Here is a 66,068-nt window from a genome sequence, read left to right on the forward strand (position 1 = left end):
AAGACACATGTCCTAGGATCAATTTAGTCAATCCTGTGAGTTACCAAAACATAGAATTTGGAAGACTAGCGATTGTTTGTCTGAAATTACAGGTAAACAACATGTGAATGTGAACAGGAATCACAAATAATGCTAACATGTCACTCTAGTCAAACATGCGCAAGTATCAAGCAAACAAGTAATGCTAACATGTTATTCAGGTCAAACATGCGATACTAAAGATAAGCAAACATACATGTTATTCAGGTCAAACATGTGAATGTGAACAGGTGATCAGTGCATTTTTATGCACGTCCTTTCATGTTTGTACTCGAGCATTTCCTTGGTTTGTTTTGATTATTTTTATGTTTTAATGTGTTTTTATATTTTATTTTATTTTTAGCTTTATTTAATTTTCGCACTTTATTTTTCAGCTTTAGCAGTCTGCACGGAAACGATCATAACTGGAGTTCTGAGAATCCGATTGAGGCGTTCTAATAATCACCGGAAAGCTAAGAGAAAGAGCTACAACTTTTGTGTTGGAGTCAAAGTCAGATTCGGAGCGCATATTTTCCAGATTTTCGTTTTAAGTTGCAGCCTTAGTTTATTTTAATTATGGGTCATTAGTTTTGGGTCTGGGTTATGTTTGTTTGACCCAGTTGGGTTATGACCCGAATTCTTGTTTCTCTCTAGTACCTAGGTTTGGCCGTACAATTGAGAATCACGACATACACTATTCACGAAAAAATACTCTGAGTTTTGTACGATTTCATGGAGAACTAATTCGTCTGAGTCGATCTACCGTGTTCAGGTTCTAATACTATGAGATTACTATAACTTTACAATTTAATTTCTATTCCTTTCAATGATATTTTGTATTCTTGTATGCTTAATTCAATTGTATGAAATATATTGATTCAATTTGGTTGATTGTATGATTCTAACATAGACGCGTTATGTTTGCTTAATTCGTACCGTGTCTGATTGATCGTGTTTGCTTAATTCATGATAATTTATCCCTTTTGCTTAATTCGGACATTAGGATCGCACATCTCGCAAACCTCACCGCGCTTGTCATTGAGTTTGCATCCAAATAGGATTAGAATCCGCTTAGGATAGTGAAGTTATAATAATCGATGATTGGTAGGAACTGAATCGGTAGATTGACTTATTTTATAATCACTTTTCAAAACAGCTTATTTCAATAATTGCTTTTGATAATCACTTTTTCGACCACCAAACAACCCCCCCAATTTCGATTTTGGTTAGTAAATTCAAGAATCCTTGTGAGACGATATTCGAGTTATCGTTACCGTCGTTACTACAGTTTTGCAAATTAACTCGTTTTTGACCCGCGTGCGACAGCGGATCAACAGGAATCACAAATAGTGCTAACATGTCATTCAGGTCAAACATAGGCAAGTATCAAGCAAACAAGTAATGCTAACACGTTATTCAGGTCAAACATGTGATATCAGAGATAAGAAGACATACATGTTATTCATGTCAAACATGCATAAGGTATTAAGCAAACATGTAATGCTAACATGTTATTCAGGTCAAACATGTGATACCAAAGATAAGAAACATACATGTTATTCAGGTCAAACATACATTAGGTAACGTGCAACAAGCGGGTACATCACAATAGCACGTAATAGCATACAATCGAGCGCCGCTCGTAAAACAAACAACTACCGAAGTAGTAACCTGAGGACCGGGGGTTGCTTTAGCTAACGGGGAAGGTCCTCCGAGGAAAACAAGCAAAAGGCAGTAAAAGAGGAGATTTAGACAACGGGGAAAGTCCTCCGGGGCAAACAAGCTATCAAAGGGAAGAAATAGAGGATAGTAACGTGTGCGTTCGTTCGCAAAGCATCGGCGTTTTTGGTTGAAGCGAGCTAGACAAAGCATGGGGATCCGATTGCAAGATCCTTGTCCACTTGACATACTCGATAACAAGATCGGGGAATGGTTAAAAAGCAACGGTGTGAAACGCGCGCTAACTGAACATACTTGATGAAACATGGAAGGGGTCGATTATGAACCCTCTCCGCTTGCCTACCATGAGGACTTAACGATGTTGCCTTTGATGAGGTCTTATTACACCATGACACCCTGACACAAAGCACAAATATAAACACGCAAAGACATGGCCTCCTGTGAGGACTTCTTGCTAAAAGATGCATGTTTACCCTACTTCTCATGGCAATAGATGATGTGGTAAAAGAATAAAAGGCAAGGAGAGTGTTACCAAACAGATAGCAAATTCGTAATGAGCTAGCAATCAAAAGAGAGAACCCCGGAAAACTTCACGTAAGTTGTGACCAATTACAAGACGAGTCAAAAAGTCTAATCAACCAACATAAGCATCAAGCATCGGGTGAAAATAAATCACAAGTCGGAATGTGCATTCGTACACATTCGATACACCTGCGAGAAAATCGCAGTTCAAATAAAGCAATAGATAAAATATAATCACAAGCGGAAACAATGTCGTGCCCCGCAAATAAAGTGGAACACAAAGCGAACATGTCCGTCAAAAAGTCGCCTCCAAAACCTTTCACAAGCTAGCAAAATCATTAGAAATAACAAGGAGGTATGCCTAACATAATAATTAGCAACCAGAATGCGAGAATATTAACATTCGACCCAAGTCGACTCGTGGGCCCACTTGTTCGCTTTAAGTAAGCAAACTAATTCTCAAGTTTAATCACTAGCACTTGCGATCAATTGTTAGCACAAACAAAATCACTTAATGTACATCAATAGATGAGCTAAAGGCAATTGAAAAGGATTAGGAAGCATAGAACACATGTACAAGATTTAAGCAAAATGCTGAAAATACTACAGTGGTAACCAGTTACTCCTTCCTCTGCACTACTGTTTTAGGGAAAAATATTCAGTGGTAACCAGTTACATCAGGTGTGGTAACAGGTTACTATTGCATGTACAACACAAATATTTGGAAAAAGAGGCCTGTAACCGATTACATCCTATCAAGTAACCAATTACCATTGTGTTGCTGCTCAAAAATTATGAAGGAAAAGGGTTGGTAACTGGTTACACCACACATGGTAACTGGTTATCACTGAACCAAAAGCAAAAATGACAGCAAAAATAAAGTGGTAACCGGTTACGCCAAATGTGGTAACCGGTTACACCTGCACTAAAGGAAAAAATAATAGTAAAAATAACGTGGTAATCGGTTACGCCCTATGTGGTAACCGGTTACACCTGCATCAGAGGCAAAAATAACGTGGTAACCGGTTACTCCATATGTGGTAACCGGTTACACCTGCACCAGAGGCAAAAATAACAGCAACAACATCATCCATCAGCCATCATACTCATGCATCAACCAAGGACTTTGACAACTACGAATTAGCACTAATTTGCCAAGAATTATGAGCAATAAGTACCCACAAGCATGCAACGATTTCAAACAAATATCATATCATCAATAAATCTCATGCAATAACATCTATACAAACATTAACACAAACACTTATAGCATACAAATTTTAATGACAATTAGATCTAACAATTTGAGCAATCAACAACATTAATCATCATTAATTATCAATCAACAAAAATTAGATCTAGCAATTTCCTTCATGTTATCATTAATACTTAAGCAATTAATCAAGATTCGAGCACTAACCGAAATCGAAGATCAAATCAAAGTGAGAAGATGAAGAGATGAAGGAGATTGAAATTGCAAATCAAAAGGAGAAGAGGGGGAGAGCGGCGCGCAACAAGGAGGAAGGAGAGAGGGAGAAGCTTCAAAGAAAATCCAGAAAATTTCTCTTCGCGTTCTTGATGAAGTTGTTGAAGAATTTGAGAGGAGAATGGTGTTTGATCTTAGAGAGAAAGAGAAGGAAAATTTTTAAGTGTTTTTGGTGGAATTCGAAGTTATCATAGAAAATGAGGGGGAAAAGAATCTATAGTGGGTCTAAAATTCAAATTTACAAATTTGCCCTTCTAAATACATTTTGAGCTCAATTTTCAAGGAAACATGTTTCGGCGTGAAAGTCGGAGTCGGGACCAACGTCAAATTGAAGATGACGAAATTTTTGAACCGTGGCCACTAGAATCGGCTCAATTGGATAAACGTTGAAGTTATACGCGTCTGAACGGCGAGAAACTTATCGGGTCATGTGAGGCGGAAAACTCAACTGTGTAGAATTTTCATGCGCACCTATCAAAAAATGCGATGAAACTCGGTCTTTTGATCAAAATCTGAACTCGAGGCCTGAAAATAAATCAAAGCCAACAGAATCTATAAAAGAATGCCGCCAGAATGGGCTCAATCGGATAAAAATTGAGGAAGTTATATCATTCTGAATTTTGTCGTGCCGTGTCCGAAAACGCATTTCGGCAAATAAATCCCGGCGCTTTTTTATTTTTTTGGAATTTCTGGTGCAGAATTAGCCTTCAGTCCCAACATACGAAATGTCGAGGGCATTGAGACGGAAATCCTGTCAAAATTTCATCCAAATCCGATAAATGGTGCAAGAGTTATGAATTTTTAAGCGTCCAAAGGACATCAGTTCAGCACAATCTCTCACCGTATCTCTTCATGTAAATTGCAAATTCGGAAACCTTCCTAAAAAAATTAATTATCAACTCGAACACATGAAATATAGAAGACCTCAAGATGGAACTTTTGGCATATGGCTTGCTTCAAGATGATGTTCCGGTCAGAAGTTATGAATTTTCAAATATCTGAAAGATAGTGGAACGGTAAAATCGAAATATCACAAATAATTAATTCCCGCCATTTTCCTTGATGAATTGACTTCCGAGCCGAACACAAAAGATGTAGGGAATCCCAAAACAGTCTCGGCCTCGCAAAACCGAGACAATACGATCCTCCAGTCAGAAGTTACGAATTTTGCACTTGCACTGTGAAAACTGACTTTTGCACCGAATGGTCTTGAAACAACAGAAACTTTTGATACGAAGCACACCGGAGTGCGAGAATACTTGATATAACAAGGATTTGATTGGTCCCTCATGAGAGAACTTGAGAAAATCTGCAGAGCATACCGCACTTCAAGAAATGTGAATTCTTGATTCACTGCATCGACTAACAGAACAGTCATTTCTACTGTATCATTTGAAAGAATGGAACCTTGATCATGTGATCAGGGAGTCGGTGACATGTATGTATGGAATGACATGATGGAAATCCTAAGCCAGTTAAGAAAAGATAGGGGGCAAATTTTAGGGTGCAACACTAGTAGAGCACGTCCCCCTCCACAAGAGATCAAAGATCCATTCTTGGTAACCTCTCCCTCCATTTCAACATTACGAGATTTAGCTCCTTTAGGAATCAACGAAGGAGGATTTTGTGATTTTTACACGTCTCAACCTTTTCCTTTACCTTATCAAAAAGAGACTTCAAACTGACCTTTTTTAGAACCTCTGATACATGGACAAGAGATGTTTCTAAATCTCCCATTGCTACAAGTTAATCTAGGCATTCAGGGAGCCAATGACCTTCACTAATATAAAATATACATTTTGTAACATCTTATTACCTCGCCCATATAATCCACTAAAGTAATAACTCTTATTTATCACCTTCATTTATTAAAACACTTTTCACCATGGTCAAGACTACCAACCGTGGTGATAGATAGATGGTTACATGTTTCGAATCCCAATACCAGCATTTTTATATATTTTTTCTTACAAAAAAGAGTGTATGCCATTAACTTTTATTTTTAAATAAAAATTAAACATTTTTCACCATGATCCAGATTCAGAACCGTAGTGAAATAGCATAATGATTCACCATAGTTGGTTTTATCAACCACGAAGAAATACATTATTTATAAAAGCTAACTTATATCACTTCAGAGCAGACTGCGGTCAAAGGAAACTCTAACTTCTCTCGTCCTAACCCAATCTCTCAAAACTCAAACATAATTTCTCCAACTAGTATGAATCAAGGGAATGTGTCACGAATCGTTGCAAGAGGAAACAAGTACCTCATTACTTTGTCTTCATTTTTCACGAATCTTTTTAATGAAAGGTACTTTCGTGAAATATTTTATGAGTTGTTGTTGTTCAAAGTATTTTGATATTTTTGTTTGAGGTATGTTGTTCTTTTGTTAATGTAAGTTATTGTTTTTGTTAAAGTAAATTGTCATTTTTTGTTGAAAAATGTTGTTGTTTGTGTTGAAGTATGTTGATAAATGTTGAAGTATGTTGTGAATGTTAAAGTATGTTGATGAATGATAAAATATGTTGATATTTTTGTTGATACATGTTGTTGTTTTTGTTGATACACGTTGTTTTGTGTGTTATTCTTAAGGATATTCTTTTATAATGCATCTTTCATTTCGTTCCTCCAACATATCCTATAAGATGAGTTAATTATTGTCATACCTCATTTTTGAGCTGAGTTCATTTCATTCATCTGATGCATATTTTTTGTTTTTTTTTCCTAAAAAGCCAATGCAAAGTCAACTCAATTCCATTTTCCTTTGGCAAATTTGATTTTTAATTTTGAACTTAGCATTCTCTTGATTTAATTCAAAGAAGAATCTAAAGGTTAAAAGTCAAGTTTAAAAGTCAAAGTCAATGCAAGGTTAAAGACAATTTTTTTTAATTTTTTGCAGTTGCATTTATTTAATTTTATTTGATTTTCTATTCAATTCAATTTCCATTTCATCTCATTTAAATTAGGATTTTCTTTTCACACAATTTTAATTCAAAATGTTGAAGCCAAATTATTACGCTTTTAAGCCATTCTAAGTTGATGTTTGTCATTTCTATAGCCATACTCTTAATCCTTTTTTCAAGCAATCCATGAGTCATATTTGGAGCCGTTTGAAGCCAAGCATCTTTGGGGGACCACCACACATACACAATACACGTTTTTTCAACTTACAGTAACAATATTTCATCCAAATTCTAGCCAAATGCAATTCAAATACTCATACACCAAATTCACTTACAAAGAAAAAAAAACATAAATTCAATAGCATTCCATCTCAACCTCTCATTTCACCTTCATCAAAGGCCAATATTCTTCCACAAACAAATCACACGAATCATACAAAGCCCCTCCCAAAACTCATAAAATCTGTAATTGAATTTCCCCCATTGCACTCATATTTCCCTGTCTAATTTCCTCCAAATACTGCCAAAAGTTTCATCTATCTCCACCTATAAATAGAAAACCGAAATAGTGCACAAGAAGAGGAAGAAAATGGGGGAAAACTCTTCAAATTTCAATGAATCTTCCTCCATAAGATTAGCTCCAAGCCTTTATCAATCTAAAATACCTACATCACTTAACCTGCTATCGATTCATATCAACTCTCAGAAACTCGTCAACAGAACCGCACCTGCAAATTGAGCTCAAAGCAAAGACCATTAACCTGTAAGCCGAACAACCACCACCACAAACGCAGAGGATCGAGAAGGAGTAGAAGGCGTGGAAACAAAGAAGAATCAGGAAAAGAGGAAGGAGGTCGTACCTGATCGATTCCCGGAGAAATTCTCCTCTCCGTCGGTAACTTTGTTTTTTTTTGTTTTGCTGTTAAATGTTGTGTTTGTCGTAAAGTTTTTTCCCTATCAATTGATGTTGATCCTTGATTATTTGTTACCAAATAAATTTTTTTAAACTTAGGGATCATTTTGTTCTATTGGTGGAAGAATGATCATTGTTATTGTGACCTTGTCGTTTCTCTTTTCATTTTGTCTGTTTGTTATTCGTGTAAAAGAGGGACAGAGGCAACCGAAGTGAAACATGGGAATGATAGAATTAACAGAGATATGTGAGCAGAGAGAGATTTATTTTGATTCTCTTTATGGAAAAAGAGAACGAGAGAAGAGGATAAATTTGTTGATCTTTTTTTACAATTTTTCTATTTTTTCGCGCATATGAAAGAATAGAAGTTTGAGCAGCGTGAGAGATAGTGAGAGTGTTTAGGATTGGGGCGGACCTTTAACAATTATGGTTTTTGTCTTTTTGAGAATTTCACCCCATCCTTCTTAGAAATCCGAGGCGAATTTAAAAAATATCCTTATATTTCTGAAGTACATCTCCGAAGTCATTTTTTATGAAAAAAAATGTGATTTTGGAGATGCACTTCAGAAAACACCTTATTTTTTTGAAAAAGTGATTTCGGAGATTCACTTCCGGAAACACCATTTTTTTAAAAAATGAGGTGTTTTCGGAGTTGCATATCCGAAATATTCCAATTTTTTATCTTGGAATTTTTCGGATATGTATATCCTAAAAAACTCAATAATAATGAAAAAAAACTAAAATCAAGGTGTATCAATACATTTAATAGTATAATTAATTGTATTAATCAAAATATATTATTAAATATATATCATTATAATCAAGATATAATAATAATATTAGTCTAATAAATATTTAAATAAACACCTTATTTTTATACATAAAATTAATAATTATAATAATAACAAAGATATTTATTTACTATTCATTTTATTTTTTATGATACATAAAAAATTATTTCATAAACTAATTTTCAAAAAAAATTTATAGTTAAAAAAATTTAATTTATAAACAAAATTTTCAAAACAATTTTAGAGTTAAAAATTATTTTACTAACTTATATAAATGAAATTTTTTTTTATTATATTTCATAAATAAATTATGATTTATATAAAATTAAATATATAATTTATTCACTAAATAAAATTAAGATAAAATCTTCTTGTAATTTTTTTAAACTAAATGAAAAATGATTTTTTTATCATAATTAATTATTAAAATAATTTTTATATTTGTGAATTTTATTTATTATTTTGAAAAACTATGTAATTCTAAATTTATATTAAAACATGAATAAAATAGTAAATCATTATTAATGTAATTTTAAGACTATTTTTGAATTTTTAGAAATATTTTTTTAATGTATAGAAATTTACTAAGAGATACCAAAAAATCATATTAGTGATTGTGTTCACAAATGATATATGATGGGTAATGTCATGAAAATAACTATTAACATTCAATAAGTAATTAAATTCAACAAAATAATATAATTTTATATAGTTGAATACGAGTAAAAGTCAATATAACTGTAGTTTATTTTATCAACGTCAATTTACAAATATTTATAAATGTATGTTATGTTTATTTTTATATGTTTATGGGATATATTTATTTTGTATTTTTTATTCATATATACAAATAAAAGATAATTTTTATTGCATTTTTTTTATTAATTTGAGTTAAATATATTTTAATTTTTTTATGTATGAAGGACAAATATATATCTTATATATTTATGTATCAATATGAAGATTTTTAATCTCATATTTTTTATATTTATGAGTGATATTTTTTATATTAATTTTTTAATTTATAATTAGAATTAGAATAGAAATATCCACCGTATAACTATCATTATTATTATTTATAAATTATAAATTATATCAATTTTAAGATATCTGAATTAATCAATATTCCAAAAAATTTAATTTTTTGAGATTTTGATTAATTCGGATATGCATATCCGAAAAAACCTCTGAACTTTTTTTGGGGGTTTCGGATATGCATATCCGAATTAATCAAAATTCCAATTTTTTTTAGTGTTTTTGGAGATGCATCTCCGAATTAACTAAAATCTCAATTTTTTCGGAGATACATCTCCGAAGGATATTTTCGAATTTCCAGCAGGAGTTTTCACTGTTGGGGGTCCGTAAAGAAATTTCCCAGTTTTTTTGGGTGGTTTGGGGTCTGGGCATATATGGCCCAACCAGTTTTAGGCTTTATCCCTCCATTTTCCATTCAAACCCCTCTTTTTTCTTCGATCTAATCCTTGTTAGGCTTCTTTACTTGGGTCCTTTCTATTTCTGATCCACACTACCCATATTCTATCTCATACCTCCTTTCTATTTTCAATTTTTTTATTTTTTATTCAAGTAAATTCTTAAAATTATTTTCTTTCTAGTTAATAGTAATTTTAATTGGTTAATATTTGATTTAATTAGTTAATTTTTGTTAATCACAATTAATTAACTTGATGGTGGTATCATATTTATCTTTCATCAATTAGTCTTGATAATTATTTGTAATTAGCCTAATCCATTAATTTAATCAATTTTAATTAATTAACTGAAATAATTGTCATTTCTCCAATAAGTAGTGTGACCATTCAAATCAAACTTCCTTCAATAATTCAAAATCATTCCAATGCGTACACCATTTTCATGTTATACCTTGTTGTTTGTTTTGATTGCTTTATTTGCACTTATACTATCTTGTTCGCTTTACTTCATCTTATCCCTATTTAATAAAGTGTACCATCATTCCTATGACATTGTAATAATTTTACCGTATTTCATTTATTTGTATTTAGTATGCTTGTTAATCAAGATAGAGTAAAATTTAAATCAACCACTTTCATAAAAATATCAAAAACAAACTTGATCCAAGGTCGAGTCTTTTTTCAAAATCAAACTCAAATTTGAATGCAACGTGATTGTTCGATCCAACGTCAAGTATCTCTCCCATTTACCACAAATGCTTTAATAATCAACTTCAAATGCTTGATCCAACGTCATGTCGTTTTTCTATGTGAAAATATTTTTCTTAAGCAAATAAGATTGAATGGACGAGTGGGAAGTAGTTCATACCTATTCCTAAATTAATCGGATACAAGTCTCTTGACTTGGTCATTCGAATAATTACGATCCAACTAAAAAACTTTTGAATAAGTGAGTTTTGTTCGACTCAACAAACGGCAAACTAGCGACCTCCCCATCTTTGAGCATTTATTCCAAACAAACCTGCTCCCTTGAAACACAAAAGGGATAGTGAAAATGCTCCATTTGCTGCAAGGCATTTTCAAAAGACTACAAAACTGCCTTATGGTTGAAGATCGTACAGTCGGTCAAACGTTGAGTCAAAAAAGCATTCTCAAGGCGTAGAGGATGATATCCTTCGTGAGCTGTTGAAAGAGATGATTAAGCTGATGATAAATTGTCCCAGAAGAAACTAAATCATAGTTATTCCTCGTCACAGTCCTTACTAGATGGGTCACCTGGCCGGTAATAGAACCAATTAGATTAAGGGGAAGCAAAGCATCCCTTATCATATTGGTAGAGGTGGATGTTGTTTGTATTCTTACATGTATGTTTCCCACTAGATCGCTAGATTGCAAATAATTTTTTCCAACTGATGCTTTTCCACACGTTGCTAGTCAGACCAAAGAACGTCTCAGCGACCAGCTCCAGCGAAGCCTATAGCACTAGAACGCACTGAATATACCGAGCCAAAATCGCTAATTCTCTTTAGGGTACACCCAGAGAAAATGGCCAGATACGAACAATCCTCCTCCGCATGAGGAGTTTGTCGTTCTCTAGAATAGAGGGGGTCCAACCTCGAAGTCCTATGTGGCCTATGGAGAGCATTTAAAGCAACGACACTCGGAGAAGGCTCCAAAGTGGCAGAAGGGCCTGCTTCAGTTTCGACCGACCATATTTCTCGTCTCAAAAGATTGAGCTTACTTCATCCTTCATCAAGTATGCACATATTTGTTGTTAAAGCTAACACCTCCTGAGTAAGCAAATTGAAAGAGGCTGTGAACTTACCGAAAGTAATCTTCCTCTCTTCTTGGGTACGAGCCTCCATCAATATTTGTATATCAATAAGGCGCTTCAATTGTTTCTGATCGGCCTCCTCCGAGGGAACGCCGCCCTCGAAATAGTCCAAGTCATTAATGAAGCATATTAGTTACTTTTTTTGATACATATCTTCTGAAGAAATGTCATCCTCTTTTTACACATACACCTTGTTTCCCATGAGGAAATGAATCTCAGTCTAGTACTTGGGGAACAACTCGGCATATCTGCCATCCATTCGGTTTGTAACAGTGCACATGGTAATGTGAGCCTTGAGGTGGATAAGGGTAAGTAGAAATAACCTATCTTCGAAAGGTTGCTACTCAGAGAAATCCCCGAAGCTCTAGACGATCGGCACACGAGAAATGAATCCTCTACTCCGCGTCTGAGTCGTAGGGCCATGGTGATATTAGAAGAGATGAAAGAAAAGGGTCAGAGAAGGCTTCTCTTTCAAGTATTCACACATGTATTAGAAGACTTTCACATACGCCTAACTTGTTGTATGAAGTTGTGAAGGAACCACACCTTATGCTTAAGAACTTCTACCTCGAAAGTAGTGAAGGGAAGGCAAAGTCCAATAACTGAACAAACACATTTGGAAAAAGGAATGATGCAATCACTATACTCACTGCATAGTTTTTCATTCTTGATAGTCAAAATGCCCTAACAAAAAGATGGAACAAAATCGAGAAAGGCTCCATCAAGATTATCCTCTTTAGCAAAGACATAAATGGTTGAAGAGTAGACATAGTCCGCACACAAAAATTCAGCATTCTTCTTAGATTTTTTAGCACTCTTCTAGCATTTTTTTTACCAGTGGTGTACTAACCTATTCAGATGCATGAAAGAAAAATATCAAAAGGGAGGATAACTGCTACCTGGGAAAATGACTCAAAGAAAGGCGGCGCGTACTCTTCAAGAATCATACGCTAGCATGCAAAAAAAGTAGATTTTATCAAATGTAATAGATCACTTGTGCACCATACTTGAATGTTTCAGTTCCCAAGGGTCATAAAGATGGTACTGCTGGAACAAAATCTATTCATACTCCTTGGATTTTAATGATAACAAAGTACTTAAAAATAATAGACTTTACTAACATTTTCTTAAGTGTGCATGACCATTAAGCTGATATTTAACTAGGTTCTGAACAAGTTAAATTGATTATAAAGAAGAAGAAATTCATATTCTGCTGAAGCAAAATTTGATTTTTCATACAGAACCCCAGAGCCAAAATTATCTCAGCCTCTAATGTTCTAATAAGAATTCAATGCAATGTTGACTAAGCCTCTGATATTCAAAATGGAGCTTCAAACGCCTTATTTGAAACACAGTACAAACGTTCACTTGCACGTACTTTGTGCAAAAGCAGCTTCATCTTATCAAACTGCTAGAATTATGGAGAAAGTCAACTAGTGATTTTAGCACAAGGCTCAAGGAAGCTTGGCATGATTTCTTCAATCTACTCCAGCATGTCTATGAACGCCATACTTGAGTAAGACACAATGGATAAAGTAATTATTCAGAAGATGAAGATCCTCTCATACCAACTGCAACGTCTCTCTTGGAAACTGCTTCTTCAGCAAAGACACTTGTGCAAGTAAGCTTCCAACGTCTCGTTTGTTCCCTCTATAAAAGGAGAAAAATATTCAAAAGAAGTAACAAGTTAATACAACAAGAAGACATAACAAGCTTCTGTACATAGTTGTTGTGGCTGAACATAGTCTTGAGATTTTCTTACACTTGTATATCTTAGAAATCTCAAGAACCAAGGTCTTTGTGTGTGTTGTATTATTTGTACCCCTGATTGTATATCACGTACATCTTATTGTAATCCTAAACATTTTGTTTACAATTGTAAAAGCCTCAGACTTAGTGTTTGAGCAAGGAAATCTTAAATAATTGGTTTAGGCAAGGAAGTCTCTTTCTAGTGTGATTGAACAAGGAAGTCATGAACATTTGGTTTCTGAAAGGAATTATCTTTCTAGTGTGGTTGGGCATGGAAGTATTGAATAATTGGTTTAGGCAAAGAATTCTCTTTCTAGTGTGATTGAGCAAGAAAGTCTTGAACAATTGGTTTAGGCAAGGAAGTCTCTTTTTAGGGTGATTGAGTAGGAAGTCGTGAACAGTTGGTTTAGGCAAGAAGTCTCTTTCTGGTGAGATTGGGTAGGAAGTGTTGGACTAGTGTTTCTAAGCAAATTGTAATCAGGTTTTGGTTATAGTGAAAAGTTATTGCGTGACAATGGGACTGGACTACTCTCGTTATAGAGGAACCATTTAATTGTTGTGTTTGATTTACTTATTGCTTATAGACTTTAAATTATTTCGATGTTGCATATTCTATCTTAGAATCTGAACTTGGTCAGATTTAGAAACTGTTATTTAAAAAGGCAATAATGATCAAATACACAATTCAGCCCCCCTCTTGTGTATTTTTCTACCTTCAGGTACCCCCAAAATGATGTTTTAAGTAAGGAGCAATAAAGACGCAAATCACCAAGAAATTGAAACATTCATTTTTCTCTCTGCAAAGATAAATGAGAGAGAGGTCGGCATGTGAGACCAATACAATAAACCTTTGTCTTACTATGCATAGACAACAACTTGGGATGAATTGTTTTGGGCCAACCATAGTAACCCCAACAAACAACTTTGAAGAAATTAAATCCTTTTAGAATCTTCTCAATGCATGAGGTTTGTCCTACCGATGATACAAAGGATTTAAAGTTCAAGGGAATCCAATAACTCTTTGAGATTCACGCCTCACAAATAACAAGTTTGTTATTCCCTCTTTATTATATATATAGAAGGCGCCAATTCAGATACTAAGTTTCAAATTCAACTTCAATTCTCTCTTCTCCCTCACATACTGACTTGAGCGTTGAAGTGTCAATCGTGTAGGTCATCCCTTCTAGGTCACAGCGGAAGCTCTGGTATGCCATTACAACTGATCCTTACTCCATTTCTGATTCTAGTAATGAACAATATTCAATAAAAAAAACTATAAATTTTAAGAAATATTACACTTTGTACTTTTTAGAGTATTTTTCTCCTTGGTTCCAAATTAGACCTTTATTTTATCTTATCAAAAACCACTTTTCTTATGGCGAGCATACACTAGGTTGATCTCCTTAGATTGGGAACTTGGATTTCCAATTATTTTTATTCTTCTACTTCTGTTTTAAATTAATATTTATATCCATTTCATCTCCTTCATAAAATTCATCCATTTACCATAAAATCATCAGTCAAAACAACAAATCCATAAAAATAATTTAAACAACCATGAATTTGTCGAAAAAAGAAATGACCATGTACCCAAATTGTTTGGTCCTCTCATGACCACTTGACCATTTTCTTCCACCAGTCCACCTTGGGTACTTGGTCATAGTGTGAGGAGGAGTTTTTTTCACTAGGGGGCATTGATACATAGTGTAGGACTAGACATCTTTGTGAGAGACACGCCACTTGTCCACCCAAAACCTTAAGGTGATAGGTGAGTGGGTTCTCCCACTTATAAATGTTCAAGTCACCATATTCCTATCTAATATGGGATTATTTCTCCACTTACTCACACTTGTATTATTATTCTAACAATCTGTAGCGGGGAAAATTTGAGATCAAAGCCATTGGATTGACTTGACTAATTATTTCAGTGAAAGTCGCCACCACACTTTATTGTTTCCAAAGGAAATGGGAAAAGAGCGAAATATACCCAAAGAAGTTTTTAAAACAAAAACAAAAAAAAGAGAGATTTTAGGTACGGGTGTTGATTATACAAGGGGAAGGTGTTAGCACCCCTCATATTTGTGGTACTCCATAGGAATCTTTTTGAAAATATGTGTTTATTAAAAAGATATTGTGTGCAAATGAAAGGGTTTGTTTAATTTTAAAATATGCTTGACAGGACATTACATCTTGTGCCTACATACCTCCTCAGCTCAATGGAGAAGTCAGAGCAAATGTAGTTCAACTTTAGGGGAAAAAATATTTTTAAAACTAGATAGACACTTTATCGTCATAGAAGAGAATATTCAGCCAATTATCTTGAACATGAGATCAAATGGACCCTTTGCATCACAAATGAAGGAAGGGCTCCAACTAGGATAAAATTAACAAGTATGCCACTAACTCCTTCAAGTGGAAAAGGTTCCATCATATCAATCAATATCAAGACTTTTGAGAATTTACATCTCACCACAACAATTATTCGTGTCTAAACTTTGAACGAAAAACCAACAATGGCGAAAAGATATTTTTAAAGAAAGATTTTGAAAAGAGTTTGCAAACATAAGAAGGTTTTGGAAAAAGGGAGAAGATTTTGAAAATCTAAGAAGGGGAAGGAGATGAGGGGACTATCCAAAAGCATAAAGTAAAATCTAAGGAAAAGAACAGTCTAACCAAACAAGAAGCCAACACTTGACATTAAAGAGTCAATATAGATTTCCCATCCTTTGGACTACCATAACCAAGCAAACATAATACCAACGGGGGATCCAGATGAACTTGATATCTTCAAGCATAACTTGCACAAAGACTTTGGAAATTACACCATGAAAACTTGAGAAAAAATTGGGCAGAGTAACAACTGTGTTCAGATGAATTCCTTATCTCAATGCCTTGGAATTAACCATCAAGGAGTTTCAAAGAATCACCTGCATACACAAAGAAAAATAACCCAATGCCTTGGAGTAAACTCCAAGGACTTCCAGATAAACAAACACAATACAGTCAAAGTATCAAGAACTCGGACAAAACTCCAAAGTGCTAGGGTCAAGATCCTAATTCTAAGTCCATAGATCCATCCTCCAAGCTCAGGGTATGGTAACCAAAGTCCAAGTCCACATCAAGTCTTTTAAGGTTTAAGTTGATTATTAGTATTTTAAGCATAAAAGTAAAGTATGGCCCAAGTGGACAAAAAAAAATTATAAACATAAACATATGTCCAAGTGGACAAACGAAAAAATGCATAAACATAAACATATGTCCAAGTAGACAAAAGAAAAATTGCATAAACATAAACATGATGATGAATGATAAATGGTAAAATAAAAGCATAAAGCATAAAAATAAAGGCGGTATAATAAATAGCATACAATAAAGTTAATTGTTAATTGTCAATTGTTAGTAATTGGTGATCAATGGTAAGTGAATGATGAGCTTGGGTTCTAAGTTAATGAAAGCGCATCAGAAGATTGATAGAATCAAAGAAACTACACGATAAGTTTTCAAAAGTCTTGAACTAATTGCCATACAATCTCTGCCATTTTAATCTTTTCCTTTTAAGGGACGAAATGTAGCGCTATTGTAAGCAATCGCCAAGTAACTTATATAGAAGTCACCCTACAACGAGGCCAGTCAATAATAATTTTAGTGCTAATGCATGTGAGAGAAACGATATATAGATCGTTTTCCGAAAGCGATGTCGCACGAAAAGAAAAGAGGTAACGCTCTAATCTTCATCAAGAACTTAAAATAATTCCAATGATATCGAAGATTTTCATCGACCAAAATATAAGAGATGAAGGCAAAGATAGAATCACATTCAAGGTTCCTTCCATCTTCGAGTTCAATCACTTAATATTGTGGATTAAAGCTCTAAACATATCATTAACTCAAAGCACCAAAAATGAATTGAATAATTCACTTTATGATAGATTTGAATTAAAGAATGTTTATCCAACTTCATCAACACCCTAAGTCCATTGAATTTGAAGAGGAATTAGACCTCTAATTTTGCAATTCAAAGCAAATAGCAAAAGAAAAAAGTAGAAGAAGAGGAATTACCAAAAACAAGTTAAAAAAGCAAAAAACAACATTCTGTCAGCGTGAAATTGATTTACCCATGAGGGAAATCGATTTCACCTGAAGCATTTTCAAAATCTGCGTAAAAAACAACAGGGAAATCGATTTACTCCAGAGGGAAATCGATTTCCCCTGTGCATTTTTCAGAAAAAACAGCATCTAAAGGGAGAAATCCTTGCTCAAACATATTATCAAACATTTTATGATCTTGCTTGCAATTGTGCACGAAAATACTATCAAACCATGAGCAAATACCACCATAGGAACCATACAAATGTAACAATCAAGATCCACAAAGTATCACATCTTGAAGGATGAAAGTGGATCAAGAAATTACCAATTACAATCAACTTCTTCAAGAACAATCTCCAACATGCTTTGATCTACCAAGAATGGATGAAGAAAAAGTGTTAGGATGTAGGTTTAGCTCAAAGATTAGTAAGATTCAATGTGAATCTCACTAACTTTATGAAAATGAGCTTTGAGTGACATGGGTTTTGGAGAGGATTAAGAGAGTATTTTGCAAGAGTGATTTTGGCTATCAAGAACTTCAAGAGTTTTTCTTGCAAGGTGAGTTTGGCTATCAAAAGCTTGTGAAATGAATGAGAGGAGACCTCTATTTATAGAATTGGGAGTGAGGGTAGTGGCAAATTGGTAATTGTCTTTTGGAGATTAATTTGAATTTAATTGGTAAAAATGGAATTAAATGGGGTTTATGAAGGAAATTAATTATGATAATGATGTGGAATATTGGTGATAATAAAAAAATGATCAAGTGGTGCACATGTCATCAAATGAGGGTATATTATAGAATTTAATCATGATAAGATATGGAATTATGAGATCAAGAATATTCTCCCAATAAATGAAAAATGGTGCCAAATATCACTAAACTTGAGAATTGCTCTTTTTTGGCCAAATTTGCTGCATGAAATCAATTTACCATTAAGGGAAAACTATTTCCCACTGCTCACAGTGAAATCCTAGTGCAAAATGCAGTATGGAAAACGATTTACTCTAGAGGTAAATCGATTTACACAATGAAAAATGGCCAAAAAGCCCTGTTGGTTGGATGCTTTGGCTTGGTACCTACAAAACACAAACATACAAAAGGAACAAAGCAATATTTTTGGTATTTTGGTTAGTATAACATATACAAGCTAAACAAATATAGGTGCTTGATGGTGCCCCTCAGAGATGAAGTGAGTACAACACCAAAAATCAAAGCTTCAAGATGGAGCTCTTGATTAATGATTGAGATGTAAATGATTGAGATGTAAATGATGTATGATCTTAGGGAAAAAATTGGGGTATGACACAATCCCCCACAAACGTGAGTCCACAATGCTCCCCCTCATACTTGTACCCCCGTTGACACTTTGCAACGGGACACCACTTCCTGGGCTTTTCGATACAAGTGAGTCTGTCCCTTTCTCGAACCAAAGGCTCATTATACCATTTGTTATGGGAGTTTTTCACTAGGGAGCATTGATATATAATGTATGACTAAACCCTTTGTGAGAGACACACCACTTGTCCACCTAAAACCTTAAGGTGATAGGTGAGTGGATTCTCCCACTTATAAATGTTCAAGTCACCACATTCCTATCTAATGTGGGACTATTTCCCACTTACTCACACTTGCAATATTATTCTAACAATGACCACTTGATCATTTTCTTCCACCAGCCCACCTTGGACGAGGTTCTTGCCTCTCTCCTGCTTCCAAGAGTCATCAACAGCCGCCTTCGACCAATCTGCAACATTATTGATCATCATATTATAAGACTTCTTACTCAAAGTTTCTGGAGAGTATTGATCTTGGGGCATCACCCATTCTTTAGTAGGCCCTCGAGTTCATTTTCTACTTGATCAAGAGTTGGTTTGATATTTTCCCCACAACCACTTATTTGACCAGTCCCGTCACATCTGCATTTTGTTATTGTAGAAGGGTAGTCTTCCCAAGTGGTTTTTTTTATCTTGATTGTATAACGAATGACACCCATGATATACATGAAATAGAAGGGAAACAAAAACTATAATAAGCTATAGGAAAATAGTAAAAATGTATATGAGATTGGTTCTCTCTCCTCACCAAATATCTTTTTCATTTCTTATTTGTAAGTCGCCTCCACCAGGGGGCAAGATGAAAAAACTCTAGAAGAACACACAAAATTTGATGAGCCTCACGACTCTGAATAAAATTGTGAATTACCGATCCTTGATGTTTTTGAAGCAATCTATGAAAACATCAAACATTTTCTTTACTTGACGTAGTGAAAGCAACCTCGCTACTGTTACAGCATAGCATAAGTACGTTGCACATTGAATAGATGAAATAACAAATTTAGATTGGCGCGATGTTCCCGTGCTCGCACCTATACTGAAATACCCACTTATTCATAATTTAATGGATACAATTGTGAATGAGCAATTCTTAGATGATTCAAGACCCACACATAGAAATCATTGAAAAGGAGTCTAAACTGCATCATAGAGAACAAGAAATTATTAAAGGGCAACGAGCATTAATAGAAGCGACTGCATAAGGATATTCCCATGACATCCTTTTCCACGTAAGGATGTATATGAGTCTCTAAGATGCTCGAGATTGTGTTGTTGTCCCCTCTAAACCATCTCCTCTTCCCTATCAACATAAAAAAAATATAATGGTTGTGAGTTATGAAGATGCACAAGATTCAAGGTACCGCCTAACCTTATCATTACTAAGTTCTCGAACGCTCAGGATCCTAAAGTGTTTAATACACATATGAGCCCTCAAGCTGCACTAGTACTCTCCAATAGTGTCCAGGTTCACAGGGTGTGCAAAAAAACAGGTTTTTCATAACCAAATTGGTATCCAAATTGTTCCACTTTTTAAAACTCAATCAAAATGTTAAAATATAAAAACGGGTATCCATTTTATTATCCAAATATAAACCGATACCCACAATAATAATGTGGTTTAGTTATTGAATCTCCAAATTTTGTTGTGTCAAATTTATATGTATGTCTCTTTTTATGGTTTACCATATACATATGATTCTCTAATAACATATTAATAATTTAAATTTAAATTTTAAATAATTAATTATTAAAATAGAATGAAATTATTTAGAATACTATGTTCATTTTTAAATAAACTAGTGAATAATAACAGTTTTGCAAACTTTGAAAAAAAGTACAGTTTTGCAAACTGATTGTTTTAAATTAATACTAAATATTTAATTGTTAAATAAAAGTTGTAATTGTTTTATAATAATAACAGTTTTAACATATTGTCTTAAGTATACGATGGATCACCTTTATCTCTCTTTCTTTTCCTATACACATACTTTAGAAATAACATAAGATAAGTGATAACTACTGCCACACAAAAACACACAAAAAAAAAAATCCAAATAATTTATATTCTCCCCTACCACTTATATTAACGTTAAGTTAGTTTACTTAAGTTGCATGTAATTATGTTAATTAAAATAAAATTGATTTTAAATATTAAATTGATTTTACAAAGTTTGTATTAATTCAAAATGAATAAAATAATTTATTTAAAATAATTTATGTGAGAAACTGGTTTAAAAAGTTGGTATTAATTCAAAGTGAATAAAATTGATTTTAAATATTGAATTGGTTTTGAGAGAAACCGGTTTAAAATTAGTTTTTTTTAAAATTGGTTTTTAAATAAAAAAACAGTTTAAAACCAAACTGATCCACATGTAAACCGATTTTTAAAAAATAAACCGGTTTTATGAAAATGGTTTTAAAATCCAAACCAAACCATATATATGGTTCAATTTGGTTTGGTTTTTGATCCATGCACACCCCTAACCATGCATACTTCAGGAAATGCAAGGAAACGACCAACATCCCTGATATCAAGTCTAAGGGTTAGCTCCCTCATCTTCCTCTACGAGCCCCTCAAGGTCTTCATCACCTTGGGGACCCCTATATTCATCACTGTCATAGTCAGAACTCCTAGAATCGGAGCTATAACTAATTTTTATGAAATTTACAGGAGTAGGTATCACTGACAAGGGGACCACAATAAAACATGCCCAATTAGAAAGGTCTAATCCATAACATCACCGCATAACAATGAGCAAACATGTGGAACCTTGCTAGAGATCCAAACACCTGATCGAGGCTACCAAGGATCATCCATCGTCAGATCCGATAATAAAACTCCCCACGACGCACATCGGATCAAGCGAAGACAATTTTAAACGCCTGTCATATATAAGCTCTACCACGCGTCATAAGATGTATTATCTCATCCTCACTCTTGTAAATTACTTTACTATTATCGTACTAACTTGGACGTTGGAGTATTAATCTTATAAGTCCACTCTGCTCCACAATACCAAAGATTCTTGCCACCGTACCGAAAGGACTTTTTCCCTTCATCGGACCAATCTCTCGTTTCGTGACCAGAACAATTATATATTACAAACAAATAATAATATGGTCCAACACCAATACGCTTCTCTAACAACATGGTATTCAATGTTTATATATGAACAAATCATTGCTTGATGTACCTACCTTAGATACTTTTTCTGATATCCTAGTGAAAGCACAGGCAATCAAATACAAGGCAGATATCACTTTTCATTTGACATTATCTAGGATGAAAGTGATAAGTGCCAAAATGTACTTATTTTGTGTATGTAAATAGTGGCACTTATCGATACTTTTGTTAACACCGCTTGAATAATTTCCCGTTTTGTGTATAAATACGTATACTTTGTGAATAATTGTATTTTCATGTACTTTTATACCATTTGATAGTTTTTCCTTTGTTTTTATAGGTATTCATGCTTATTGGAGCCTTGAGGAATAAAGTGTCAAAGGCACGGCTTCGATTTTGCAATTTTGGTGAAAGCCCGCTTAGCCACCGTCAAGCGGACTTCCAAAGACTCAAAATAAGGATGACCAAAATCATCATTTTGGTTTCCATTCATTAATTATTGGATAGAGCATTGAATAAGCTTTCCAACGCTTCGAACCGGGCGCAATTCGGAGTTACGGTTCTCGAGTTATGGCGAAAACAAAATCTGATTTTTAGCAGACTCCGCTAAGCGGAGGGGGTCCGCTGAGCGGAGCTCCAGCGGAGCAAATCAGCGTCTGGAAGCAATTTTGAGTCCGCTGAGCGGAGGGGGTCCGCTAAGCGGACCTGCTAAGACAGCAGCTCGTTAAAAGGGGCCAAAATCACATTTTTAGGTTATGGGTTGGGTATTTTTGAGTCCCAACACCATCAACTTCATTCTTAGATCAAAATTAGCTTAGAAAACAACTTCGGAGGTTGCATAAGGATGATCGGGGGTGGATTGAGCGTCCAACGGAGCTGACAAACCGGGAGATTTTCGGTTCATTTCTCTTCTTCTTTGTGTATTTCTCTTTGGTTGGGTTTTGTTTGTATATTTACTTGAATCTTATGTATATTTACCGATTATAATGTTATATTTAACTTGCTTTACAAATCTGTGTTGATGTTATCCTGGATTTTTGCTCTATGCTGGGGATTTGGGGTGCTTTAGAGATAAACTTCTTGAATCCTTATCTAGGATGATTATCTGTTGGTTCTGAACTCTAGAGATAGATTTAGAGCTAGCATTCACTGTGTGTATCTGTTCTTAATGCTTTCGTGTTTGAGCGGCGCGCGAGAGATCGCCGACGCGAGAATACGGATGTTCTCGCGACTTCGCGTTAGAGATAACCTTAGTTGTGAGATGATCTCGTTTGTGCTCCAGAGATGGACGCTTATGTGAGAGATACGTGATGACATAGATGAATATCGTAGGTTGAGTATAATGGGTTGGTAAGTGTATGTTTGTGAAGAGTGAATATATTTACATTCCTGATAAGTTATTTCTCTTCTAAGAATGTGTTTATTCTTACCTGTCTATATCTTTGTTTACTTTTTACTCATTCAATCCCGAGCTCGAAACCGTAGAAACTGTTGAATGGCATCTCTCCATCTCTGAGGACGATAATTCCTGGATCAATATTTCCAAATCTTTCTTTTGTTGCTTGCCCTATACTGCATTCAACAAAATGGCGCCGTTGCCGGGGATGGTTGTGAATTGCATCGCAATAGTTTTCGTGGTTTTGAGCTTTATATATAGCGTATATATTGTATATGTTTACAATTGTATGTTTTCACATGTACATGTTTACCTGTCTATGTTCACCATATAGTTTACTTGTCTATAATTACATATAATTATACTTTTGTTTGATGAATGTTTGTGAAACAAGTTGAACTCGAATTAGCTGTTTAACTACAAATCTTCACTTTTCAACTTATGAATCCAACATTCACCAATTTTCTCTTTTTGTATGATAATAGTGTATTTGTTCCATACTTGTATATATGTGTTTGTTTGTGTACATATTTGTATACTTGTGTTTTCTTTTATGTTCATATAATTGTTGTATATATTTGTACCCGTAACGTTTGTTGAGTGGTTGGTTAGGACACTTTCTTTAGGCTTGTGCGGTGAGACGTTACCATGGCATGATTGGAGGAAGCTACTTTCCAAACACCTAAACAATAAAGGCGTCGAGCTAACGACGTAAAACAAGCGCTTGTTGGGAGGCACCCCAACGGTTGTTAAGTTTTTGTTATTTTTATGTTTATGAGGTATTTAGGTGAAGTGGAAGCAAGCTGAACACATGTTACTGATCTGATTTTTCTGGTTTTCTGTCATCCGCTAAGCGATGACAGTAAAATTCTGATTTCTTGCTTTGTACCAGTGGGGTTCCTATTCCACCTGGTTCACTCATTTTTCCCACTTTCACCAAGGCTAATTAGTAGTATATATTGGTTTTGTTTTTCTAATTCTTTTATTGGTTGTTTGTACTCGAATTTTGTTCGGTGATTCGAAGATTTTTGAGGTGATTTTCCAAAGCTTGAGTGTTTCAACTTGCGGATGTATGGTAGGATATTGTTTTTGAAGTTGTATCATTCAAGGTACTCATTTATCGCTTTCTATAGCATAACATGTTTAAGAAACTTTTCATTTGTACAATTACCATGCCATTCATTCTTTTGCATTACTTGCTTATTGATTGAATCACTTTAGTTCCCAAACCATAAATGTGAGGAAGCTTTCCATTATTTACATATGCTGGAGGCCACAATCTTTGTTTTAACTGGATTTTATTATGCTTAATCTTTTGTTTATGTTGATTTTATGAAAGCATGAAAAGGATCAAGGCATTTTGTTTCATTTTGAGCACAACCACCATAACCAAATAGTCAATTCACCTTGTGAGTGTGTGATCATTTGTTAACCCTTTTGAGCTTTTTGTCAATGTCCATGTTGTTTTTGCTAAATACTTATCTTTGAGTGTTTAGTTCTCATTTTTGCATGGATGATTGATTCTTTGTTTTCTTGAACCCTCAACCATGATTTTTGGTATGAATTTTTACCTTGCCTTAGAAAGTAGGGAGTATTCATATGATGGTGTGGTTGAATTCAAGTTGGGGAGAGAAATGGTTGCTACTTATGTGGTTGTTGCTATGAGGTTGAAAAGAAAGAAAAAAAAGAAAAAAAAATGTGAAAAGAAAAGAAAGAAAAAAAGAGAAAAAGTTTTGAAAAACAAAAAGAAAAGAGAAGCGAATAATTGTGCTAATAAGTATTGTGATTGGTTTGAGAAACTTGTGGTTAAGGAAGAAGTTTAATCGAGATTTTGTTGCTTAGAACTTTGTGGATTGATCACTCCCTTAGGTTTAGGCAAGTTTTTGTTTCGATTAGCCTTAGGACATATCCCTTGTTTGTTAACCAAGCCACATTACAACCTTGAAAAGTCCTTGTGATTCTTGCTTTTGTATCTTCAATGTGATTTTTGGATGAATGCATAATTTAATCTTTTGTTTGCAAGATTGTTGGATGAGTGTTAAGAGTCCTTCACCTTTGTGTGTTCTTCATCCATTGATGAATTTTTGCTAGGTGTGATTCATGATGTGAGCTTGTATTGTTTTAGAATGTTTTGTATGCTTTTTGTACTTAGGATTTGTTTCGTTTACATGTTGTCGTTGTAGGATAGTGGTAAGTACTTACTTTGTTTATACGTTTTTGTGTTGAACCATACATTTGTTTTTGTTTTTCAAAACTTGTTGATTCACAATTCCTTGGTTTATTACTTTTGATTCTTTGATTTATTTGACATTGTTTGAGGACAAACAAAATTTCAATTTGGGGAGAGTTTGATAAGTGCCAAAATGTACTTATTTTGTGTATGTAAATAGTGGCACTTATCGATACTTTTGTTAACACCGCTTGAATAATTTCCCGTTTTGTGTATAAATACGTATACTTTGTGAATAATTGTATTTTCATGTACTTTTATACCATTTGATAGTTTTTCCTTTGTTTTTATAGGTATTCATGCTTATTGGAGCCTTGAGGAATAAAGTGTCAAAGGCACGGCTTCGATTTTGCAATTTTGGTGAAAGCCCGCTTAGCCACCGTCAAGCGGACTTCCAAAGACTCAAAATAAGGATGACCAAAATCATCATTTTGGTTTCCATTCATTAATTATTGGATAGAGCATTGAATAAGCTTTCCAACGCTTCGAACCGGGCGCAATTCGGAGTTACGGTTCTCGAGTTATGGCGAAAACAAAATCTGATTTTTAGCAGACTCCGCTAAGCGGAGGGGGTCCGCTGAGCGGAGCTCCAGCGGAGCAAATCAGCGTCTGGAAGCAATTTTGAGTCCGCTGAGCGGAGGGGGTCCGCTAAGCGGACCTGCTAAGACAGCAGCTCGTTAAAAGGGGCCAAAATCACATTTTTAGGTTATGGGTTGGGTATTTTTGAGTCCCAACACCATCAACTTCATTCTTAGATCAAAATTAGCTTAGAAAACAACTTCGGAGGTTGCATAAGGATGATCGGGGGTGGATTGAGCGTCCAACGGAGCTGACAAACCGGGAGATTTTCGGTTCATTTCTCTTCTTCTTTGTGTATTTCTCTTTGGTTGGGTTTTGTTTGTATATTTACTTGAATCTTATGTATATTTACCGATTATAATGTTATATTTAACTTGCTTTACAAATCTGTGTTGATGTTATCCTGGATTTTTGCTCTATGCTGGGGATTTGGGGTGCTTTAGAGATAAACTTCTTGAATCCTTATCTAGGATGATTATCTGTTGGTTCTGAACTCTAGAGATAGATTTAGAGCTAGCATTCACTGTGTGTATCTGTTCTTAATGCTTTCGTGTTTGAGCGGCGCGCGAGAGATCGCCGACGCGAGAATACGGATGTTCTCGCGACTTCGCGTTAGAGATAACCTTAGTTGTGAGATGATCTCGTTTGTGCTCCAGAGATGGACGCTTATGTGAGAGATACGTGATGACATAGATGAATATCGTAGGTTGAGTATAATGGGTTGGTAAGTGTATGTTTGTGAAGAGTGAATATATTTACATTCCTGATAAGTTATTTCTCTTCTAAGAATGTGTTTATTCTTACCTGTCTATATCTTTGTTTACTTTTTACTCATTCAATCCCGAGCTCGAAACCGTAGAAACTGTTGAATGGCATCTCTCCATCTCTGAGGACGATAATTCCTGGATCAATATTTCCAAATCTTTCTTTTGTTGCTTGCCCTATACTGCATTCAACAAAATGGCGCCGTTGCCGGGGATGGTTGTGAATTGCATCGCAATAGTTTTCGTGGTTTTGAGCTTTATATATAGCGTATATATTGTATATGTTTACAATTGTATGTTTTCACATGTACATGTTTACCTGTCTATGTTCACCATATAGTTTACTTGTCTATAATTACATATAATTATACTTTTGTTTGATGAATGTTTGTGAAACAAGTTGAACTCGAATTAGCTGTTTAACTACAAATCTTCACTTTTCAACTTATGAATCCAACATTCACCAATTTTCTCTTTTTGTATGATAATAGTGTATTTGTTCCATACTTGTATATATGTGTTTGTTTGTGTACATATTTGTATACTTGTGTTTTCTTTTATGTTCATATAATTGTTGTATATATTTGTACCCGTAACGTTTGTTGAGTGGTTGGTTATGACACTTTCTTTAGGCTTGTGCGGTGAGACGTTACCATGGCATGATTGGAGGAAGCTACTTTCCAAACACCTAAACAATAAAGGCGTCGAGCTAACGACGTAAAACAAGCGCTTGTTGGGAGGCACCCCAACGGTTGTTAAGTTTTTGTTATTTTTATGTTTATGAGGTATTTAGGTGAAGTGGAAGCAAGCTGAACACATGTTACTGATCTGATTTTTCTGGTTTTCTGTCATCCGCTAAGCGATGACAGTAAAATTCTGATTTCTTGCTTTGTACCAGTGGGGTTCCTATTCCACCTGGTTCACTCATTTTTCCCACTTTCACCAAGGCTAATTAGTAGTATATATTGGTTTTGTTTTTCTAATTCTTTTATTGGTTGTTTGTACTCGAATTTTGTTCGGTGATTCGAAGATTTTTGAGGTGATTTTCCAAAGCTTGAGTGTTTCAACTTGCGGATGTATGGTAGGATATTGTTTTTGAAGTTGTATCATTCAAGGTACTCATTTATCGCTTTCTATAGCATAACATGTTTAAGAAACTTTTCATTTGTACAATTACCATGCCATTCATTCTTTTGCATTACTTGCTTATTGATTGAATCACTTTAGTTCCCAAACCATAAATGTGAGGAAGCTTTCCATTATTTACATATGCTGGAGGCCACAATCTTTGTTTTAACTGGATTTTATTATGCTTAATCTTTTGTTTATGTTGATTTTATGAAAGCATGAAAAGGATCAAGGCATTTTGTTTCATTTTGAGCACAACCACCATAACCAAATAGTCAATTCACCTTGTGAGTGTGTGATCATTTGTTAACCCTTTTGAGCTTTTTGTCAATGTCCATGTTGTTTTTGCTAAATACTTATCTTTGAGTGTTTAGTTCTCATTTTTGCATGGATGATTGATTCTTTGTTTTCTTGAACCCTCAACCATGATTTTTGGTATGAATTTTTACCTTGCCTTAGAAAGTAGGGAGTATTCATATGATGGTGTGGTTGAATTCAAGTTGGGGAGAGAAATGGTTGCTACTTATGTGGTTGTTGCTATGAGGTTGAAAAGAAAGAAAAAAAAGAAAAAAAATGTGAAAAGAAAAGAAAGAAAAAAAGAGAAAAAGTTTTGAAAAACAAAAAGAAAAGAGAAGCGAATAATTGTGCTAATAAGTATTGTGATTGGTTTGAGAAACTTGTGGTTAAGGAAGAAGTTTAATCGAGATTTTGTTGCTTAGAACTTTGTGGATTGATCACTCCCTTAGGTTTAGGCAAGTTTTTGTTTCGATTAGCCTTAGGACATATCCCTTGTTTGTTAACCAAGCCACATTACAACCTTGAAAAGTCCTTGTGATTCTTGCTTTTGTATCTTCAATGTGATTTTTGGATGAATGCATAATTTAATCTTTTGTTTGCAAGATTGTTGGATGAGTGTTAAGAGTCCTTCACCTTTGTGTGTTCTTCATCCATTGATGAATTTTTGCTAGGTGTGATTCATGATGTGAGCTTGTATTGTTTTAGAATGTTTTGTATGCTTTTTGTACTTAGGATTTGTTTCGTTTACATGTTGTCGTTGTAGGATAGTGGTAAGTACTTACTTTGTTTATACGTTTTTGTGTTGAACCATACATTTGTTTTTGTTTTTCAAAACTTGTTGATTCACAATTCCTTGGTTTATTACTTTTGATTCTTTGATTTATTTGACATTGTTTGAGGACAAACAAAATTTCAATTTGGGGAGAGTTTGATAAGTGCCAAAATGTACTTATTTTGTGTATGTAAATAGTGGCACTTATCGATACTTTTGTTAACACCGCTTGAATAATTTCCCGTTTTGTGTATAAATACGTATACTTTGTGAATAATTGTATTTTCATGTACTTTTATACCATTTGATAGTTTTTCCTTTGTTTTTATAGGTATTCATGCTTATTGGAGCCTTGAGGAATAAAGTGTCAAAGGCACGGCTTCGATTTTGCAATTTTGGTGAAAGCCCGCTTAGCCACCGTCAAGCGGACTTCCAAAGACTCAAAATAAGGATGACCAAAATCATCATTTTGGTTTCCATTCATTAATTATTGGATAGAGCATTGAATAAGCTTTCCAACGCTTCGAACCGGGCGCAATTCGGAGTTACGGTTCTCGAGTTATGGCGAAAACAAAATCTGATTTTTAGCAGACTCCGCTAAGCGGAGGGGGTCCACTGAGCGGAGCTCCAGCGGAGCAAATCAGCGTCTGGAAGCAATTTTGAGTCCGCTGAGCGGAGGGGGTCCGCTAAGCGGACCTGCTAAGACAGCAGCTCGTTAAAAGGGGCCAAAATCACATTTTTAGGTTATGGGTTGGGTATTTTTGAGTCCCAACACCATCAACTTCATTCTTAGATCAAAATTAGCTTAGAAAACAACTTCGGAGGTTGCATAAGGATGATCGGGGGTGGATTGAGCGTCCAACGGAGCTGACAAACCGGGAGATTTTCGGTTCATTTCTCTTCTTCTTTGTGTATTTCTCTTTGGTTGGGTTTTGTTTGTATATTTACTTGAATCTTATGTATATTTACCGATTATAATGTTATATTTAACTTGCTTTACAAATCTGTGTTGATGTTATCCTGGATTTTTGCTCTATGCTGGGGATTTGGGGTGCTTTAGAGATAAACTTCTTGAATCCTTATCTAGGATGATTATCTGTTGGTTCTGAACTCTAGAGATAGATTTAGAGCTAGCATTCACTGTGTGTATCTGTTCTTAATGCTTTCGTGTTTGAGCGGCGCGCGAGAGATCGCCGACGCGAGAATACGGATGTTCTCGCGACTTCGCGTTAGAGATAACCTTAGTTGTGAGATGATCTCGTTTGTGCTCCAGAGATGGACGCTTATGTGAGAGATACGTGATGACATAGATGAATATCGTAGGTTGAGTATAATGGGTTGGTAAGTGTATGTTTGTGAAGAGTGAATATATTTACATTCCTGATAAGTTATTTCTCTTCTAAGAATGTGTTTATTCTTACCTGTCTATATCTTTGTTTACTTTTTACTCATTCAATCCCGAGCTCGAAACCGTAGAAACTGTTGAATGGCATCTCTCCATCTCTGAGGACGATAATTCCTGGATCAATATTTCCAAATCTTTCTTTTGTTGCTTGCCCTATACTGCATTCAACAAAATGGCGCCGTTGCCGGGGATGGTTGTGAATTGCATCGCAATAGTTTTCGTGGTTTTGAGCTTTATATATAGCGTATATATTGTATATGTTTACAATTGTATGTTTTCACATGTACATGTTTACCTGTCTATGTTCACCATATAGTTTACTTGTCTATAATTACATATAATTATACTTTTGTTTGATGAATGTTTGTGAAACAAGTTGAACTCGAATTAGCTGTTTAACTACAAATCTTCACTTTTCAACTTATGAATCCAACATTCACCAATTTTCTCTTTTTGTATGATAATAGTGTATTTGTTCCATACTTGTATATATGTGTTTGTTTGTGTACATATTTGTATACTTGTGTTTTCTTTTATGTTCATATAATTGTTGTATATATTTGTACCCGTAACGTTTGTTGAGTGGTTGGTTAGGACACTTTCTTTAGGCTTGTGCGGTGAGACGTTACCATGGCATGATTGGAGGAAGCTACTTTCCAAACACCTAAACAATAAAGGCGTCGAGCTAACGACGTAAAACAAGCGCTTGTTGGGAGGCACCCCAACGGTTGTTAAGTTTTTGTTATTTTTATGTTTATGAGGTATTTAGGTGAAGTGGAAGCAAGCTGAACACATGTTACTGATCTGATTTTTCTGGTTTTCTGTCATCCGCTAAGCGATGACAGTAAAATTCTGATTTCTTGCTTTGTACCAGTGGGGTTCCTATTCCACCTGGTTCACTCATTTTTCCCACTTTCACCAAGGCTAATTAGTAGTATATATTGGTTTTGTTTTTCTAATTCTTTTATTGGTTGTTTGTACTCGAATTTTGTTCGGTGATTCGAAGATTTTTGAGGTGATTTTCCAAAGCTTGAGTGTTTCAACTTGCGGATGTATGGTAGGATATTGTTTTTGAAGTTGTATCATTCAAGGTACTCATTTATCGCTTTCTATAGCATAACATGTTTAAGAAACTTTTCATTTGTACAATTACCATGCCATTCATTCTTTTGCATTACTTGCTTATTGATTGAATCACTTTAGTTCCCAAACCATAAATGTGAGGAAGCTTTCCATTATTTACATATGCTGGAGGCCACAATCTTTGTTTTAACTGGATTTTATTATGCTTAATCTTTTGTTTATGTTGATTTTATGAAAGCATGAAAAGGATCAAGGCATTTTGTTTCATTTTGAGCACAACCACCATAACCAAATAGTCAATTCACCTTGTGAGTGTGTGATCATTTGTTAACCCTTTTGAGCTTTTTGTCAATGTCCATGTTGTTTTTGCTAAATACTTATCTTTGAGTGTTTAGTTCTCATTTTTGCATGGATGATTGATTCTTTGTTTTCTTGAACCCTCAACCATGATTTTTGGTATGAATTTTTACCTTGCCTTAGAAAGTAGGGAGTATTCATATGATGGTGTGGTTGAATTCAAGTTGGGGAGAGAAATGGTTGCTACTTATGTGGTTGTTGCTATGAGGTTGAAAAGAAAGAAAAAAAAGAAAAAAAAATGTGAAAAGAAAAGAAAGAAAAAAAGAGAAAAAGTTTTGAAAAACAAAAAGAAAAGAGAAGCGAATAATTGTGCTAATAAGTATTGTGATTGGTTTGAGAAACTTGTGGTTAAGGAAGAAGTTTAATCGAGATTTTGTTGCTTAGAACTTTGTGGATTGATCACTCCCTTAGGTTTAGGCAAGTTTTTGTTTCGATTAGCCTTAGGACATATCCCTTGTTTGTTAACCAAGCCACATTACAACCTTGAAAAGTCCTTGTGATTCTTGCTTTTGTATCTTCAATGTGATTTTTGGATGAATGCATAATTTAATCTTTTGTTTGCAAGATTGTTGGATGAGTGTTAAGAGTCCTTCACCTTTGTGTGTTCTTCATCCATTGATGAATTTTTGCTAGGTGTGATTCATGATGTGAGCTTGTATTGTTTTAGAATGTTTTGTATGCTTTTTGTACTTAGGATTTGTTTCGTTTACATGTTGTCGTTGTAGGATAGTGGTAAGTACTTACTTTGTTTATACGTTTTTGTGTTGAACCATACATTTGTTTTTGTTTTTCAAAACTTGTTGATTCACAATTCCTTGGTTTATTACTTTTGATTCTTTGATTTATTTGACATTGTTTGAGGACAAACAAAATTTCAATTTGGGGAGAGTTTGATAAGTGCCAAAATGTACTTATTTTGTGTATGTAAATAGTGGCACTTATCGATACTTTTGTTAACACCGCTTGAATAATTTCCCGTTTTGTGTATAAATACGTATACTTTGTGAATAATTGTATTTTCATGTACTTTTATACCATTTGATAGTTTTTCCTTTGTTTTTATAGGTATTCATGCTTATTGGAGCCTTGAGGAATAAAGTGTCAAAGGCACGGCTTCGATTTTGCAATTTTGGTGAAAGCCCGCTTAGCCACCGTCAAGCGGACTTCCAAAGACTCAAAATAAGGATGACCAAAATCATCATTTTGGTTTCCATTCATTAATTATTGGATAGAGCATTGAATAAGCTTTCCAACGCTTCGAACCGGGCGCAATTCGGAGTTACGGTTCTCGAGTTATGGCGAAAACAAAATCTGATTTTTAGCAGACTCCGCTAAGCGGAGGGGGTCCGCTGAGCGGAGCTCCAGCGGAGCAAATCAGCGTCTGGAAGCAATTTTGAGTCCGCTGAGCGGAGGGGGTCCGCTAAGCGGACCTGCTAAGACAGCAGCTCGTTAAAAGGGGCCAAAATCACATTTTTAGGTTATGGGTTGGGTATTTTTGAGTCCCAACACCATCAACTTCATTCTTAGATCAAAATTAGCTTAGAAAACAACTTCGGAGGTTGCATAAGGATGATCGGGGGTGGATTGAGCGTCCAACGGAGCTGACAAACCGGGAGATTTTCGGTTCATTTCTCTTCTTCTTTGTGTATTTCTCTTTGGTTGGGTTTTGTTTGTATATTTACTTGAATCTTATGTATATTTACCGATTATAATGTTATATTTAACTTGCTTTACAAATCTGTGTTGATGTTATCCTGGATTTTTGCTCTATGCTGGGGATTTGGGGTGCTTTAGAGATAAACTTCTTGAATCCTTATCTAGGATGATTATCTGTTGGTTCTGAACTCTAGAGATAGATTTAGAGCTAGCATTCACTGTGTGTATCTGTTCTTAATGCTTTCGTGTTTGAGCGGCGCGCGAGAGATCGCCGACGCGAGAATACGGATGTTCTCGCGACTTCGCGTTAGAGATAACCTTAGTTGTGAGATGATCTCGTTTGTGCTCCAGAGATGGACGCTTATGTGAGAGATACGTGATGACATAGATGAATATCGTAGGTTGAGTATAATGGGTTGGTAAGTGTATGTTTGTGAAGAGTGAATATATTTACATTCCTGATAAGTTATTTCTCTTCTAAGAATGTGTTTATTCTTACCTGTCTATATCTTTGTTTACTTTTTACTCATTCAATCCCGAGCTCGAAACCGTAGAAACTGTTGAATGGCATCTCTCCATCTCTGAGGACGATAATTCCTGGATCAATATTTCCAAATCTTTCTTTTGTTGCTTGCCCTATACTGCATTCAACAGAAAGCAATATTGGCAATAGTTCATCTAAAGAAACTATGCATTGCAAATTAATTCTCTAATATCAAACTATGGCACAACCTATTGTAACGCAAGCAATTGAGAGAAACCCCTAAAACGTGTCCTGGTATGTGCTACAAGTGGAGTTTGATTTAGAGAAGTAAACAATGTCCTCATGGTCATCAAAAAAAACTTGAAGTGATCTAGGAATAGGAGGCAAAGCAACATCTAACACCCCTTCAAGTATTTGAACTACTTGACTCATGGATGGCCTATGAGTTTCATCATCTTGAACACACCAAGAAGCAACTTTTATGACTCTAGTGATCTCCTCAACATCACCATCACCCTCCAATCTTGAGTCCAATAGGCTAATCACATTCCCACCTTGGTGTAACATGTTTGCTGCCAATGTAGGAAAGAAACTAATTTGGCCATCTTCAGAAGGATCCGAGTTTCTTCTACCCGACACAAGCTCAAAAAGCACCTTTCCGTAGCTGTAAATATCGGCTTTAGCAGTTATAGCCACTCCAGAAATCCATTCTGGAGCTAAATAGCCTAATGTTCCTCTGATGGTAGTTAGGACCCTGCTGAAGTCCCTTCCAACAAGTTTTGCAAGGCCGAAGTCTGCAATCTTTGGACAGAATTCAGAGTCTATGAGAATGTTTTCTGGCTTCACGTCGCAGTGAATGATACACTCTCTACACTGTTCATGAAGATATGTCAGTCCTTTAGCTATTCCAAGAGCAATTTGGAATCTTACTTTCCAATTCAACACCTTGGAGTTCTTAAACAGATTTGAATCCAAAGACCCGTTCGGCATGTAATCATACACCAGAAGCCTTTTGTCGCCTTCAGAACAGAAACCACGAAGCCTAACAAGATTGACATGCTGAACAATCCCAATAGTACACACTTCTGTTCGAAACTGCTTTTCGCCTTGGCTAATGCTTTCGAGTTTCTTCACTGCTATAAAATTAGAATATGGTAATATTCCTTTGAAGACAGAACCAAAACCTCCCCTTCCGAGCTTCTCAGAGAAATTATTCGTTGCATTTTGCAAATCTCTGTATGCAAATGCTATCAATGAACCCTCAACTGAAGTTCTTGCTCCAGCTAGTATCTTTCTTCGCCTAATCACGAGAATTAGAACAAGAACAAGGAGAATCACTATACCACCAACAGCAGAACCAACAATACTAATGGTAGTTCCTTTATTACTTTTCGAATCATGAAACTCAGATGCTGCAAGTTTTAGAAACAATGTTTGTCCATTTCTGTCATCTTCAGAAAGCTGTTGCAGATTTAAGAGTTTTCCTCTCCAAATGAAGCAACCGCTACTGTTATAAACATATGCAGTGCAGGAACAGTTGCTCAAACACGTTGACTCGCATTCATCTTTCAAACCAGATTCCACAACAGGATGTGCACGTTCAGGCAAAGCCAAATTCGATTTGATTAAGAACCTATCTTTGGTCCCAATAGAAGGATCAGAAGATAGCTCACATTGAAATTTGTTTGTTTTCACACAGCCATGCGAGTAATCACCAAGATCCCAATCAGATTGTGACTTTGGTTGATAACCATTCAAACAATTGCAGTATGGCTTTGATATCTCATTGCAGCTACCAAATGCACCACAGAAAGCATAAACCTGACACTGCCCTCTTGGCTGTGACCAAAACAAATTCCATTGCTGAGTACTTTCGAGCCAAGTAAACTGCTTGATCTGCCCCGACACATCCATCACGAAACGGGATATAGTAGAATTATTCTGTAAAGAGAAGGTAAAATAGCTCTCGTTTTCGTTCGACACAAAGGAGAAATTGAAGATGTTGTTTGACCACATTATAGGAACCATGGGGAATATTTGGCCATTCCAAGAACCACTTGTCCAATACTGTTGAGTGTTATTCCAAAAACTCAAATATGAGTTGGTTCCATTAGGATCTAGTTCAAGAGAGAACAAACCAGTTGATGGATCTTTGCTGTTCTTCCATGCAGTAAGATGCTGAGTCTTGTTTGTTATCTTATCAAGTTTAAGTTTGCCACCAGGAAGCCATGTATCTGTTGGAAAATCAAAACTATGCCACAAAGCTTCTGATTCTGATGCATTAGGACTGTTACTCAATATAAGATTACCTGTATCTAAAAGGACAGCAAGTACAGAATTTGAACCAGTAGAACTCAAATTTGTTGACCAAACTAGAGTTTGAGACTGATCCAAGAGAACTAAATTACCATCAGAAATAGCTAACTTGGAAGCACTTTTATCAGAAACTGGGTCATCTCTATTTGCTATCCAAACATATGTCCTTATAGATATCTTTTTGTACCACATGCCTATGTAATAGTTAGAGGAATTACCTATATTAAAGAAACCCAATTCAAAGATGCCATCTTTGGAAACAAGAGTTTGATCACCAGAGAGAGATTGGGTTGGTGAGATGATGGTCAAAGCAGAAAGTGGATGGTAGGTGTGCAAAGAGAAGGAGATGATAAGGAGAAAAAAGGGGAACACTGGTTTCTTCTTCATGATGTTAATGTTATTTGTGATTGATTGTTTGGGAATGAAAATAAGTGTTCGAAAATGGTTCTAACAAATGACTTGGTCGTGCTGATGTGAAGATAATAGTGACTGAATTTGGCCGCAATATATAGGCTTCGGTGTTCTTTTTTCAAAATAAATGATTTTATAATCTGAAGCCAGTGTAATAAAATACAACTAAAAATTAGTTTATTTTTTCATTATATATAATAATAATAATAATAATAATAATAATAATAATAATAATAATAATAATAATAATAATAATAATAATAATAATAATAATAATATATCAAAAATGTCATTTATAATGGATTCAATGTGTCTTTTTAAGCTTAACAAGTTGATCAAGTCAATGGATGAATGTATTTTGAATCATGTGATGTCCTATTTAGTAAAGTCTTAGATTAGGACGATTTGGACGCTCATCGTCTAACTAATGGGCCGTCCGAACAAAACCTAATGGGGTTGCCCATGTAGTCCGTCCAATATAGAAGTTAAATAAGAGAAAGTCTTTGTTGACTTTGAAAATATAGTTGGTTAATAGTCGTCTTATTAAAGGGGAGCAATTAAGACCACATCCAGGGGGCCATAAATCCTAGGTCTCAGAAAACTGCTATAAATACACTATCCCTCAATGGGATAGAAGATCTCTCAAGTAATACATACTTACTACTGTCTAACATTACTCAAGGAGCACTCCGTTTCGAGTAACCCTAACAGCATCACTCTAACCGTCTGCCTGCAACCTAGAAGTGACAGCCACCAGCAGGGCCTCTTTCCTCGCGAGTGTTGGTCCTTTAAATAGCACAAAAACCACCGTACAAGACTACTTGTCGTCGTGAGCTAGCCCTCACTCTCAAACGTGTAATGTTGATATTAGGGTCTTTGAGTCTCTCTGCCCTTGCAGGTAGAACACACACCTGTACTTTTTTGGATATTACAGTGGCGCCCATCGTGGGGCCCGGTAAAACTAACTTGGGACACGCCTATTTATAATAACCATCATTTTCCTTGACGTACTCTCAAATCTAACTTCTAACCATTAGAAGACATGGTGAATAGAAGAGCTTTATCCCTTACTCCTGAGGGTATGATAACACGAAATTATATAGTATATTTCATTTGATTTGATTTACATAAATAATATTTGTATTTTCTTTTAATTAAATTACTTTATTTTAGTATTATGCTAATATTTTCATTGTTTCACGTATTACGTTCATGCGAGAATTATTTGACAAAAGGAGAAGAAATTGAGAAGAAATTGATTCTAAAAGCAAAAGAAATACAAATAGCAAGATGGGAGGTAAGAAGAAGAAAAGAAATAAAGATATTGGAAGAAACAAAGCCCAATCCACGAAAATAGAGGGAGATGCCCATCTGCAAAGGGAGACGCCCGTCTCCAAACTGAGACCCCCGTCTCCAAAGTTGAGATGCCTATCTCCAAAGTTAGAGACCCCCGTCTCCAAAGGCCCAAAGCCCAACACAAGTGGCCACGTCACAAATGGAGACGCCCGTCTCCACTACTTGAGACCCCTGTCTCAAGACTTCTTCAAACGTTCAAATTGAAGACCCACGTCTCCGTTTTATTTGCCGCACGTTACACTCCATGAACCAAGTCAAAAGAATTTAACCTTCCTATATTTGTGGAGAAAAAGGAGGAACGAGGGGGAACTCTGTAAAAGGGGCAGTTACCACAAGACATTATAAAAGGAACATGAGAGACCAACGAAAAGAGGTTGGACTATCTTTTGGTCCCAACCATAGTTTTTCTTCAGCAGTTTTATTCCAGCATTTTATTTCTAGCAATTGTTTTCTATTTCGTTCATCTTTTCTCACAACAATTTCTACACCGGAAATTGTTGTGAACTTTTGACTGGATCTAACCTTACGTTAGATCATAGTATTTTAATTCTTTGTTTTTATTATTTGATCGAAGAATTCTAAGAACAGATCCAATCGGCTTGTGGTGGAGTGTTCTCTATTTCAAGATTCAAGAATTAATTCAAGTTATACTTTCAGGTGTTTATTTTTATTTTTTATTTAATTTATAGTATTATATTCCTTACTTATAAATTATTGAATATGTCTAAATATATTAATTACGATTGTTTATGCATGTTTAATTTAATAAGTATGTCTGGCTAGTTTAATCAGATGTCTGTATGTAAATTAATCTAAACTAAGGGATCCGAAACAAATTGGCCTAAATAATGTTTTATTAAAAATCACCTATTTTTGGTTTTTGTGTCTAATTGTATTTATTAAAGTTATAAAATCAACAGAGCGAAAGTTTGAGATTTTAGAACTGATTAAGGTTAAAATCAACAGAGCGAAAGTTTGAGATATTTAACTGGATAGTAGACACAGGACATTAGTTTTAAGGACAGCTAGAGCGTATTAAAACTAATTAGATATTATTTATTTTCAAAAAGTGTTTTTAAATTCAGCGGGACAGCGGGAGCGTACGTTAGGGGATATTAGCATAATCTAAGTCAACAGAGCGAGAGTTTGAGATGAGGGTTTTTAATTAAATAATATCTGCATGAAAAAGGCATTTTATTAATTCTGATATTTTAAAAAAGCGTTTCTAAATCTGGTGGGACAACGAGAGCGTACATTATGAGTTAGGATTGTAGTCTTAATCAATAGAGCGAGAGTTTGAGAGGAGGACTTTTAAATGACATATTTAATCTAGATTTAAGATTAGACGGATTACATACCGATATCTGCGCATTTATATTTTATCTAGATTTAAGATTTTAGTTTCCCCTTATAAACAATTCAAATATCATTAGCCTTAGCTTTACATATTAACTTTAGATAACGGTAGATCGATTTATAATCCCTGTGGATTCGATATCTTTTAAACTACACGACACGACTATGCACTTGCAGTTTTCCGACTAATAGACACGTAAAGTCGCGATCAAGTTTTTGGCTCTGTTGCCGGGGACTATTTAAGCCGATATCGTTACTCTTTTAGTTACGCAGTAGAGACTGAGGCAATTTTTTCATTAGTTACCATGTATCACCCAAACTTTTTCTACAACCCCCACTCCCAGTATTTCAAGGAATCACCTGGATCCTATAAATCTGATCTCGAAATACTATTGGAGAATTTCAATGTTGCGCCACCAATTCATTCTCACCCAAATTACCTTTGTAGCCCCCAATCTCAACATTTCAAGGAATCGCAAGAATTTTATAATTCTAACCAAACCTATCCTCAATCGAATTTCCTCTCCGATCACCGCGACCAATATTTCGAGGAACCACAAGAATCCTATAATTCTAACCTCGAAACATTAATAGAAGATTTCAATGCAACGCAAACTTATCATCAACCAAATTTCCTCTACGATCACCACGCCCAACATTTTGAGGAGTCGCAAGATTATCATAAATCCAACCTCGAAATCTTAATGGAGGAATTCATTGAAGCGCAAACTCTCTCTAAGCTAGAATCTATGATGACGAAGCACTTTGAGGAAACGCAAAATGCAACGCTAACTCCCGTTGAAGAACCTCAAGAATCCCATAATTTTAACTTCAAAACATCAATGTAGGATTCCGACGAGACGCTAACTCACTCTAGATTAGAAGCCATGATGAAGTACTTTGTAGAGACACAAACCGTACAAAACCAAGAGTTTATCAAACAAAGTCTTCAAAACAATGAAACCCTTAGGCAATTAACCACTATGGTTAAGTCCCTCGTGACTCACAACATGGCATTAGAGACTCAAATCTCCCAACTTGAACAAAACCCTCTAGGACCCTTCCCTGAGGAGCATGTGGATGTTGAAATAACCATTAGTGAAAAACAAATTGAAATTCCTAAGGAGAGTGAAGATGAGTTTGAGGAGAGTGATAATGAGTTCTAGGAGAGTTTTAGTGAGAAAAGAGTGGAGTTTGAGAAAAATCCACCAACACCAACTGAAAGAGAGGTTGTAGAAGAGGTAGAGAAGGAAGCACCTATTGTTATTACTACTCCTTATACCCCACCAATTCTTTTCCCGCAAAGTTTTGTGGAAGCTAAGGTAGAATCCCAATCCAAAACGTATGTGGAGGTATTGGAAAATATCCACATTAATGCACCCTTGTTTGAAGTCTTGCATAAAAAGAGAAATTTAGAGAACCATAAAACTAGGGAGATCATTAGTGTTAAGAGCGTAAGGTTAACCTTTGAGGCGGTGGATGATATCACTAAGCCCAAAATTGAAAAGCTGATACTTAGGATAGATCCAGAACCACCACCACGAGTTCAAAAGAGTGAACTACCCCACAGAAGAAAGAAAAGAAACGAAAATGTGAGGGATATGTGAGATGGCTCGATAAGTGGCCATGGAAAATAAAGACTGTTAAAAGTTCAACCGGGGAGTCATCCTCGAGAGAACCACCATGAGTGTTTGCACTCTTAAACCGTCGAGCTATCGACGTTAAACAAACCGCTGCGTGGGAGGCAACCCACGAGCTATCAATTTAATGTTTTCCTTTTATTGTTTGAATTTGCAGAAAATAAAAGTATGGATCGCTTGTCACGTCTCAACCATATCTAGGCGAAAAATCTATAGATGATCATCTCAAAAATGAGTCGGTCTCCACGCATATTCCTACGAGTGTTGCTGCTGGTGGTGACACAATTGATGAGTATGATAGGAGAAGGTATTTCCTCCGAACGCAGAGCAGATTTGGTCGTGATAGCTCGCCAGTAGCATTCATACAGGTTTTGTCTTTCCTTTTTCCATCTTTTATCAAAACATTGAGGACAATGTTTGGTTTAAGTGTGGGGGAGGAACTTTACCGCTTTTATTTGTTGCTTTATTGTTTTCTAGTTATGTTGTCAACTCTTTATACATGATTTTCGGTTTCTATTGAATTTCCCCAAAATTCAAAAAAAATTTGAAAATTTTAACCTCCAACAAAATTATTTTCTTTTTGATAAATGACACGCACACTCTGAAAGTATATAAGTCGTCACACTTTAGGCTTTGTTAGAAAGACTTGGAGATGTTTCAACAACATCGATACTGTCCTGACACCCTAAACCCCCTAATTATGTGATATCAATTTGAGTACCCATTATGCCGAGACCTTAGGCTCAAGTTTTTAAAGTAGTTCTTAAGTAGTTTATATTAGCAATCGGCACCATCTTAAGCACAAACTACGTAGGGAGTCGATGAATATAAGTGAATGATCCTGTTTTTAAATGATTTAATTGAAGAATAATCTTCTAAGTTAGGTGACCCTCACCCGGTCATTTAGCCCAACGGTTGTTAAGCCAATAAGGATTTAATAATAAGCACCAACTATTGGTTGGCCTAGAGGTCACTAGTACTGGACTTGGTAGGGCGGGCTACGATCCGATCCCCCGCAATCGCAGTTAGGAAAAATGGGGCTGCACCACTTAAAAACCAGAACCCCATGCTAAAGAAAAAGGATCATAGTCTCTAACCGATTTCCCCTACTATGTGAGTGTACGGATAACGGGCTTAATGAGATTGCACTTGAATGAAAAAGAGCGAAAGAAAAAAAGGAGAGATATAGGTTGAGTTATAATGGCATGATTCGAATTGATTTGTATAAGGAGTGAGTCTTTGAACATTATGTCGTTACAGTATCCTTGGTGTTGATATCTAGTACCTATCGATGTGACATTTGCCTAGCACCGCGTATGACTAGGAGTGGTATCGTGCCCTTGTTTCAAATCGTGCTTAATTAATTTCTTTTACCGTGTTGGTTGATTGCTTGAGGACAAACAATGGTTTAAGTGTGGAGGAGTTTGATAACACGAAATTATATAGTATATGTGATTCGATTTACATAAATAATGTTTGTATTTTCTTTTAATTAAATTAATTTCTTTTAGTATTATGCTGGTATTTTCATTGTTTCGGGTATTACGTTCATGCGAGAATTATTTGACAAAAGGAGAAGAAATTGATTCTAAAAGCAAAAGAAATACAAATAGCAAGATGGGAGGTAAGAAGAAGAAAAGAAATAAAGATATTGGATGAAACAAAGCCCAATCCACGAAAATAGAGGGAGATGTCCATCTCCAAACGGAGACGCCCGTCTCCAAACGGAGACCACGTCTCCAAACTGAGACCCCCGTCTCCAAAGTTGAGATGCCCATCTCCAAAGTTGGAGACCCCCGTATCCAAAGGCCCAAAGCCCAACACAAGTGGCCACGTCACAACTGGAGACGCCCGTCTCCACCACTTGAGACCCCCGTCTCAAGACTTCTTCAAACGTTCAAATTGAAGACCCACGTCTCCGTTTTATTTGCCGCACGTTACACTCCACGAACCAAGTCAAAAGAATTTAACCTTCCTATATTTGTGGAGAAAAAGGAGGAACGAGGAGGAACTCGGTAAAAGGGGCAGTTACCACAGGAAATTATAAAAGGAACATGAGAGACCAACGAAAAGGGGTTGGACTATCTTTTGGTCCCAGCCATAGTTTTTCTTCAGCAGTTTTATTCTAGCATTTTATTTCCAGCAATTGTTTTCTATTTCGTTCATCTTTTCTCACAACAATTTCTACACCGGAAATTGTTGTGAACTTTTAACTGGATCTAACCTTACGTTAGATCATAGTATTTTAATTCCTTGTTTTTATTATTTGATCGAAGAATTCTAAGAACAGATCCAACCGGCTTGTGGTGGAGTGTTCTCTATTTCAAGATTCAAGAATTAATTCAAGTTATACTTTCAGGTGTTTATTTTTATTGTTTATTTAATTTATAGTTTTATATTCCTTGCTTATAAATTATTGAATATGTCTAAATATATTAATTACGATTATTTTAGCATGTTTAATTTAAGGGTTAATACCTATTTTCACCCCTGCCATATGGGGCTGATTTGAAAAAACCCCCTGCAAAAAAAAAAGTTGCAAGAATTCCCCTAACATTTGAAGATTTTCTCATTTTAAACCTTCGTCAGATCCAGTCATCCAAAATGCTTACGTGGCATGTATTTTTTTGATTTTTTTAATGTTTTTCGTTGACTGGATAGCCCATGTGGCTTTTTATATTATATTATTTATTATTTTTATTGCCAAATAAGCATTTTTTATTATATAAATTTTTAGTTTATATTAGAAAGCATATTAATGCCCAAAAATTTGTCTTGGGTGGGAGTTGAACCCACACCATCAATATACCAACACAAGGCCAAAACCACTAGGCCACTTGATTTAACTTGTCTTTCTAATGCTTCGAAAGGATCTTATAATATTCTCTTACAGTAAGTTTACTTCATTCTACTTAACATTTAAATATTCATGTTATGTTTTCTAACAATTTTTTTTCATTTTTTCATTTTTCTGTTTTTTATTTATTTTTTCTGTAATCTTTTTACTATTTAACTTAATTTTTTATTTTTTTAAAATATTTATTTTTATTTCAATTATTTATTATTTTCATTTTTAATTATTACAAAAATGTATTTTTTTAATATTTATTATTTGATTTTAATATTTACAACAATATTTTTTTTAATTATAGTTTTAAATTGTATTCGTTTAAATATGTAAATAAATAATTAAAATGTATTAAATTATATAAAATGTATTTAAATATTAAATAAAAACACACGTTTTAATTATTAAATAAAAATGTATTAAAATATTTTTTATTTAATATTTAAAGTTATTAAACAAATACAATAAAAATGTATTAAATTAAATAAAATGTATTTAAATATTAAATAAAAACATACGTTTTAATTATTAAATAAAAATGTTTTGTTCACTAAGCCAATTGGTCTGTTTTGTTCATTGAATATTTTGAATGGTATTAGTAGCATACTGCATTTTAATTTAAATAGGTTTTATTAGTTTTAATTTAACTATATTAATATAATTAATTTAGTTTAGTTTTAATTTGGTTTATTTTTAATTACATAAATTAGTTTAAATATTAACCTTAGTACATTAATATTTAAAACGTTATTATAATTAAATAACTAGTTTTAATTAAATTTAGTTATTATATTTAAAACGTTATTATATTTATAACGTTATTAAATAGCATACTGCATTTATATTATATAGCATACTGCAGTTATATTATATTTAAAACATTATTATATTTATAACTAATTAAATAGCATACTGCATTTATATTTTAACTAGTTTTAATTTAACTAGATTAATTAAACTAGTATTAAATTAATTAATATAATTAATTTAGTTTATACTAACTGAACCATATAAAAATATTTTTATGTTTTATATAATAATTAATAATATAGTTTATACTAACTGAACCATATAAAAGTATCTATTATTAATTATGATTCTTTGGTTTATAATAACGTTTTAAATAGCAATTAACTATGATTCTTTGGTTTATAATAACATTTTCAGTATCTATTAAGTATTAGCAAAGGCAACTAAATGACAAGAACAAAGTTGCAGTTTAGTGGTAACGTTGTGTTTCTTGTAAGTTTGGTGTCATGGGTTCAACTCCCATTGAGACCATGTTTTTTAGCTTTAATATTTAGCATTTTAACAACTTGACAATAAAATAATAATAATAATTGCCACATGGAATTAAAATAAATAAAAAATAATAAAAATGCCACATAGCCAGCCACGTCATTAAAAATAATAATAAAAAATAAAAAATAAATAAAAATAAATTGCCACGTCAGCTTTTTTGCTGACTGGATGTGATGAAGGTAAAAAATGAGAGAAACTTGAAATGTTAGGGAAATTCTTGCAACTTTTTTTTTTGCAGGGGGGTTTTTCAAATGACGTTTATATGGCAGGGGGGAAAATAGGTATTAACCCTTAATTTAATAAGTATGTTTGGCTAGTTTAATCAGATATCGGTATGTAAATTAATCTAAACTAAGGGATCCGAAACAAATTGGCCTAAATAATGTTTTATTAAAAGTCACCTATTTCTGGTTTTTGTGTCTAATTGTATTTATTATAGTTATAAAATCAACAGAGCGAAAGTTTGAGATTTTAGAACTGATTAAGGTTAAAATCAACAGAGCGAGAGTTTGAGATATTTAACCGGATAGTAGACACAGGACATTAGTTTTAAGGACAGCAGGAGCGTATTAAAACTAATTAGATATTATTTATTTTCAAAAAGTGTTTTTAAACTCAGCGGAACAGCGAGAGCGTACGTTAGGGGATATTAGCATAATCTAAGTCAGCAGAGCGAGAGTTTGAGATGAGGGTTTTTAATTAAATAATATCTGCATGAAAAAGGCATTTTATTAATTCTGATGTTTTCAAAAAGCGTTTCTAAATCTGGTGGGACAGCGAGAGCGTACATTATGAGTTAGGATCTTAGTCTTAATCAATAGAGCGAGAGTTTGAGAGGAGGACTTTTAAATGACATATTTAATTAAGATTTTTGATTTGATAAGAACCTAGCCAATGAAACTTCGGATTACCTAAGTTAGACGGATTACATACCGATATCTGCGCATTTATATTTTATCTAGATTTAAGATTTTAGTTTCCCCTTATAAACAATTCAAATATCATTAGCCTTAGATTTACATAGTAACTTTAGATAACGGTAGATCGAGTTATAGTCCATGTGGATTCGATATCTTTTAAAACTACACGACACGACAGAGCACTTGCAATTTTCCGAATAATAGACACGTAAAGTCGCGATCAGGGTACCAGTGGTATAGCATATGTCGAGGTCATGGAGGAGATGCGGCTTGTAATGGACGAATTATGCTGCCACAACCGGATATTGGAACACGATGTCCAAAACATCAAACAGTGCCTATAGGAGGTCCATCCCTTAGAAAAGATGGAATTGTTGGATCCTCAGTCCTCTCTCAGACGAAATATGGGGGGGCTTTTCTCAAGGATTTCAAACCTCTATCATTGGCCAAGTTTTATGGATGCATAGACCCCTACGAGTATGTCGCCTTCATCAACACGCAGATGGTCATCATAGGAGCACCAAACTCCTTTAAGTGTAAGCAATTGTCAAGTACCCTCAAGGAAGCCACCCTTCAATGGTACATGGGCCTCCCTCGTGTTTCTATTAGCTACTAACAAGAATTAGTAAGGAAGTTGGTACATCATTTTTCCATTAGTCTCCAGGAAGATGTCAATTACCATCTTGTTCAACATCCGTCAAGGTTTGTCGGAATCGCTGAGGGGACTATCTCGCCCGCTTCAACGAAGCCACCATCAAGGTAATCCCTCCAAACCAAAAAATGTTGATAGGAGCATTCCAAAATGGACTCAAGGCGGGACACTTCATTGAATCCCTCACCCAAAAACTGGCATTCACGCTTGCCGAAGTAGTTTCCAAGGAAGGATGTTACATCAAAGGCGAGGAAAAAGCGGTGAAAAAAAGGCTCGTGATGCCAAGGGGCGTGTCACTGGCGCCGAGAGAGAGCTATCATCCCTCAATGAAGAAAAGTTATACCTCACCTGTAAAGGAAAAATCCTTGTTCAAAAGTACAGGAAAATTGACAGAGAGTTTCAGACCTTTGAAAACTAGACGAGAACAGATCTGGCACGAGGTGCTCTACCTACATAACATCTCGATGCCACCTACCCTCAGGGTCGAGGTAATTGGATCTGAATCAGGAAGATGGTTTAAATTTCATTGGGTGAAAGGGTGTCATACTGATGACTGCTTCTAACCAAAGCTTTTTCTAATTAAGCTTTCTAGCCTTCTCTATAGTTATACTAGCCGCTAATAACTCCACAATTTCAGAATTTCCTTCACTAAAATAAGCACAAAAACTCCCAAATGACAAGTTATGTCATCCCTGAAGATTCCACCGTACAAAGTCAAAGAAGGAGTTTCTCAAGCAAGCTCGTCAATGTTAGCTTTAATCCATCCTCGGGAGAGGAGAAGACCTCAAAACCTCTATAGTTTTTAAAGGCTTCCTAGGGATGTGAATATATTAACCATCTGAAAAGATTGCTTTTTCAAATTACCTCTTCTTAGGCGTGGACAACGGTTCGATTCGGTTCGGGCTCAAAACCCAGAATCGGACCAACCCACGAGTGAGATATATGGACCCAATTTTCGACCATTTTGACTATCGGTTTTTTTGGGTTGGTTTGGTAAATCGCTTATTCGGTTAGGCGCATTATTGGACCATATCAAATGTTCAGCCCAAGTTTAAAACCAATTAAATTTTATTTTAAATTTTTCATAGGTTCAGGCAGTTACTGGGCCAGTGTAAATTATGGACCAACTTGACCCATTTTAAAATTTAGAAATTAAATGATTTTCATTCTGCTTTTAAATACAAAAATTCGACTATTTTAAGATTTTTACCAATCTGATGAGACTATTATATTTAATTTTTTCATTAAAAAATAAAGTTATCTTACAAGAGTATAAATCTATAGTAAATTACACATTATTTGGTTTGCCCATGTTTGTGGCATTTTGATGCTTCATCCTACTGTATCTATTTATATTCTATTTCTTGAATATAATCTTCTTTGATATCTTTTCAATTTTCTTTTTTTTTCTCTTCAAATTCAATTTTCTATTTTTTTCTCTCTTCAAATTCTATTTTGATGTTTAGTGGACTAGAAGATGTCTTTCCTCAAAACAAATTTATTATGCTATAATCCAATTACAACAAGATCCTACATATAAAAAAGAAGTGATATTAAAACAATTAATAAAATGGAAACAATTTTATAAAATATTAAATGAACAACAAGCCATTAGCAACTTAAATATAATGAATTAATTATATAGAAACAAACTTTATTCAATTAGGATCACAACTCTACACATGAATACCAGAAGCATCATCATGTTCCAAAAATGTTCTTTTATCCCTGTAAGAAGAATCAATATTCAGTATCATTCATGTTAAGCTCATTCTCATATGCAACACTGCTTTCCATCTTACATATAACTGAGCATATTTGTTTTGACCACCGTTTATTTTACCTTTTAATACAAAAAATCATATACCATCCACACAAGAAGTCAATTGATTGTTCTGCAATCATTGGATTCACTATTTGAAAGTGGCTCTTACATGATCTTTCAAGTGGTTCATCGGCTTCTTGAAAACGGTTCATGATTGCTAGAAAGTAAGACTATACTATTCCAATCCAACCACTTTGATATGAGCGTTAGCATTTAAATAACAATTGTAAAGGTTAACATGAAATTGTTTATAGATACATCTAATACCCAGAACAATGCATGACAACAACAAAGAAATGTGCTGCCATTAATGTAGGGCCTGAAAGTGTGTCAAAACTCCTTAAGATCTATTTTACCTGCAAATACCAAACAAATATTTTTTGAATAAAGTATTACATGTACACCAAATAATATTCTGAGATGTTATCTTTTTTAGATTGTGAGATGCTCATTTATGTAGTGATTTGATCACATTCAAAAGAAGATAGTTATTAGATAAAACAAACAGAAACTGAATTAAATAAGAAAAGGAAAAAAAACACATTACATTGTGAGAGGTCCCAAAGAAACACATATTCTCTGTGTTGTCCTTTTTATGTTTTTCATGGTTGTATTGAAATAGTTGTCTCTGAATATCTTCTAGACACTAGATCTGCATAGTACACACACAATAATCTAAATCAATACATAAAAATAAAATATTACAAAAACTCATACAAGAAAGGACAAAACTTAGGTACAATTATTTAGGTGTGGTTCTTACTATTTTCCAATGTAAATATGACAAATATACTTAATTATCATTTAGTGATTGAAAATAGGAGAAATTTGCCTATGTGTAAGAGGTAATTATACACTTGTCATATTTTCATTGAAAAATAGTAAGAACCACACCTAAAAAATTGTACCTAAGTTTTGTCCTACAAGAAAATCTAAATCATTTTTATAAATACAAAACTTTATCAGAATCAAACCCAAAATAATTTCTAAAAACACAGACATTACAAATTTTCTATCCCTAACCCTAAATCACTTTAAGAGATACACAAATCTTACTGTGAAACTAAAATGAAACATTACTCTTTTAATACACAAATAAAACAACAAAATAAAACAAACTAAAAAACCCAAAAATGAATCATTTTATAAGATACAGTAACCCAATATCTAAATCAGGATCCTAAAAAAGAAGCCAAAAATTAACCTTTTGACCTTTTAAAGAAGTCCATGTCTTTAAAATGGTAGACCCTCCTTTTGTTGCATCAAATCAACTCATCAAATGAGAACAAAGCAATGCATGAAAGTTAAGATGGCGGTAAAAATGAATCAGTGGTGAGACTACGATGAGAGAGGAAGATGAAGGTGAAACGAGAGAGAAGAGTAACGATGAAGGTTGAAGAAGCGGTGGCTGGGACAAGAGATAATGAAGGAAGAGGGAGTGAGAGAGAATGAAATTAGTTAGGGTTTTTCGAGAGTGAGATTAAGATCGAGAGAAGAATAATTGGTGATAGAAATATAAATAATTAATAATTAAAATAAAATATCAATTAAATTCGGTCAGTTTCAGATTTCGACGGGCCCAAAAATAAAAACTAAAATCGACCAAAGTAAATCGGCTAATAATAAATCACCCGCCCATCCGTTCAACTAAACCGGTCCATTGACTCAAAAAAACCTTTGAATTCGGTCTGATACGGTCGATTGGTGTGTCTTTGTCCAACCTTACCTCTTTTCATAGCTAGAGAAAGAATTGTTTTGAAAACTAAGCAAATAACAATGCAAAGAAATAACTTGGACGTTATAATTAACATATTTTAAATAAATAACAATGCAAGACCATATTATAGTGAAAAAAAATAAAACTATATTCATTATTTTTCTTTGGTCTAACATGAGTTATAATTTTTTAATGCAGAAGAAAAACATAAAATTAGGTTGTGGTGGAAAAAAAAGGTAGAATTAAAAAGAGAATTTAAAGAACAATTAATTAAGAAGAGGGCTGACATTTGGTGTTATTGCTTGGATAAATGGACAACTGAGAAAAATGCTAAAGTAGCATAATGTTATAGTGAAATATGGATGAAGTGGCAGTGAAATAGATTGTGCATTAGAATGATTATATTATTATTATATTAAAAATTTGACATGCACGATGTGCAGAAAAACTTTAAAAATATTAGGGAAAACTATTCTCATATATTTTTAAAATATTTTTTATCTTAAATGTCTTGAAATTATAAGATAATTATAAGATAGTATCAACGTATAGATTTGAAATTATCCATGTATTGCATAGGTATGATTAACATATATAATTCAATTCTCAACTACAATCATGCACTCATTCACTATATTAATGCAAAATTTTAATTAATAAATTAGTTTAGTTACACTTTTTATTAATTACTATTTTCTATTACTTTTTTAGAAATTTTTTTCCATCACACCAACCTTTAATTCATTTTTTTATACTTTTTTATCATAAAATATTACTCTTTTTAAGACATTATATTTATGTAAAACTATTAATTAATAAATTCTAAACTTACAATTTTTATTAGTCTATTGTCATTTTATTAATATAATATAAAATAGAATTTGATAGAATTTTTATTTTCATCCTAGTCAATAGTAAATAACTTATTATAAAAGTATTTTTGTTTTGATTTGTTTTATGTATTTATATTTATTTTATTATATCATATATTTTGATGAAAAATATAGGAAATTATTTTATGCATATCATTGCACGAAATTTAGATTACACAACAAAATAATTGATGCTTTTTTTTATATTTTTTTATTCATTAAGACTAATAAAGTTATAACTTAGTCATCAAAAATAAGTTTAGTATTATTTTAAAAACGACACAAATTTATTTTAAAAAATTAAATAATAACATTAATTTTATCGAGATTATCGTAAACTATAAAAAGATTCTATTTTAATAATCATTGTTATAATTTAAAGAGTTATATAATTATCAAAATAAAATAAATACCACTATAAATTTATAGAAATATATATACTATAATAACGGAAATTATATAAATTAAGGTATTGTTAAGATAAAATAAATACAAAATATACAAAATTGTAATATAATTACCAACATCTAAACTTATATAATAAGAAAATAAATTAATATTCAAATGTTTTATGAATCATTATAATATCATTTATATTCTCGATCCTAATACAAAAATTTAGTAAATTTAGTGGAGCATGAGGCAAAGGAAAGGAAGCTTAAAAATTGTTTGTAGCTAATCTACGCGAAATTGGAACCAAAAACAAACCTCAGTTGTAGCATTAACATAAAACAATTATTTACCAATACAAACAACAAAACCATTAAATCTTCTAAATCAAAATACTCTGGAGATTTAAACTTTTTAGCAAATTCTATGTTGAACTCCTAATAAATCAGAGTTCTTCAAACACATTTTTAATTTGCAAGACTTTTCAATGTTACCTTAAACAACATATATGATTAACTCTTGATAAATGAAAATTATAAAACTATTAGTTTTGTAATTTATACATTATAATTCATATTAACTAAATATTATATTAACTTTATTATTATAATATTAACATTAATAATAGTGGTGGTTGAATATTAAATTATTATTTTTATTAATTATAATTATAATTAGAATTTAGATAAATAATTATAATTTTTATAATAATGATTTTTAGATATTATATTTCATTATTATTTTTATTAGCTAAATATTATATAATTATATATTATTTCTATTATTATTATTATTAGTTGTGGTGGCTGAGTGTTATATTATAATTATTATTATTGTTATAATTATTATTATTATATTTATTATTATTTATTCTTATTATAAGATTAAATTAATAAATAATAGATTTAGATTTTTATCAAGAGTTGTTATCATATAGTTAGGTTTACCACGACAACATTAAATTTATATATGCTGTGAATTCAATGCCAATAACGAAGTATAAAACAAGGAAAGAATAAAGAATAAGGAAGAAGAAGAACACAAGATTGGTTATAATTATTATTCTTTTACTTTCTCTTAGAAAACAAGATTACAAGTTTACAAGAATAACATATAACCTCTCTCACCCTAAATTAGGATTTGTAGTGTGCAATGATGAGAGAATAGTATGCGATTTATAATAAAACCTAACATACTAACTAATGGGCTTTTCCACAAGGCCCATTACACAAGCTAACTTAATGAACAAGCTAACTTAACAAATTAGGGTTTAAACACTAAAACCTAATTTAACATGCTAACAACCCTAGCATCTTTGACACCAGCATGTGAACAACCTTCGACTTCATGCTTAATCATATCGAACCAAGAAGCTACCCTTCGACCATACAAGAGTTCGATCTAATATCTCACAAATCTCCACCTTGGATCTAACTCTACAACATCTAGGGAACGAACTAGTTTTCTTCATGCAGATTTATCAACTGTATACACTGGAAAAACTTGCAATTCGGCAATGACTTGGTGATCATATCAGCAGCATTATGATCTTTCGAAACCTTTAGCACTTGAACTTGTCCACCCTCGATTACTCCTCTGAAGAAATGTAACATCACATCGAAGTGCTTAGTTCACTCATGATATGCTGAGTTCTTCGACAGGTATATTGCACTTTGACTATCACATTTAACAATGATACCTTGACCTTGAAGTTTCAGCTCCTTTGCAAAACCTTCAAGCCACAATGCTTCTTTCACATCTTCAGTTAAGACAATATACTCTACTTCAGTGGTTGATAGAGCAACAACCTTCTGAAGTGTTGCTTTCCAACTGACTGCAGTGCCAAACATAGTGAAAACATATCCAGAAATAGATTTTCTGGAATCCATTCAACCTGCATAATCAGAGTCGACATATCCTTCAATTACTGCTTTACTATCTTCACCTAAGGCTCCACCATAAATTAGGACCCTATTCAGAGACCCATTTATGTACCTTAAAATCCACTTCAATGCTTGCCAATGAGGCTTTCCAGGATTTGCCATGTACCTGCTTACAAGACTTACTGCATATGATATGTCGGGTCTAGTACAAACCATATCATACATTAAAGAACCAACTATATTAGCATATGAGATGCTATTCATATAGGCTCTTTTGACATCAGTAATGGGACACTGATCTATACTCAGCTTGAATTGAGGGTTTGTCGCAGTCACAACTAGCTTCGAATTCGACATACCAAATTTTTCAAGAATCTTTCGTAGATATGCCTCTTGAGATAAGCATAACTTCGAATTATTTCCATCTCTTCAAATGTCAATTCCAAGAATCCTGGAAGCAGCTCCCAGATCCTTCATATCAAACTCCTTATTGAGTTCATCCTTCACCCTCATTACATCTTTGACATTGTTGCTTGCTATGAGAATATCATCCATATAAAGCAACAAAATAACAAATGAATTACCAGGTCAAAATTGGAAGTACACGCAATGGTCGAACTGACTTCTAATGAAACTTATACGTGCCATGAACTTGTCGAATCTCCTATTCCACTGTCGAGGAGATTGTTTCAGCCCAAATAAAGATCTCTTTAGCTTGCACACATAATCTTCCCTCCCCTTTTCGACATACTCTTCAGGTTGCCTCATCAGGATCGTTTCATCTAGATCACCATACAAGAACGCAGTCTACACATCCATCTGTTCTAGTTCAAGGTCGAATTGTGCCACCATGGAAAGCAACATTCGAATGGACCTATGCTTCACAACAGGAGAAAACATATCATTGAATTCGACACCTTTTTTCTGAGAGAAACCCCTTGCGACCAACCTTGCCTTGTATCTTTTCGACATAACTCCTTTGATTCCTTCCTTAACTTTGAAAATCAATTTACAGCTGACTAACCTTGCCCCAGCAGGTTTCTTGATCAGTTCCCAAGTATGATTATCATGAAGATATTTCATCTCATCATCCATGGCCTTCAACCATTTAGTCTTATTTCGACTCCTCATAACTTCCTTATAATCTCTAGGTTCATCATCAAGAACCTCACTGGCAGAGATTAATGCATAAGCTAAAAGATCTGCATACCCAAGTCTCTGAGGTGGCTTGATGATTCTTCTCGACCTGTATCTCAACTGAAGGATAGAAAAACACTTAGAAAGGGGGGGGGGGTTTGAATAAGTGTAGTCTAAAAACTTGAACGATAAAAACAATTTGCACAGTTATTTTTATCCTGGTTCGTTGTTAACTAAACTACTCCAGTCCACCCCCACGGAGTGATTTACCTCACCTGAGGATTTAATCCACTAATCGCAACAGATTACAATGGTTTTCCACTTAGCCCACGACTAAGTCTTCTAGAGTATCCTGATCACAACCTGATCACTCTAGGAACAACTGCTTAGATACCTTCTAAGACTTCTCTAGAGTATACTGATCACAACTCGATCACTCTAGTCCTTTACAAATTAATGTAAACAAATTCTAAGAGTATTACAATTGCTTCTTAAAAGCGATAATCACAAACTGTGATATTTCTCTTACAGATTTAAGCTTAGACTCACTAAAGTATTACAACAGCAATGTAGTGAGCTTTGATGAAGATGAAGTTTCTGAGCTTTGAGTTGAACAGCGTTTCAGCAAGTTAATATTCACAGAAATTGTCAAGAATTGGTAACCTTGCTTCTCATCAGAACTTCATTTATATAGGCGTTTGAGAAGATGACCGTTGGGAGCATTTAATGCTTTGCGTATTCCGTACAACATTGCATTTAATGTTTCACTGTTTTGTCAACTACCTCGAGCCTTGCTTTTGCTGTGACTACTGACATTGCCTTTAATAGCTTCTAATGTTCCTTTTGTCAGTCAGCGTAGCCTGCCATCTAGTACTTGATTCTGATTTGTTCTTTGTAAATACTACGTTGAAAATCATCAGAGTACAAACAGCTTGGTGCAGAGCATCTTCTGATCTTCTGATCTTGATATGCTTCTGAGCGTGATTCTATGACTTCAGTGCTTCTGCTTCTGAACTCAAGTTCTTCTGATGCTTCTATAGACCATGTTATGATTCTGCTTGACCATCTTCTGATGTCTTGCCAGACCATGTGCTGAAGTTGCATACTGAACCTTCTGAGTCAAAGCTTCTTAGCGTTGATTTGTGCATACTCTTTATATATTTCCTGAAAAGGAAATTGCATAGGATTATAGTACCACATTATCTTGAGCAAAATTCATATACATTGTTATCATCAAAACTAAGATTATTGATCAGAACAATTCTTGTTCTAACAATCTCCCCCTTTTTGATGATGACAAAAACATATATAAATGATATGAATTTGCGATCAGAATAACAGACGGCTAAAGACAATTACACAGCTAAATCATAAGCATGTGAATATGTCTCCCCCTGAGATTAACAATCTCCCCCTGAGATGAATAATTTCCCCCTGAAATTAATACTAGAAGAATTTTATAAATAAAAGACTTCCCTGAGTATTTCAGTAGAGACGTTCACATATGCTTGAACTTTAGAACATTCACTGCTTCTGATTTCTGCTTCCATAGGACAGCTTCAGAACATTGAATTTCTTTAGATCATCAGAACATTCACAGCTTCTGATTTCTGCTTCCATCGGACAGCTTCAGAACTTGAATTTCTTTGATCCTCAGAGCATTCACAGCTTCTGATTCCTGTTTCCATCGGACAGCTTTAGAGCTTGAATTTCTTCTTACATCACTTCATGCTAGATTGTATCAGAACATTGTTGAATGTACCAGAGCATCATCAGAGCATCTCTACATCCTGAAATGTTACAGAACAAAACTAAACGACAAAAGTCAGCATGAATGAGTCAGAACATAGAATATGTTTCAGAACACATAATATGTATCAGAGCCAATATAGAATGTATCAGAACATATAGACATAATGTTTCAAATCATATTCTATCATCAGAATATCTGAACATTCTTCCTTCTTGCTTCTGATTCTGATTCTGAAGCTTCATAGCACTCAGCTTGCTTCAAGAATCCACAGCATTCATCTTGTTGCTTCTCATGTTGATCTTTAAAGAGAATTTTCAATTCCTGCAACAACACAACTTAAAGCATAGAACTTTGCAAGTTCTGTTAGTAAAGCAACTGATTAAATCAAATCATTTATCACATATTTCTCCCCCTTTTTGTCATAACATCAAAAACATAAAAGATTCAGATGAAAAACAAAAAGAAACACATGGAAGAAAAATATAATTTTCATTGAAGTTCAAGCAGACAAAAGTACAGAAGTACAAGAAGATAAGGAAGAGAAGATGCACAAAACAGATGCAGCAAAAGCAAAAACAAAACATCTAAGACTCAATCTAAGATGACCCTAGCCTCGACAAGATCTTGGCCAGCATCTCTTGAACCCCATTGTTGTGCTCATTCTGCTTCTCTATGAAAGCTCTAAACTCAGCATTGACTGAGCTTTGCTCATCCTGGTTCTTCTGAAGAACTTCCAGAGTCCTTGCAAGACGGGAAGGTTCATCAGAAGAAGCTTCACAGCTTCTATCCAACGGGATGGCATTGTGATCTGTAGCTTCCATTGATAGATCATTTGCAGGGATTTCCTCAACAGGAACTGATTCAGCAACATGATCTTCTACATCTGCTTCTTGCATAGAAGCATCTCCATATTCTGCTGCAGGAACCTCAGAATCTCCATTCTCAAGTGCCTGAAGAATGACAGCTAGATTCCTGGGGGCAGAAGGACCTTTAAATTCTGGTGGGTCAACAACTTCTGGAATGACCAAGCTTGGGTCTTCCTTAGAAGGGTTTTCCCTCAAAAAGTCAAAGAGAGTCTTAAAATCCCCAAGTAGAACAGGATATTGAGGTATCCAAACCACAATCTCCCTGCAAGGGTTAGCTTCCAATGCAGCAGCCAGTCTTGCTTCTTCCAATTCATCCACAAACTGCTTCTCCTCAGCAGCAACACAATTTCTGAGAGGATGGTAGTATATACCATTATCACCCTCCAGAAGGTAACCAGGGTAACCAGGGGCAGCAGCCACTAGTCTTTTCTGTACTCCCATTGCTTCTACTTGAAAATCCTTGCGAAAGCTTTTCTAGAGATTTCTTGTAGAAACATCATCCAGACCATTTAGAAAGGCATCCTTCAGAAGGTCTAGACTGCTAATCACCTCATGTCTGAATAGTTCCAGGTAGGTATAGGGTTCAGGTTCAGGCGGATTGAAGGTGAATTTGTAGTCAGGGTAGAGAAGACAGTAGGGTTTGGATTTTCTGGTAGGTAAGGGATGGGATATAGAAGGTGGAGGTGCAGTGGATGAGGAAGAAGGGATATCTGAGAGAATGATTGATGAGGATGGAATATCAGAAAGGATAGATTGAGAAGAGGATGGAGTATTTGTAAAGGGAATTGGTGAGAAAGATTTATCAGAAGGAGTTGGGGGAAGAATACTTAGAGGTGTGGGGTTTAGAATGGGAGAGGAAAAAGATGATGGAGAAGAATTTGGTAAAGTGAAGTTTACTTTTGGTTCAGATGGAGGTGATTGGAGAGATGGTTTAGGGACAGAAGGAGGTGGAGTAAAAACCTGCCTGGGGATGTGTTCAGAAGAAGCATGAGAGGATCTGGTTCTGTGAAAGGAGTCTCTGATCCTTTTCTCCCTTCGTTCTTCAGAGTCCACCTTGTCAGGATCATAGGTGACCCTCAATTTCTTAGCTTTCTTAACCTCATCTTCTCGGGCCTTTCTTTTTAGCCTAGCCTTTTGTTCCTTCTGATCCTTCTTCAGAAGATCAGCTTTGGACGGAAGTACTCTGCCACGGATCCAAGCAGGATCAATATCTGATTGCTTCCTAACACAATCTTCCAGGTAAAGCTTGACAACCTGATGCAGTTCTTTATGAAACAAAGAGGCAAAACCTTCAACAGCAACTCTTCTTGACAGGATGTCAGGAAAGCTTGTGCACATAGAAGGTACATTTTGAATGAGTTCCAGTCTGAACAAATCCACACCATTGAAGATGGGACCTTGAACTACTCCAAGAAAATGGGACGCATTGAGTTTTCTGATGGAGTCCAGCACTTTGCTTTCAATCAGAATGTCTGAAATCATTCTTCCGAAGGGAATAGTCTTTCTTGAAATATGAGGGTACTTCGCCCTTTCATCTTCTCTTGACTCACAAATAGAAGTCTTCAGATTCTCAAATAGAATATGAGAGATGTTGATCTCTATCTTTCTGCCAATGCAGAAAATAGTATACTTGTGATCCGGACTGATGTAGGAGGAGGAGAGCATCTTCTTTCTATGGTGAAGAGAACCCAGAATAATCTCAGCCCATACTTGATAAAACGGCCTTAAGGTGCCCGTGTTATGAGAATCAATTCCAAAGGCCAGAGAGATTTGTTGTTCAACTTTAGACCAGTCAACTGTTGCATGTTGAAGACCAGACCAACCTTCTTCATCATTCAGATTGTACAGCTTCCTGATGAGCTTTTCAGTGATAACCACTTCATGCCCTAGCACGAATGAAATGATGGCAGTTGGGGTAACCGTTGCATGTACCCAGAAATCCTTCACAAGTTCAGGATAAATTGGACCAACCAATCTATCAAGATATTTAGACCATCCTTGCTCAAAGATTCTTGCATCACACTTAAAGCCATTTGCTTTTAGGTTGTTAATGTCCACAGCAGATTCACATAGAACTTCCAGTTCTTCTGTGGGAATTAAGCATGTTTTCAATGGAGCATACTCATATTTGCGTAGAAGGATCTGTGTAGAAGTGACTCTTTCTTTTGGATTTGATGAACATGAAGATGAGTTCATGATGATTATGCTTTGAGATCAAATCAAAAACTAGGGTTTGAAAAGCAGATGCAACGAAAGGGATGCACAAAAGAGAGAGAGAGAGAGAGAGAGAGAGAGAGAGAGAGGGAAAAAGAAGGAATGAAGGTGAAGCGGGCTATTTAAAAGATTTGAAAATAAAGAAATCATTATGCATTTAATGAGAAATGACATTAGGAGAGAGAACATGGTAAATGAAATGATTTAACACAGTTACCTAGATCGGCGTCTTTTCAACTGCACGTTTTTTACTAACCGTACAGACACGCGTTCACCATCCGAAAATAGATGACAGCTGTATTTTTCTGAAAGAACTTCACGCCTTCTAATTCTGATCACTGCTTCTGATTGTCATTCTTTAGAAATGATCTTGTTCTGATAGGATCATCTTTCTTTCCAAGGATCACATCTTCTGAATGAGCTGATGCAAGTCTAGATGATCTTCTGATAGTTGGTTCTTCAGAGATTCTCAGATTTTCCAAGGATGCAGCAACCTGAACTTCTGATTCATTGCTGCTTACGTTTTCAGCTTCTGAAACTTTTCTTCTTGGTTCTTCAACTTCTGAGATATCAATATCAATATCTGCAAAATTCTCAAACTGCTTTGGCTTTTCAAGACCAAGCTTATCATCAAACCTGATATTGATTGATTCTTCTACAATCAATGTTTCAGTATTGTATACTCTGTAGCCTTTAGAGCGTTCAGAATATCCAAGAAGGAAACATTTTTGTGCCTTAGAATCAAACTTACCAAGATGATCTTTAGTGTTCAGAATAAAACAAACACATCCAAAAAGGATGAAAATATGAAATGTTGGGCTTTCTGTTCTTCCACAATTCATACGAAGTCTTATTTAGAATAGGTCTTATAGAGATTCTATTCTGAATATAACATGCAGTGTTTATTGCTTCTGCCCAGAAGTGCTTAGCCATATTGGTTTCGTTGATCATGGTTCTGGCCATTTCTTGTAGAGTCCTATTCTTTCGTTCTACAACTCCATTTTATTGTGGAGTTCTAGGACAAGAGAAATCATGGGCAATACCATTTTCTTTGAAGAACTTCTCAAAGAATTTGTTCTCAAATTCACCACCATGATCACTTCTGACCTTTATGATTTTACACTCCTTCTCAGTTTGGATCTGAGTGCAGAATTCAAAGAACACTGAATAAGACTCATCCTTGTGTTTCAAGAACTTTACCCATGTCCAGCGGCTATAATCATCAACGATGACTAATCCATATTTCTTCCCTTTGACAGATGTTGTTTTGACAGGGCCAAACAGATCAATGTACAAAAGTTCTAACGGCCTTGAGGAAGAGACAACATTCTTAGACTTGAATGCAGGTTTGGAGAACTTGCCCTTCTGACATGCTTCACAAAGAGCATCTGATTTGTATTTCAGATTAGGGAGTCCTCTGACAAGATTTAGTTTGTTAATCTGAGAAATCTTTCTCAAACTAGCATGTCCTAATCTCCTGTGCCAGACCCATTGCTCTTCAGAAACAGACATAAGACAAGTTACCTTCTGATTCTTAAGATCCTGAAGATCTGTCTTATAAATGTTGTTCTTTCTCTTGCCTGTAAATAGGATGGAGCCATCCTTCTGACTTACAGCCTTGCAAGACTTTTGATTAAAGATCATGTCATAACCATTGTCACTTAATTGACTTATGGATAATAAGTTATGAGCTAATCCATCTACTAGAAGAACATTAGAAATAGAAGGAGAGTTACCAGACTTTATAGTTCCTGAGCCAATAATTTTGCCCTTCTGATCTCCTCCAAACTTCACTTCTCCAGCAGATTTAAGCACCAGGTCTTGGAACATAGACCTTCTTCCTGTCATGTGTCGCGAGCATCCAGAGTCCTGGTTGTAGCAGGGAAAATCTGATATCGAAGCCATGGGATTGACTCGAATCAATATTTCGTTTTGAAATCGCCACCGCGCTTTATTTTTTCAAAGGAAAAGGGAAAAGAACGTAAAACCCAAAGTTTTGTTTTAAAAAAAAACAAGAGAGAGAACTCAGGTTCGGGCGTTGATTATATGAGGGGAAGGTTTAAAGCACCCCTCATATCCGTGGTACTCCACGGGAACCTTTTTGAAAATCTGTGTTGTGTGTGTGCTAAAAAACCGTTTGTTTTATTTTCAAAATAAGCTCGGCAAAGCGTTAAGCTTTGGGCCTACATACCTCCTCGGTGCAATGGAGAAGTCAGAGCTAATGTAGTTCCGCTTTTGGGAAAAAACGTTTTTAAAACGAATAAACACTTTGTTGTCGTTAGAGAGAAATACTCAGCCATTGATCTTGAGCATGAGAACAAACAAGTTCTTTGCATCGCAAATGAAAGAAGGGCGCCAACTCGGATAAAATCAACGAGTATGCCACTAGCTCTCTCACGCGGAAAAGATCTTGTTATTATCAATCAATTTCAAAATCGTGGGGTATAACCACTCGTTTCGACAATTAACGGTGTCTAAACTTTTGAAGAAAAGCCACTAAGGGCGAAAGATATTTTTAAGAAAAAGGTTTTGAAAAGATTGCAAACATAAGAATATTTTGGAAAAAGGGAGAAGATTTTGAAAATGTAAGAATGGGAGGAGATGAAGAGGCTAACCTAATGCATAAAATAAAAGTTAAGGAAAGAAACGGTCTAACCGAATAAGAAGCCAACACTTGACATTAAGAGCCAAGGTAGTTTTCCCATCCTTTGGATTTATCAATACCAACACATTAACACTTGGGGATCCAGATGAACTTATTGTCTTAGCACCATTTTTTCATTAAGCACATTAAGATTCTGACAAAAATTGGGCAGAGTAACGGCTGTTTTTGGGTAAAATCCTTATCTCAATGCCTTGGAATTAACCATCAAGGGCTTTCAAGGAAATACCTGCACACATAAACATACAACAGAACAATGCCAGACAGACAGAACAATCACAGGATAGTAATAGAATGAGTCCAAAGGTACTAGGTCCATAAGTCCGAATCTCCAAATTGCTAGGGATAGTAACTGATAGTCCAAAGAGAGCCTTATGTATTTTTTAGATTTTTGATTATTTATTAGTGTTTTAGCGAAAAAATAAAGTATGGTCCAAGTGGACAAAGAGAAAATGACAGAAAGTAAATATGATGAAATGATAAAGTAAAGCGATAAAGCGAGAAATATAAAGAGCGGTAATATAAAGAGCGGTATAGTAAAGGTGCGGAAATTAAAGTTAGTTGTTAAATGTTAAAGATAACCATCTTGAAACTTGTCAAGTATGTTATCAAAGTTAGTAGGAGATCGATGGTGAGTGAATGATGTACTCGGATTTAAATTCAATGGGGTTTATCATAAGCTTGATAAAATCATAGCGACTACACGATAAAAACCTCCACAAGTCTTAAATCAACCACATACAATTCTCTTCCATATTTGATCTTTTTTATTCGGGACACGAAATATTGCGCTATGTTAAGCAGATCGCCAAGTGATTTATATAGAAATCACCCTACAACGAGGCCGGTCAAAACTTTATGTGCTAATGCATGCGAGAAGAACGATATGTAGATCGCCTTCCGAAAGCAATACCGCACGAAAAGAAAATAGGTGAGTGATCTAGTCTTCACCAAGAATCCATAAGAATTCTCAAGGCATTAAGACTTTCATCGATCAAAATAAAGAGAAACAAAAGATGGAACCACATTAAAAGCTCCTTTCATCCATAATTTCAATCACTTAATTTTGCGGATTTGGATTCTCATCCTATCGACGCCCTAAGTCCATTGAAATTAGAGAGAAATTAGGCCTCTAACTTGTGATTCAAAGAAAATATCAAAAGAATGGAGTAGAAGATGAGTTAGAACCAAAAACAAGTCAAAAACCACAAAAATCAGCATTCTGCCCAGTGTAAATCGATTTGCACAGAGTGTAAATCGATTTGCATAACTCTGTTTTCAAAATCTGCGCAGTTTTTCAGTTGTGTAAATCGATTTGCAGCAGATGTAAATCGATTTGCACAACACAGTTTTCAAAAAAACAGCAAATAAAGAGAAGAAAACTTGTTTAAACATAAAACCAAACACCTTGTGATCTTGGATCAATTTATGCACGAAAATGTATCAAGTAAGCAAGCAAATCTCATCAATGTAGCACCAAAGGTGCATCAAGCATAAACAACAATGGATCACATCTTGAATTATGGAATGGATCTAGAATTTTACCAAATCTTTCACAAACTTTGAATCTTCTTCAAGAACAAACAACCATAAGCCTTGATCTCTCACAATTGATGAATAAAAGTAGTGTTTATGTTGAGGTTTAGCTCTAAATTAGTGAGGTTCAAGATGTGACTCACTAATTTGTGGAAGAAATGAGAGCTTTGAGTGAGGGGTTTGGAAGAGGTGAGGAGAGAAAGAGCAAGAGTTTTCTTGGCTATCAAAAGCTTGACAAATGAAGAGGGGAGTGCCTCAATTTATAGCACTTAGGCTTGGGAAATTTTGTGGCTTGGAGTTAGGATTGGAAAATAGAATTAGGCTTGGAAAAGTGATTTGGAGCCAAAAATGAAATCCAATGGTCTTGATGCAATCACATGAGGGTACATGATTAGATGATGTAGGAAATCAAATGTAAGAACCAAGTCATGTTTCCCATGCTTGCAAATGATGTCAACACTTCAAAAAGCTAAAATTTGCCTTCATTTTTCCAAATTCGTGCTGGTGCAATCGATTTGCACATTATGCAAATCTATTTACATGGCTGAAAAAAGGCAAAATCTGGGGCAAAAACAGTTATGCAAATCGATTGCTGTCTTATGCAAATCGATTTGCACTGATGGCAGAAGCAAATCTGGTGCAGAAACAGTTGTGTAAATCGATTTACACCTTATGCAAATCGATTTGCACAGTGAAAATGTTGAAAAATGCTCCTTTGATGGGTATTTTGACTTGGTACCTACAAAACACAAACATACAAGAGCACAAGGCAATATTTTTGGTATTTTGGTTAGTAAAGGAATATATACAAACTAAAACATGGGTGCTCGATGATTCCTTTGCAGATGAATTGAGCACAACATTGCAAGTAGAGATCTAGGTTAAAACTTCTTGATTGATGATTGGTATGCAAATGATGCGTGATCTTAGGGTCAAAAATTGGGGTATGACAGATGCCCCTATTTAAGTTTCTTCGATTTGGAGATACGATGATTGGAAATCTTCGTTTTGACAAAAATCGAAGAGACTTAAATATATAAAACACAATTTTTGATCCTAAGATGCAATGCAATGTTAATGAATGCATGTAATGATAATAGAGCATGACAACACTGGGGAGTAACTGGTGATCCACTGGGGAAAACAAATGTCTTGCTATAACTCCGCTGGGGAAACAAATGTCTTAGAAACTCCACTGGGGAAAGCAAGACTTTGTTGGAGAGACGGAACTTTGGTGGAGAAAGAAACTTCTCTGAGGAAAACACTTCGCGTCAGAGAGGTTATAGCATCCTCTTTCACTGGGGATGAGAAAAGGGGATCATCCTCTTTCACTGGGGATGAGAAAGTATGCATCCTGAATCAGAATGCTAATCACACCATCGTACCACTGATGATATGAAGAGATGTACCGCCGTACCACTGACGATAACACATACCAACGTTCCACTGAAGGTGTGAAGAGAGATATACCACCGTACCACTGATGATATAAAAGGAGATAATTCATCGACGTACCACTGACGATGAAAGAGATGTACCGCCGTACCACTGACAATAACACATACCAACGTTCCACTGAAGGTGTGAAGAGAGATATACCACCGTACCACTGATGATATAAAAGGAGATGATTCATCGACGTACCACTGACGATGAAAGAGATGTACCGCCGTACCACTGACGATAACACATACCAACGTTCCACTGAAGGTGTGAAGAGAGATATACCACCGTACCACTGATGATATAAAAGGAGATGATTCATCGACGTACCACTGACGATGAAAGAGATGTACCGCCGTACCACTGACGATAACACATACCAACGTTCCACTGAAGGCATGAAGAGATATATACCACCGTACCACTGATGATATAAAAAGAGATGATTCATCGACGTACCACTGACGATGAAAGAGATGTACCGCCGTACCACTGACGATAACACATACCAACGTTCCACTGAAGGCATGAAGAGATATATACCACCGTACCACTGATGATATAAAAAGAGATGATTCATCAACGTACCACTGACGATGAAAGAGATGGTGTTCAAATATGACATAATCAAGCATGTCCCAAACTGAACATCCTAGCAGAAACTGCTATCAATCTTTTGATGGCTAGGGAATATTGAAGTTGAGAGAACGCAGTAACCGAGTTCTAAACCATATTCGAACCAGGCCGAAGGTGCATTGAGTGGAATACATTCTTCTGCATATGAATACATCAACATATTCATTCCTTGTAATGCACTCATGAATCAAAGTAAAAATTCTTTTATAATTTTCAAAAGGATTTTGTTGAAATCAATTTTCTCTTTGTTTCAAAAATTACTATCAATAATAAATGACATTTTGAGAGATATGAAAGAAATAAGA

The 66,068-nt window shown here is 34.8% G+C and overlaps 1 protein-coding gene across 1 annotated transcript; it reads right to left on the bottom strand.

Moving 5' to 3' along the window:
• Nucleotides 1-22,058: 22,058 nt before the first annotated feature.
• LOC131632953 (G-type lectin S-receptor-like serine/threonine-protein kinase At2g19130) lies at nucleotides 22,059-36,807 on the bottom strand. Its single transcript, XM_058903664.1, has 2 exons — nucleotides 34,277-36,807; nucleotides 22,059-34,185 (listed from the first exon to the last, which is right to left on the bottom strand). The coding sequence occupies exon 1, from the start codon at nucleotides 36,729-36,731 to the stop codon at nucleotides 34,308-34,310; it is 2,424 nt and encodes an 807-aa protein (XP_058759647.1). The 5' UTR covers nucleotides 36,732-36,807; the 3' UTR covers nucleotides 22,059-34,185; nucleotides 34,277-34,307.
• Between the last annotated feature and the right edge of the window lie 29,261 nt (nucleotides 36,808-66,068).

Source organism: Vicia villosa, unplaced genomic scaffold (assembly GCF_029867415.1).
Source record: "Vicia villosa cultivar HV-30 ecotype Madison, WI unplaced genomic scaffold, Vvil1.0 ctg.001055F_1_1, whole genome shotgun sequence".
NCBI lineage: Eukaryota > Viridiplantae > Streptophyta > Magnoliopsida > Fabales > Fabaceae > Vicia > Vicia villosa.

What these genes read in the sequence shown, in the direction of transcription:
- LOC131632953 (XM_058903664.1), bottom strand. Translation starts at nt 36,731, where the DNA reads ATGAAGAAGAAACCAGTGTTCCCCTTTTTTCTCCTTATCATCTCCTTC.